General features: G+C 33.8%; 2 protein-coding genes across 4 annotated transcripts; one reads left to right on the plus strand and one right to left on the minus strand.

The window, feature by feature from the left end:
- Positions 1-2,871: 2,871 nt before the first annotated feature.
- LOC134278214 (formimidoyltransferase-cyclodeaminase-like) lies at positions 2,872-23,135 on the minus strand. Of its 2 annotated transcripts, XM_062760534.1 has the most exons (16): positions 22,949-23,135; positions 22,002-22,185; positions 20,061-20,189; positions 14,980-15,068; positions 14,598-14,777; positions 13,738-13,767; positions 13,420-13,446; positions 10,607-10,744; positions 10,107-10,238; positions 9,786-9,847; positions 9,400-9,529; positions 6,397-6,558; positions 5,812-5,855; positions 5,071-5,209; positions 4,672-4,767; positions 2,872-4,212 (listed from the first exon to the last, which is right to left on the minus strand). In XM_062760534.1, the coding sequence occupies exons 1-16, from the start codon at positions 23,000-23,002 to the stop codon at positions 4,126-4,128; spliced, it is 1,683 nt and encodes a 560-aa protein (XP_062616518.1). In that variant the 5' UTR covers positions 23,003-23,135; the 3' UTR covers positions 2,872-4,125. The 2 variants fall into 2 exon arrangements, with proteins under 2 accessions (XP_062616518.1, XP_062616519.1); XM_062760535.1 differs by lacking the exons at positions 13,420-13,446; positions 13,738-13,767.
- Positions 23,136-23,175: 40 nt separating this feature from the next.
- LOC134278213 (zinc finger MYND domain-containing protein 11-like) lies at positions 23,176-38,722 on the plus strand. Of its 2 annotated transcripts, none has more exons than XM_062760531.1 (15): positions 23,176-23,322; positions 24,465-24,544; positions 24,693-24,897; positions 25,318-25,458; positions 27,522-27,602; positions 28,700-28,883; positions 31,154-31,212; positions 31,623-31,700; positions 34,812-34,930; positions 35,089-35,162; positions 35,414-35,622; positions 35,880-35,975; positions 36,143-36,436; positions 37,657-37,842; positions 38,236-38,722. In XM_062760531.1, exons 2-15 carry the CDS (start codon positions 24,468-24,470, stop codon positions 38,356-38,358), a joined length of 1,926 nt encoding a protein of 641 aa, XP_062616515.1. In that variant the 5' UTR covers positions 23,176-23,322; positions 24,465-24,467; the 3' UTR covers positions 38,359-38,722. The 2 variants fall into 2 exon arrangements, with proteins under 2 accessions (XP_062616515.1, XP_062616517.1); XM_062760533.1 differs by having other exon boundaries at positions 23,213-23,312; positions 24,454-24,544.
- The last annotated feature ends 17,736 nt before the right edge of the window (positions 38,723-56,458 follow it).

Raw genomic sequence — 56,458 nt, forward strand, 5'->3', positions numbered from 1 at the left:
TCATCCACTATTTTGCAATTATTTTTTTTCCATATATCTGAAGAAAACTAGGGGTGAAGGCTTCCAAAAAAGTGCTATTTACAAAAGCAAATATTTTAAAATAATATCTTATTAAATCAGTGTGGATTAAAGCTTGAAAAACATAAACATCTTTATATTTCCTTATTATTGATCAATGTCTTTACCATAAGAAATCATTAAGTTAAGACTCTAGCCAATAAAAATTATCATTTTAGTGCTTTAATTTGCTACATGAACTACAAACAAATGAACCTAAACGCCAAAATGACTTTCTGGTGAAAGTTGTTACTTAAAATAGACCAGTATTTTTAAAAAGAGGTTAAAATGCAAAAAAAAAAATGCTGTATATATAGGCATTTTAACACAACACCTGGCTTTTACTATATTCCCCATTTTCAAAAGGTGAGTTATTTCCCCTGAAGGGAACTCTTTTACTGTGTTTAATACGCATGCGCTATAAATAAAGTCACTTCCGCGGACGTTCTTGGTGTAACATGTTCATGGTGTAATGCCTCTGTCATATGGAAAAATGTTATTGTGTTTGTGAATAAAAAGAAATCTTAACTGATTCGTATTTTTTTTAAATTGCCCACTCATAGTCTCTTTCTGGATTTGTATTAGTCTGTGTAGTACTATAATAAGGTGCTGTGTGACCCCCCCCCCCCCTCCCCCTTACAAAAAAAAACGAAACAAATTACTGATAAAATGCTGATACATATTCGAATAGGCCTATTTTTAAAAAAAACTAATAAGCTAATTTTCGGTAGTGGATGTTCTGCAGACGTATCATCATTATTTACAAAATGTGCGGAACAAATTTTTAGTTATAAATTAAGTTTTTACGAATTAATCTAGCCTGCTGCAGCCATATTTTCTTTGTATCTCTAGGATTTTTTTGGAGACTGATGACATGTCCATCTACAGTTTTACCTCTGAAATTGCTGCATATACAGCAGTAGTTCGTCTTCCGCGACCGATACCAAGAAACGTTTTTGCTCGATTGAACTTTTACTTACAAGAACACATTTGGTGACAATTAAAGGCCTATTTCATTTGAATTAACAGTGTTTCTAGAATTTTTTATTTGATTCATTATATAGTATTAAAAATTTGAATGGAATTCTAAATGAATAATTTAATCTCATGTCTTCATGTAACGAAGAAGAATTAAAATAGCATTGACCTGAATCCGTGTTACATATGTCGTATAAAGTCTAAGCTGCATTTAATCAAAGTTTTAGTGTAGGATCTACCATAATTATGTACATGTATATTCCCGAGTACAATACACATTTTGTTTTAGATCAGAGAATCGAGAGCAGAAACACGAAATTGATACAATAATTTCCTAGCGTATTTCTAGTTAAATAACGGAAAACATTCTTTTCTCAAGTGTTATTTAATTATTTTTTTATAAATCATTTTAGTGTAAGTACATGTATTTATTTTTATAAGTTATTCTTTTTTGCAAAGTGTGTAAAAAACAAAATATCAGAGAGAGAGAGAAAGAGAGGGAGAGAGAGACTCTCATGTAACCCCGTGTAACTGACATACATGTACAGTACATCTGTGAAAAAATATATGTACCGTAATTTTATTGAATTCACAATTAATAATTCTAATAATTTTTAATTTTCAAAACTATGGTTCATATTCAACTGTTCAACCCATTTACATAATTATTCGTTCTCTGTATCTGTACGCACAGGGGGGGGGGGGGGGGGGGATCAAGGGGCTATTGAAAATGTTCATTGATAGACAGGATAAATTGCCGCCACCGCCACCCCCCACACCCACACACACACAGTTAATACTACGGTAAAGTTATATAAGGGAAATGTAGTATTGTATGCCAAGAAACTGGTACTGAAATAAGTAGCTTTTCAACTTTGGGCAGGTTTTTCTTTGCTTGTCAACTTTTCCAGGTACGAAAAAAAATTTCTTTGGCTACCCCCCCCCCACTTTTAAAGACGATGCTACGTACCTGGCTAATTCGTATAGCTTTCTAGAAAGGGGGGGGGGGGGGGGAGGGGGTAACAGATCCTTTATAAAATAATATATTATCTAAAAAAAATGCAAACCGTTTCCTTCTTTGAAAATTTTTAATACAGCGTACTGTTGATCATTATTTTGTTGGATTATCGTATTGCGTAGTCCGCGGAAGTAAGGCTAGTGTAGAAGAGTTCCGATTTTGAGGGGAGATAACTCACTTTTGAAAATGGGGAATAAGCATGCTTTTTAAAACAAAATAATCAAAGTCACATATGTTAAATAGCATAAACATTGATTAAAATTGCAATTTACAAATTTCAGGAATGTAATTAAGCATAAACATTCAATAAAATTCCAATTGTAATTTTTTTTTTTGTAGTTTTTAAATAAATCTGACTAGATCTCTATTGTAATGTATAGATTTAACCATGATACTGTAAGTCAGCAGTAATTATCACCATCAGAACAACAATTTATATCGACTGACCATTTATATGTGATATATGACATACATATACCATTAACAATATTACAGAAGACATTGAATATTCTTAGTTAAAAACTAAACCATGAAGATGTCTTTATCAATAACATAAAACTATGTATAGTCATAGGTAAAAGGGAGAATTAAATGATACTGTCACACAATTCGTGCTATTAACTTTGAAGAAAAAAATTATAATACTGTTTATCACATTTGTTACCCTCACCATTTGGTCTTTTATGATATATGTATAATATATATTATCTTCATTTATATCATATTAAAAATATTATAATGTATCAAATAATACTTTTAAGTAAATCATAACTATTACAAACATGTAATAAAAAAAACTTTTAAAGGTGATGTATTTTCATCATCAATAAAATAAATATCAGGCTATCATAACAATGCTTAACAATCACCAGATATAAATCTATAAACAAAACTATAAACAAAACAGCAGTTTGAGAGAAAATAAAATATTTTAAGGGATAAATGACTTTCATTTGTTGGCATGCAAATAAAAATGGATTTCACAATTTGTCTTAAGAAAAATTCTTTTTGTGTCTAAAAACTGTAAATGTTTTTTTTTTCAACTTCTAAAAAAAACTAAAAGCTTCTCATCGCATATTAAAGCAAAATATGTACAATGGGTTAAATTTGGGAAAACCTTTTCACACTGCATTATTAGTACAAAAAAAGTGCCACGCACAATTCTACTCTTTAATAATACAAAAGGGAGAAAATGCATATTGACAATTGTCAATAACATACAAATAAAAAAAACACAAATGCTTTATGTCAGCTTTGCAAGTGACAAAGGCATAAGGAAGCATAAGAACAGTACCAAAAAGTTACAGGTTCTTCATGTACATGCATGTGCTTATGAACATTATCAAGTACATACTAGTAATTAAGTAAAATATACATATGGACTATGTCTGAAGGTTCAATTATGTCAACTACCCCAGGGCAAGAAACAACACACAAAGCAACAAATCTCACTACTGATGCTACCCCAAAGCAGCAAATAAACTCCCCATTTACAGAAAAGGTAAATCTTTGTTGGTCATGCAAGCAAATTTATTTGTTACTATGGCTAATTCTTATGAATTCAATTTGATTAATTAAGTGGGAGGCAATATATTTAATTTTAAATCAATTTCTAATCAAAACTCGGAGGTTTAGATTTTTTCAACAAATTTCTTTTAAAAAATGTACCCTTGAGATTAAAGAACTTTTTTTTACATTTTTCAACATGGACAAAATAATGAATGCAGAAAGGTTGAACCAAATCTTACAATCCGTGAATAAAAAATCAAATTCCAGATCTGTCATAAAGCTTTCTCAGAGTAATATTGGACAAACTTTCATCAAATAAATAAAAACCTATATCTTGAACACAACTGTTCCTGATATCTAGATATCTTAACATCTAGCTACTTGATATATATTTCTTACATCTATTAGATATCCTAATATCTACTAGATATCCTAGTATCTAGTAGATATCCTAAAAACTACATCACACATCTGATTAAAATCCCATAAACAATCAAACTTCCTCCGCAGGCACACAACAATGGACGGTTTTATTGCAGTTTCGTTTTGAACACATTTGTTTTTTACTCTTTTCGTCCTTCAAGGATTTTTAATATTGCAGCACATTCTTCTTGTGCGTATTTAATGGCAGCAGACATTTCTTCTTTGACCTGTAACGATTTTAATATCAATAATCTGGGTACCTTTTTTTATCTGCAAGATAAAATAACTCCTATTTTCATGATGGAAAAATTTATATGATATCTTTTTGATAAATTGATTTGCATTGGTAAAGAATGGAAGAATTGATATTTTCCAAAGTATTCTGCACAAATATTGGTGGAGCATAATTAGATTTCGTTTATTTCATTGTTAACAATTATCAAAGAAATTAAATCCCACAGGAATTTTATATGACTAAATATTGAATAGGATTACATTCAAAACAATGAAATTTAATGCTAACTAAACTATTTTTGATGACAAATCAACGAAATTTTATCCCCATGAAAATATGTGCTTCTACAGTATATATTTGTTTACAGAGATAAAAAAAATGTAGACAACACAATTATATTTAAAGATTAATAAAAGTAAAACATGTCTTATTGAAAACTTGTTGTATGTACCTGAGATGTAAATTCTGGGTCCTTTAAGTCAGCTAGATTAGTGTTTACATTGTAAAATGTTCCCCATACACCAGTTTCTAACATTCTTACTCCAACCTTAAAAATAAATAATATGACATATTGAATTCAAATTTAATCTAAAGGAATTGAATTCAAATTTTCTTATCAAAGAATGCACATTTACAAATTGCTAGCATATAATCTAATCTCATTAATTTATAGAAATCAATTAAATAATCACCGGTACCAATATACATATTTAAGAAAAAAAAATATTGCGTATAAAAGGAGATAAAATATATGAGAGTAACTTTTGTGGAAATAATAAATTATTGTTTGTAATAAACACAAATTTATCCAATTACAACGCCACATTTCAATCTTATGGTATAAACTTACCTGCAGGTCTGATTTACAGTTAATGTTACAGATAGCAGCTAACTCTTTGATGGTCGGCCATAACTGATTGGCAATTCTAGACACGGTGAGTGGAACCTGTATTGCTGTCTTCAGACCTTCCTGCATGGCATAATCTCTCCTGGAAATTAAATACAAAAAAATACTATTCAAAATTTCATACATAGGGCAATTTATACCTCCTTTTTTTGTCCATTTTGCCCTAGACATAATTATGTGAATTTAAGATGGGGCAAATTCAAAGAAAACAGAATAATTTCGTAAACAGAACCATTTCTGATCAAATTTTAAAATGGGGCGGAATTTTTTGTACATGTGAAAGGACAAAAATAATCCTGAGTACATCAATATACTGTAGAAGTTCTTTTTTTCCGCGTGGTATTAATTTACACTATGTACATGGTCACAAATTTTCCGCAGATATTTGTCCAAGCGTACTTAATGTAAATGCAAGGCATATAGTGATAGTGTTAGAGATCCATGTAATTTTCTACCTGCAGATTAAACAGAAATTGAGATACCGCGGAATTATGTCCCCATGGAAAAAAGTACGTCTACAGTATATTGGTATGAAAAATCAGGCTGGTGCACAGAATTTTTAAACATTGAACTGAAAGTATACTTTACAAATTGGATAGAATTTGAAAATCCACTTGGTTTGGCTGACCTTTTGAGTGAGAGCATATAAAGATTTTTTTGGCTAAATTGCCAGTCCATACTTACATCATTCTATCTTCCTCTGTCTCTTTTGGCAATTTTGTTGCCAACTGAAAAAAAAATTCAACACAGAGTTTAATCATTCATGAATTATTTTAAAATTTTTTACAATTATGTTTTTTTATGTGTAGTTCTACACTGGACTTTTATGAGAAGCACTGACTTTTACGGTTGACTGTTTATATGGACATTTAAACCTGTATCGTGTACTGAGGTACAGAATTGAAAATAGATCAGAAAACCTTTCTAGTGGTCATAGTAATGGTGTTAGGGGCACTAAAACGTGAAGGCCGAGAGTTGGGGGCAGTATGGTTGTCGTTGTCTTCAAGGACAACTTATCTGTGCTTTGAAATAACCCGTTTGTTTTGTTGAATGAAATGTTGAGCTAAATATTTATATCGTAAAGGAGTTTCCGTACACTGTCCAAGTGTTAAAGTAAGTCGTCAACAGTAACGTCAGAGCTTCTTAAAAGTCCATTAATAAATATCTAATTTTTATTTGTTGGAGAATTTTTCTTTTAAAATACCATAATAAATAATATATTAATATATGCAGAGCAGAGCATGAAAACCTGATAATGGCCCAACTTACCATATATTCACTATACGCTGCGGCATCAGCATCCACAAACTGCATCAGGTCTTTCATGGCTTTGTACAGCGGGGGGATCAGTTCTCTCATCTTACTGTCCAACTCGTAATATTTCCTGTTTCCATAGGTCAGGAACCCCACCATACTACCAAGGGAGGCCCCCTTAAAATGGTAAGTAATACAAGATCACTCAACTACACTCCCGAGGGAGGCAACCTTAAAGTGGTTAGTAGTATATTATCACCAAACCATACTTCCAAAGGAGGTGCCCTTAAAGTGGTAAGTAATACATTATCACCCCATCATACTCCTAAGGGAGGGGACATTAAAGTTGTTAGTAATGTATTATCACCCAACCATACTCCGAAGGGAGGCACCCTTAAAGTGGTAAGTAATACATTATCACCCAACCATACTCCCGTGGGAGGTGCCTTTAAAGTGGTAAGTAATACATTATCATCCAACCATACATGAACTCTGAAGGGAGGCACCCTTTGAGTGGTAAGTAATACACTATAACCCCCATCATACTCTCAAGGGAGGCAACCTTAAAGTGGTACTTAATACATTATCACCCAACCATACTCCCAAGGGAGGGGGCATTAAAGTTGTTTGTATTGCATTATCACCCAACCTTACTCTCACAGGAGGCACCCTCAAAGTGGTACGTAATACATTATCACCAAACCATACTCCCAAGGGAGGTGCCTTTAAAGTGGTACTTAATACAATATCACCCAACCATACTCCCAAGGAAGGTGCCCTTAAAGTTGTTTGTATTGCATTATCACCCAACCTTACTCTCACGGGAGGCGCCCTCAAAGTGGTAAGTAATACATTATCACCCAACCATACTCCCAAGGGAGGTGCCCTTAAATTGGTAAGTAATACAATATCACCCAACCATACTCCCAAGGGAGGTGCCCTTAAAGTGGTAAGTAACATTATCACTCAATCATACTACCAAGTGAGGCCAAGTGGTAAGTAATACAAGATCACTCAACTACACTCCCGAGGGAGGCAACCTTAAAGTGGTAAGTAGTATATCATCACCAGACCATACTTCCAAGGAAGGCGCCCTGAAAGACCCAATTTTTTTACCATATGGTTACCTGAGGAAGGGGAGTGGTCGAAGTAACAGTGGTGTTATTTACCTGGAGACCCCCAATACCCAAGATGTCAAAAATCTGTGTATATGTAGCATTACACTGGAAGTCCGTGTTTGGTAATCAGGGTCATTGTTTTGTGTCTGGTTTTGAGTGAAACTACGTAAAATGATTATTTTAATATGCAATTTATTTGTAAACTTAAAGCATTCATCGTAATCATGGTAATGTTTTGAAAGAAAAAAAAATAATAAGATATATGTATATCGTTTTAGAAAATGTTTTCCTTACATAAAAGAAAAAATCACGAGTAAAAACTACAAATCAACAATATTTAAATTTTTTTTTTAATCTTCAATAAAAAAAAACATTTGATTAAAAAAGTATGAATATTGAAATAAATAGAATTATTAATCCACCTATCCGTCGTGCAAGTGACACGAACTTACCGCGATCGGAAGGTTTTTTTTCCCTGGCCAACAACATGAACAATGTTGTCCAAAAGATTCCATATTTTTTATTCTTCGTGTGTTAACAAAATTTTATTGTTAGAAAGATTTCTTCTTCAGAATTGATCACTATTTAATTATCTTCACATTTTCATTACGTATTTATACAGACGCTAGAGGAAATTCGAGCATTAATTCTGACATCAATTTCTGTACAACATCGTGCGGATTGTAGCCATAGTACAAATAAAACATCTTTTAAAAACTATTCTATGCCGTTTTTAGTGCTGAATATTTTTCTTATATCCCATTTCTTAAAAAATAATTTAAAACGTCAAACTTCCAATATTACGGCAAATAGAGCCGGTTTCTGTGGACGCGGTCTTTTTCCTATAGATAACGTGGACGATATAACACTTAACAAACAGCAGTGAAGATAGAAAAGAAATATTTTATCATGTCAATGTTTTAATAATCTACTTTCAATTATTTTTTAAATAAAATTCAAACATATTGGAGTTTTCTAACCTGCGTGTATACTCTGCGGGTACTTGAAAGCGTTTGACGCGTGACCAGGTAATTGTTTTCAAAACATGCAAACTCAGATTATCAAGAAGCACGGGTAGCTGATCTGTCAATCAAAACAGAAGCTATTGTTTTTTTTATGATTGACAGGCAGTAAATTATTGATCTTGAATCAGGTAGATTTTGGGGGCGTTAACATAAAATTGGGTGTTTAAAGTGGTAAGTAATACCTTATCACCCAACCATACATGAACTCCCAAGGGAGGCACCCTTTGAGTGGTAAGTAATACATTATCACCCCATCATACTCCTAAGGGAGGGGACATTAAAGTTGTTAGTAATGCATTATCACCCAACCATATTTCCAAGGGAGGTGCCTTTAAAGTGGTAATACATTATCATCCAACCATACAATGTACTCCTAAGGGAGGCACCCTTAAAGTGGTAAGTAATACATTATCACCCAACCATACTCCCAAGGGAGGTGCCCTTAAAGTGGTAAGTAATACATTCTTTTGAGTTTCCATTTGAAAGAACTGTATGAAAAAAAGGATCAGGCAAGACCATCTTTAAAATAAAGTTTGTTTACCCTCACACAACTTGGTGGGGGTGGGGGTGGCTTGAAAGGTAGGTGGGAAGGTTTTTTTTTAATACTGCATGAAATTCATTAAATTTTGATTAACACATCACTGCATGCACACTTTCTATTCATGAGAACTATATTTTCATGTAATTACATGTACAGTAGATCATCTTCCCTAATATATTTATCTTTTAAAAGAAGGATATTTACCTGTACATTGAAAAACAATATTTTCAAAAAGTTTGTATCACTAATAAATACCAAATAGTTTTCTACTGAGAATAAGGTATGGCAAATATTTGTTGATTTAAAGTATACAATTATTTAGAATTTTACTCACAAGACTTGCTGCCAGGGCTGACACAGAACCACCCCCAGGGGAGGGAGACCGTGACCCCACAGTCATCACAAAGTCTCTGACGTCCATGGATACAAGGGGCCCACCATCCGCATCATCCGAGATCATGTACCTGAATCAAATAAAATCAAACAACTTATGTCTAAAAAGGGTGACTTAATTTGAACAAAAATTACTTTAGTTTAAAAATTGTTCCAGTCAAAGAATTAGATCTGTGGTCTCACAATAAATAGAATCAATTACTTTTCAGTGGGAAACTTAAGTATTTTATCATGAATTTTGATATTAACTGCGACCAAATAAAGTCGGTCTAGAATTCTGCGTATAAAGGAAGGAAACTAGAAGTAAATTCATTAAATCCGACATACTCAATAATCCTCTCTTTGGGACTGAATGGTCCTAAGGAGTTTAATCCTAGTCTGTTAATTACCTACAATAAAAATAATAATAGTCTCAAGAGAGCAAAAAAATTATCTCGATTTAATTTTCACATGAGAAAAGGGGAGATAATGCATCTGCTCATGGATTATGTTTTTTTTTCCTAATATCTGATACATTAAAAGTAAAACAATTGACCCATAACATGTGATAACATGAAAGTTTCAGCTTCTTCAGAATGCACTGGAGGAAGGGTGAGATTAATCATCCAGAAAATTTAGAGCACAGATCACTTTTTAAGATCCACCTACCAGTCTGAGTTTTTGATCCTCCTCCAGAATAAATAAATTCTCCTTCTTCATGTAGTACTCCGCAGCTTGTAGAATGGCCTTTAGTGGAATCAGACCCACAATCTGTGATCCACACACTGCTAGATCCAAATCCTAAAAAATATATATATACATAAATATGTTATTTCTGTTAAATCACGTTTTTTTTTTGGGGGGGGGGGATTTTTCATTGTTTGTGTGGTACCAAACAGAGACCACAAATTCATATTACTTTCCACAATTTGTTTTTACATCATGCATTAAAATCCCCTCCAACCAGTAATTTTTCCATAAACCATGAAAATTTAACCTCTTTCTTTCTTAATTAAAGAAGAAAATTCATTAATTTTACCTCAAATTTTAGAGGTCAAGGGGAATAATTCATGACTATGCCTCCCCTCAAAACTATATATCTACTACATGTATATTTTGCATATAAATTTTTCACACTGTTAAAAATAACACAGAGGCAGCTGTCTGACCTTTGCGTCTTTGTTGACCTCCTCGTAGACTTTGTGTATGGGGGTCTCTTCGTGGTCTGTGATGTTGACCGACACCTGGGCCATATTGGCCTCCTCCAGGTACCACCCAATGGCCTGTACATGCTTCAATCGGCCAGGCTAAAATTAAATCATGGATGGAAACTTCAATCAATTTTATAGGTGGTCAGTCAAAACCATAAAGTTACATTTCATTCAAGATTGTTCTGTGAGACAATTATGCATCACACTCACAGATACAAATGGTTAATTCAGCCATGCAGCGAGACTTGTTTGGTTAGCAAGACATTATTATAAGTAACACATGGTTGAAAGAAGGATATAACAGTTATATCTGATTCAATAATAACAGTATCATACTTAAGAGAAATGGTATATGTTTAAAAATTTTGTTATTACATTAGCTCCCAGTTTATAAATCTCATCACATAAAGTTTTCGTGAAAAAATATAGTAAAGATGTTATATTTTACTGGCAATTATAACTCTAAAGAATGAGGCATTCTTTCATTACATGTGCAACTACATGTGCCTATATTGTGAAATCTAGAATTTTGAGAAATTCTGTATAAATATGTAACCATAATGAAATAAGTATATTATACTAGTACTGTAAGCACGAAAAGTAACAATTAGCAATTAGTATGCAAGGGAAATCTTTTAATAGTACATAAATAAATACCTCAATATTTCTATTCCGTATATACTGGAGTAATTATTCAACATAAATAATATACATTTAAATAACCATTTTTGTCTGAATTAATACGTTACATGATGGCATTAATAACAGAATTGCAGAATTGATCAGTAAAGCACATAGTTTTTCTACTGATTTGCTTATTGATATAAATAACATGATTGTTATGAATATCCATGTTTACAGTACTGTATTTGAAATACTAACATAAACATGCTGTTATATTCAACTATATAAAACAGACTTATAAGTACACTGTACATATAAATGCAAGTTCCTAAACCTGACTCCCTTAATAATACTACAACCTTAGGAAAAAATACATTTACAGTATATCTATTATTCAATTTTGGGGGAAAAAATAAACTTTTTTTCAAAAATGATATATTAATTGATACAATTTTAATTGCATTAATGGAGTATTTTTCTAATATATAAACAATCAAAGTTTATTATTTAATTTTTTCTCCAAAATATTTTTTTTGTATGAAATGCATTGTAAATATATCTTGGAAAAATAATGATATAAATTTCAAATTTATTAGCTAGACAGGACATAATTCAAACTTTATAGACTGCAGGTAGTCAAAAGGGAACTACACAGAAATTTTTGTTTTAAAATATAATATTATATAACTTTGTGAAATCCGATAATCTGATTGGTCAATACGAAGTAATTATTTTTTAATAACGACCGCTGAAAGCGAATTATGACTCGCACGAGCTGCCTCGTTTTCACTTTCGCTTTAGTCAAGCAGTTTGCAAGTTGTAAGCGAGGAAAATTTAAAAGATATAGTGAAGAACTCTGAAGGTGAGAATACAAAAGAATTATCAAGGATATCTTTTAGCATTTTTCGGGAATACTTACTACATATACCATTTCATTGTTGAAATCGACTTTTCCACTCGGCGAGCAGATTTTTGACGCTGTTTACGCGATTACGGACTCGGAGACTAAAGTAAATAAAGACAAGCATCATGTACGATTGTTTAGATAAATTAGCGTAGACGAAATCTATAGATGTTAATATTTTGTCAGTGCATTTTCCTTTGCAAGTGTAAATGAGTGCGATTCTAAGTCTGGGGAGGGGGTACTCTGTGTTATTCGGAGATAGATATCTTGTGTTATTATTATGCTTAGTTATAGGTTAAAATTTATTACCGAAACAAGTTCCTGTGAGTAACATTCAAAAATTCTGAAACGTTTATATTCAACTTATTTATGGTAAACACCATCTCTGTAAACATTAGGAAGATATACATAGTACTAATACATTTGGGAAATTATTATTTATATAATATAATAAATATGGACTCAATGAAGGTCAATATGCATTTATAATGACCCAGGATGGCAGATATTGACCTCAGATACATGGAGTATATCGACCTCGGGCTAGCGCCCTCGGTCGATATACTCCATGTATCTTCGGTCAATATCTGTCATCCTGGGTCATTATAAATGCATATTGACCTACATTGAGTCCATATTTGTATAATAACATTTTCCCATAAATATGGTCATACATGTATTTTCCTCAGCCCACTTCAAATTACATACTATGCAATCAAAGTTCTAAAGAAAGGTTAATTTTAAACAGCTCATATAAAACAGCACAATCTTAATCTATGGCATTTTTAGCCAAAAAAATATTTAGACAGCTAGTCTTAAATAGCAAAAACTTGATAATTAAGACTAATATAATCTCTAATCTGAGAGTGCATTTTGAAACTAATTTTCTAAAAATGTTCCATTAACAATCAAGTCTTTTTGTTTCTCAATATATGCAAGTACTCTAAACATGCTAAAGTGAATTTTGCATAATTCACATGGATCAATAATTCATTGGGATGATATGAAGAGATCATATCAGAGCATTATAACTCTTCTTCCAAAACAATAAGATTAGCAAAAATTAAGTGTACTAAAAAATTGAAAAATGTTATTTAAAACGTGCAGTGAGTATACAAAATTATACAGCAATAATATTAACTGCTCCCTTTGGATACATTGGACACTCAAAATAAACACAGATTAATGGTTCTCTATTGAGAAATGCACAGATAATGCTTTTTTTTTTATTTCAATCTATTACCTGGTATTGCCATTTAGTCCCATAGTTCTATAAATATCAGAGATTTTTTTTCTAACAAAATTTGAACAAAACAAAGAAAAGGCAAATATGTTTTTTTTTGTTGTTTTTTTTTTAATTTTTTAAATTTAACTTTATGTTTTTAATATGTATATACTTTCATAATTTTTAAATCTATCACATACAAAAAAAAATTTAACTGACAAAAAATGTTAGTATTTCACCGATTCTGACAAAAAAAGTGACTCATCATTTACTTATTTCATAAATTTTGTCTTAAAGTGATGTTAAAGTGAGCACATTTCACACAGATTTACATACCCCTTCAACATCAAACCCAGTTCCATAGCACTGTAAAATAGGGTTAAAATATTTTTTTTATCATGTAGATAAAGCTAAATAAAGAATTTTATTTTATAGGACATTTTCTCATACTATAAGAGTACATTTATATGCATGCATATACCACGTATACCTCACAATATGTTTGTTAGACTATGATGCAGATTTTTAATAATTGCAATTCAAGATTTTTTCTCTCCCTTGCAGACATTTCTGATAAAGTGACGTAGTGAAAAATTTTCTGATTGGTTAGCTTTTAAAAACCCATAATGCACCTCAGGATAAGGCTAATAAATTGTAAAAATTCTAAGTCTGTTTTTTTTTTCTGACCAATACTTAATTCATATCTTAAATTATTTTGTTTGATACCTGAAAATGATTGGCTCTGCAAGAAAACGTCATATGGGAGTGACCCAATGAAACTTCACAGTATGTGAGTGAATTTTTAAAACACTACAACATTAATTTACATAAAGTGTATTATTTCTATGTAGAACAAACTAAGGGTATATATACTGGAAGCTTTACAATATGATACACTGTAATTAAAAATGCTTTGTTAAACATATTTGTATTTTCCTGGTCTATGATATCAAAATCATAAATTACAAATCAGTACACTTATTACAGAGCATTTTGTTCCTCTTCCTGAACTCTTGGAGTCAGGTAGACACAGCAAACTGGTGTGGGAGGGGGGAGGGGGGGGGGGTAAATGGAGGGGGTAATAATACTTTGTACATATATTACTGGATAACTACACACAAACCATATAGCCAATTATCTGACCACAGAGACCATGATTTTGCCCCCTGATGACAGGGCAATATATAGGGCCTTACCTGTTCTTTGCCCCGGCCCTGCTCCCTGATGTTGAGGGCAATTCTGTGGGCCTGTTCTTTTGTAGAAAGGACATTAATATTGTAAGCAATCAGGAAATTCCTGGCACCAGTTACTGTGGCTCCCCAGTTCGGTACAAATTCGGGTGAACCAAAGTCTGGTTTCCAGTCCGGTTGGGATAACTACAGTCAGAATTGTGAAAGCAAAATTAAAATCACACTGTTCAGCATCAGTTCTATTCAGCATACTGGTGTTTAAGATACCAAAGTTGAACTGTACTATTTTCCTTTATTTAAACCTCCATGTTATAGTTTTCTGTCATAGAAAACTGTTATTGGTCTCAATCAAAGTAAATATAATCTGGGTTTTTTTTGGTCATATTACCTTCTCTGGCAGTCCTTCGTATTCTCCCTGTCGTATATATGGTAGGGACTTCCTGTCTGGATTCTCTGTGGCTTCTGCATACAGATAAACTACAAACAGAAAATCAAGGGTCTATACTAATGCATACAGATACAATACAAACAGAAAATCAATTGTCAATATTTTTAATTTAATGCAATAGTGCACATATTTCATACTGGGTCAGCTGACATGAGTGGTATTAAATATCCAATTTCTCAAAAAAGCATTGAATTATTAGTATCATGGGCATATCAAAATAACCTGCTTACTTTGTAGATTCTACACACACCAAAATTATATTCATGAAATGCTGAAACCAAAAAACATATCATTTGTTTTGTTAAAAATGCAGTGCTTTTTTCACGTTTATATGTTACAATCAAGTGGCTGTCAGACTGCACTACTGCATTGGATGTTGGAATTAGATTTAATACAGATTTTTTTTCTGATTAGAATAGAAAAATATATGGATTTACACTCTGAGTAGTGTTTTTTAAAAAAGAATTATTAAAAAACGCATTTGAACGAAAATAAAATAAATCAAGCGTTCATAACTTACAGTGTCCACACTGAACGCAATAAAAAAAAGTTGTAGTTAGAAAACATCAAATGCATTTGAATGCACATTCAACGGAAAATAAATCAGTTTGATTCGTATTTTAAAGACAAACAAATTATCGTTGCAATAAAACTATGTGTAGTATTTAAAAGTGAAATAAATCACAGCCTCTAAGTCGCGCGTCCACTTGTTATGAACGCTAAACATGTAGCTAGAGAACGAATACTTTGAGTACACGACTGAAAAACGTGTTCTAGATTGAACTCATGTGTACACAAAGTCCGGTGACGTAGATCGCAAATATGTGTACACAACCATGTGTTCAATGACGCTTACTAAATAGCAGTGTCCAAAACTGTCAAAGCTTGTTATGAACGGAAGCTAAGGTGAGAATTTTCTTTTTATGGTGTTAAAGGGCATTTATTGTTTGAAGTAAGTGGAATGGCATAAACTTAATTGTATTATGAACATTTATTCATCGATATAAGGAAGCGATATGGGTGTTTGAGAAAATTAAAGCCAGAAATACTCTTGAAACGAAACGACAAATGCCATGCAGCATGTGTCCTTTTTATGAACGACAGTGTAATTTTACTGTACGGAACATAATAACAGTTTCGCCATGCTTAGACTAAAGAAATAAATGAAATTTGTATCTGACACAAGAACAAATGCTGATCTCAGTGCAAGTCAGAACACAAAAAATGGTTTTAGACTTTTAACTTTTGTTCATAACAGAGACGACTCGAACTTGTTTTTGACATGCATCTAACGTTATGAACGAATAAAGAAGGCCAAATTTTCTGCTTTAATATTTGACCAGTGATACACACAGAAAATAAAACTAATTAAAATCTCTAAGACAATCAATTTGAGAGAATTTTGCTTTATTTAAGTATCACAAGGTGTGGGAATTTTAAAAAAAGGTATTGTTCATAACTAGACCCTGTAATGGATGTGCAGTTTCCAGAGTCCAAATTATGAACAGAAAACCATTTGAATAGTTTGGTTCAGAATTATTATTCTGTAAAATTGCAATTTCATTTTGAAAAAAAAATAGATTAATATTTTATAATAAAATGTTTATAAGCAGTAACAAACATGAAATTTAATGATTAAACAAATCTGCAATTGTTCATCATACGGACACAAATTGTATAATTTTTTTTTGTAGTCTGTTGTTATGAACATCTATATAAGACTTTTAAAAGATAGATTTTAAAGATTTATTAAAAATAACTGAAGAATTTTACTTGTCTGGAAGGTTTAAGTTAAAATGAGGTTTTAATAATATTGTTGTAGCATGGGGTGAAAAAATATATCAGAAACTTGGTTTGTTCATAACATGGACACTTGTGACACAACAAGAAATAGTTTTCATGCTTCATTATCACAAGGCTTAATTACATCTTTGTCTTACTATGTCATGTGTTATTTTTCAGATGATGGAGTCTGTAGGAAAAAGAAAGTGTCAGAGTCAGAAAAAGAGTCGGCCAGAAGAGGTACAGAGAAAGACTGAAAATGCAGGGAAAGGCAGATAATGAGTGGAAACCTGAAGACCCCGTAACACTTGTGAGGAACAGCACAAAAAGTGAAGGGAACATAAAAGAATACGAAACACAAGTGGCACTGAGTGGAGAGCCCCAGACCGAAGAGGGCCCAGCCATTATAAGTCAACCTGAGGAACCACAAGTGGCACTTAGTGGAGAGCCCCAGACCATAGAGGGCCCAGCCATTATAAGTCAACCTGAGGAACCACAAGTGGCACTGAATGGAGAGCCCCAGACCAAAGAGGGCCCAGCCATTATAAGTCAACTTGAGGAACCACAAGTGGCACTTAGTGGAGAGCCCCAGACCATAGAGGGCCCAGCCATTATAAGTCAACCTGAGGAACCACAAGTCACACTGAGTGGAGAGCCCCAGACTATAGAGGGCCAAGCCATTATAAGAACCCCAGACCAAAGAGGGCCCAGCCATTATAAGTCAACCTGAGGAACCACAAGTGGCACTGAGTGGAGACCCCCAGACCATAGAGGGCCCAGCCATTATAAGTCAACCTGAGGAACCACAAGTGGCACTGAGTGGAGACCCCCAGACCATAGAGGGCCCAGCCATTATAAGTCAACCTGAGGAACCACAAGTGGCACTGAGTGGAGACCCCCAGACCATAGAGGGCCCAGCCATTTGAAGAGCCCCATACCATAGAGGGCCAAGACATTATAAGAGCTCCAGACCAAAGAGGGCCCAGCCATTATAAGTCAACCTGAGGAACCACAAGTCGCACTTAGTGGAGAGCCTCAGACCATAGAGGGCCCAGCCATTTGAAGAGCCCCATACCATAGAGGGCCAAGCCATTATAAGAGCTCCAGACCAAAGAGGGCCCAGCCATTATAAGTCAACCTGAGGAACCACAAGTCACACTGAGTGGAGAGCCCCAGACTATAGAGGGCCCAGCCATTATAAGAGCCCCAGACCAAAGAGAGCCCAGTCATTATAAGTCAACCTGAGGAACCACAAGTGGCACTGAGTGGAGAGCCCCAGACCATAGAGGGCCCAGCCATTATAAGTCAACCTGAGGAACCACATGTGGCACTGAGTGGAGACCCCCAGACCATAGAGGGCCCAGCCATTATAAGTCAACCTGAGGAACCACAAGTGGCACTGAGTGGAGACCCCCAGACCATAGAGGGCCCAGCCATTATAAGTCAAACTGAGGAACCACAAGTGGCACTGAGTGGAGACCCCCAGACCATAGAGGGCCCAGCCATTATAAGTCAACCTGAGGAACCACAAGTGGCACTGAGTGGAGACCCCCAGACCATAGAGGGCCCAGCCATTTGAAGAGCCCCATACCATAGAGGGCCCAGCCAACAAATTTCAACTGGTTTGATCAAAACTGTATATACAGTTATTTTTTTTTATTTCTTTTCAGATTTGTAATTTGGAAGAAGAATATTTTTGAAATGTAATAAATTTATATTAAAACAGTGAATGAAAATAATTTGTCTGGTGCTTTTGTATCATTGGCATCTCAGGATAACTTTCAAGTCATTCACATACATGGTTGTTGGTCACACACGATATTGCTCTGGAATCTCCTCTGCAGGCTTGGTGATACTATTTCCAACTAATAGCTAATATGCATGAAATATATTACCAGAATTACTGCGGATTGGAATATATGTTATAACAAGTAACATGCAACAGAAGGTGGTTGAGTTAAAATGTGAATAAAGGAAACATCACTACCACTCCGGCCTTCAAGTGTCTTGGTTATGAACAATAAAATGAAGAAATTTTTTTGCAATAAATTTTCATTAACCAGTTAAAAGCTTAAAACATTACAATAAAATACATGGATGACAACACAGTATGTAAGGATGTGCATGTTCAGCAGGAGACTTGAAGGAAATTTATTCACTGTAAACTTCTTGATCCCATAATGTTGTTCATAACAGTGTCTAAAGTAAATCATTTCAGAATTGTTACAATAGGGAGTTGAAATTTGAATAATTAGTTTGTAAACTGTTACATATTACATAAAGGAGAAGAAAATGAATCTTTAACATTGAATAACAATTTTGTTCATTCAATATCACAAACTGAAAGACACTTGTTATGAACACAAGAAAACGTGAAGTTGCATTTTCAACCCTTTGTCAAACAAAAACTATGAATACTCTAGGTCTGATTTTCAAGATTTTAAAAGTTAGATGTCAGAACAACAGAAATATACCCCAAAGTTTCTGATTTAACAACTTTTATTTTTGAACATATTTGTAACATTCATGGGACCAGTATCAGATATGTGCACAATACATAGATACAATACAAACAGACAATTAAGGGTCAATATTATTGCATAGATATACTATAAAGATTAAACAGACAAACAGACAATCAATTCTGGTTGAAGAGTAAGGATTCTTTTTCAGGCCAGCAACTACTGCAACATTGGGACAACTGTTTATAATCATGTTTCTCTGAAAGACTGGTTGGGAGGTTCCCATGTCCCATAGTGGAACCTGAGACATAAGGAGCAACTCCTTACGCTGCGACTCCAGAGCAGACGCTCATATCACCGCACCACCCAGGCAGTACTCACTTGTAAATCATTTGTAGTAACATCCCTGCCTAACAAAATTACTGTACACAGGGTTATTTTTGCCCCATCTTATTTTCGCCCGTTTGCATTTGCAAACAATTTTGCCCCATTTTAAATTCGCCCAGTCATAGTTCTGTTTAAGAAATTATGCTGTGTAATTTGAATTCGCCCAGTTTTAAATTCGCCCAATAAAGAAGAGGGCAAAAGGGACGAAAATAAAAAGGAAGCAAAGATTTCCCTGTATACAGTATTGCAAACCACGGTTTGGGGTCCACAAGCTTCCTCAATAGAGAGGATCAATGTGAACAAACCATGGGTTACTGACAATAGGCTATCAAGGAACCAATGGATATTGGCATCTGATAAATTCACAACAGTGTATAATACAAGGTATACCTGGTACTCCGAGTTCTAGTGCGAGTTTCTCTCCAAATTCTTTGGCACACTCCACACACTCCTCCATAGTGACGTTCTGTACGGGGATAAATGGACACACATCCAGCGCCCCCATCCTGGGATGCTCACCTGAAAAACGTGAAAAATTAGTGAATCAAGTAATCAAAAAGTACACTACTATGTATTTAATCTAAATGAATTTACCCCACTCGCCTTCCCTCCTTTTTTATTTTCATGTCCTTTCATTAAATTAATTAAAAATACTTCATTTCATCTAAATTATCATTCTCATCTGAAGGTTTTATATCCCTTCCAGCCTCTCTTGAGCATTAACTATAAATTGATAGTAGTAAAATATTTTACTGTATCAAATGTTTGCATACCAAATGAAGGATACCCACAAAGTTTTAATTCAGTCATTCAAAAATTCAGTGCAGGCTCGGCAAAAATACACTTCATTAACATAGGTCAATGTTTAATTCTGCTTAAATGGATCAAGATATACTTGGACAATGAAGTTTAATTGACCTATAAATGTCTCTTGAGACTCTCTTAAACCAACATTACAAAGTCATTTCCATTTATTAAAAGACATGTGCATGCATAAATTACAAATACATGTACTGTATGTAGTTAGCCTCGCTCTGTTCATCTGTGTGTGTGTCTCTCTCCCCCTCCCTCCCTCTCTCTCTCTTTGTCTCCTCCCCCTCTCTCTCTCATCTGTGTGTGTGTCTCTCTCCCCCTCCCTCCCTCTCTCTCTCTCTTTGTCTCCTCCCTCTCTCTCTCTCATCTGTGTGTGTGTCTCTCTCCCCTCCCTCCCTCTCTCTCTCCCCTCCCTCCCTCTCTCTCTCTCATCTGTGTGTGTGTCTCTCTCCCCTCCCTCCCTCTCTCTCTCTCTTGGTCTCCTCTCTCTCTCTCTCTCTCATCTGTGTGTGTGTCTCTCTCCCCTCCCTCGCTCCCTCACTCCCCTCCCTCCCTCTCTCTCTCTCATCTGTGTGTGTGTCTCTCTCCCCTCCCTCCCTCTCTCTCTCTCTTTGTCTCCTCCCTCTCTCTCTCTCATCTGTGTGTGTGTCTCTCTCCCCCTCCCTCCCTCTCTCTCTCTCTCTCTCTCTCTCTCTCTCTCTGTGTGTGTGTCTCTCTCTCCCTCCCTCCTCTCTCTCTCTCTCTCTCTTTCTCTCTCTCTCTCTCTCTCTCTCTCTCTCTCCCTCTCTCTCTCTCTCATACTCACTGTCTTTATCTTGGTTTGGTTCCTCTCTCTCTCTCTCTCTCTCTCTCTCTCTCTCTCTCTCATCTGTGTGTGTGTCTCTCTCTCTCTCCTCCCTCCCTCCCTCTCCCCTCTCCTCTCTCTCTCTCTCATCTCTCTCTCTCTCTCTCTCTCTCTCTCTCTCTCTCTCTCTCTCTCTCTCTCTCTGTGTGTGTGTCTCTCTCTCCCTCCCTCCCCCTCTCTCTCTTTGTCTCTCTCCCTCTCTCTCTCTCTCTAATCTGTGTGTGTGTGTATCTCTCCCCTCGCTCTCCCCCTCCCTCTCTCTCTCTCTTTCTCTCTCTCCTCTCTCTCTCTCCTCTCCTCTCCTCTCTCTCTCTCTCTCTCTCTCTCTCTCTCTCTTTTGCAGTCTCTCTCTCTCTCTCTCTCATCTGTGTGTGTGTCTATCTCTCTCCCTCCCTCCATCTCTCTCTCTCTCTTTGCAGTCTCCTCCCTCTCTCTCATCTGTGTGTGTGTCTCTCTCCCCCTCCCTCTCTCTCTCTCTCTCTCTGTGTGTGTGTGTCTCTCTCTCTCCCCTCTCTCTCCCTTCCCTCCATCTCTCTCTCTCTCTCTTTGCTCCCCCTCTCTCTCTCATCTGTGTGCCTGTCTCTTTCTGTACAGTCTCTCTCCCCTCGATCCTTCTGTCTATCCATCTGTCTGTCTCTCTGTGATCTCTCTCTTTTATTTTCACTCTCTCTCACCTTTGTGTCTCCTCATATCAATAGCCTGATAAGCCACCCTAGCTCCATTAAGGGCCCCCTCTACGATGGCCTCTGGTGACCCTACAAATGTGTACACAGTACGATTGGTGGAGGCTCCTGGGTCAACATCCAGTAAATTACATCCCTCTGTTGAGGCAATAGCGTTGGCAATAGCTTCTATCACCTGTTATACAAATTTAAAATTAATCATCTTTTATCTTTGAATAAGTTTTACTTAATTAACTTCATATGCATGCTTTATACTGCGTTCCTGCTGGCAATACACATTATGCACTTGTTTCAGGACATCATGTTTGCCCCTGACTATAGCATTAAAGTTTTAACTATGCATATAATAATTATAACATTTTGGTATCTTCCTATAGTACATGACTCACAATGAGTAAAATTATGCCTAAAAATGGCACTGACATTATGCAAGTTCTCCACATGAGTAATTAACAAAGTAATAAATTTACATTCCATATACACACATGTTACTTGACATAATTTGTGATAATTAAGTACATGTATATCTAATGCACAAACCAGTTTTTTTCACACTGTCAGATTTCTGCTTGCATAATTTACAGTCTAAATTATGCTCTAAATATTTTTTTTTATATTTGATTCTTATTTTTTCACTAAATTCCTTATCTATGTGTCATTCCTCCAAGATAATTTATTATCTCAAAATTTCATAGCAAGTGCAATTAATTGCCCTAATTTGCATAAAAATGTGGTTCATAAAACTAAAAGTAGAACAATTTTTCTTTTATTATTTAAAAAAAGAAACTGGCTCATTCTGTGTTTCACATGGTACCTAATAAGAGTTTCTGTGTTAAAATCAGACGATCGATTGACGATAAGTAAATTGCACAATGCATTAATCTTGCAGTCTGCATGCACAATCATGCATGCACAACCGATATATATAAATTACCTACCTCTTTATTTCTGCCCTCCGAAAAATTCGGAACACACTCGACAATTCTTGGCATTTCTATTTTTCTGTCCCAGATTTTAAAATACTTCGTAGTATAATAATTTAGGAAATCTTATCTGTCTGCTGTCAGATAACTGTATTTTCTCACACTTTTAGCTGGAGCAGGTGCCTGATTTCCGGATTTTTACTTTGTGTTAAACGTCACAAAGCTTTGCGTTTCATCCAAGGCAATGCTGCAATGACGCGTCTCGTTTTGTGTGTGACGTTTTACTCACGACACCATTTTCATGGCTGACGGTAGCTTTCCCTAGCACATATTTTGCCGATTGTTGGCTAGTTCTGGACCTTTATACAAATTTAGACAGGTAGTTATTTGTTGAACGGGTTACCAACATTACAAATAGAGTGTTGACACATCAAATGATAAACTTAAAGCAACAAAATGGGATCTTGTTTGTAAATACGTACCACATATTTAGCTCGCCGGTAGTTTTATGTGATCCTATGCAACTGATTGATCACCAAAGGTCATTTGGGAACAGCGAAGGCAAATGTGTTGTTGAATTATTCAGATTAAGGCAATATAAAGAAGATAAAACGGAACAGAAATCTATTTATCATGCTAATACAAGGGACATAATGCTAATAAACACAAGGGTCAAACTAATACCAGGGAAGGCTGAATAATGCTGATTGGTTATTCTTGGTTGTAGAAAAATGCTATTTTTTAGTGCAGTTGTCTCTTTTTATTTTAAAGTAAACACAGTTAAACATTCATAACAAAGTCCTAATATGGACCAGATACCTCAAAATGGAATTATTTGCCTGACTGGAAGTGGCAAAAATTTATTTTGACATAAATGAGAGTGTAATCCAAGATTCCTCTGACTCTAAGTCTAACCCCTGCTTTTAATATTTTGACATGTGCAGGGGAGAGTCAGAGTGGAGGCTGGTCCAACTTCCAAGATGAGAGAAATCATTATAAGGGGATGATTCTTCTACAATTTTATTGTCATTAAAAGGATGTTATCGCCATTTAAACGAACCTGTTGCCGACAAATGAAGGATCACTTGAATTAGTTAGCCTTCTCGTATGATGTCTCATTTGTTGGCGATAGGTCCATTTAAATGGCGATAGCATCCTTATAATGATGATAAAATCGTAGAAGAATCATCCCTTTATTGATTTCTCTCATCTCGGAAGTTAGATCTGCAGCAAAATAAAGGTGTAAAATGTAAGCAGAGTCGCGACACCAGCTGGTGTCGCTGAATCCCTACTCTTAATATGGCCTCCACTATTACTCTTCCCTACACATGTCAAAATATGAAAAGCAGGGGTTGGAGTCAGAGGAATCTTGGATTAGTGGGAATGGTGCTTCTAACAAGTCTTAGAGAAACACACCAGTTAACTGTTGTTGTTTTTTTCCTTGACAAAAATAACTTTGATGTTCATGTAATACTCTGTTTACTTCACATGAAACTAAAAAATATTTGTTAATTTTAAAGTCAAACCAGAGAAGATGGTGCGTCCAGTAAAAAGGCGCAATTCCTCTGTTACCTACACCAAATACCTCATTGAAGCCATCCGATATATCAGGTAAAATAAAGCAAAGTATGTTACTGGTCCCTGTCGGGTGATAGTGCTTTAAAAAATAATAATGACCCTATATACAATATGAATGCTAAGATTTGGTTGCCTCTCTACAAATTACTTTATGTCTAAAACTCTTTTCTGCAATTTTCAGATATCAGAAACAGATCCCCAACATAGAGAGAATATCTCGCTACATGAACCGTGAGTATGGACTGGCGGAATCCTTCACCGAGAAACATCTCCATTACGCCGTCAAAGACAACATCATCCACTCCTACATGGCGGTGGGCAAGAAGGGCAGCATGACAGGGGTAGAGCAGGAGGGGTTCAAGATTCCAGAGGAAGAGGAGGAAACTGTATGTGTTATTGTAGCTTTGCATGTATTCATGTGATGTATTGTTTGCTCTTAGTTATTTCCCTTGGCCACCATCTTGGTGGTCATTCTGGTAATTTTTCCTCTGTTCTGCCAAATATAAGAATGTGTAGCAGAAATATTTTGGGGAATATCTGTATGGAATAAAAATTATGAAATAAAGGACGCTCTAACAAATGTATATTTTTCAGAAAAACAATGCTTCCTACCCCACAATTGCCAGTATAAAAAGTTAAAAGTTGGTTGATTAATGAAGGAATATAATCATGTTGACCTCCAGTATGGCGGCCAATGGGAAATAACTCTTGTCAATTTGGGTCTACTGATACTAGTAAAGTATCTAATATGCAAGAATTTCCTGAATAAATAAAATTTAAATCAAATGTCTTCTTTTTTTGACCAGAGAGGGGACCATGACTGGTATTGTTTTGAGTGCCACACGGCGGGGGACGTCCTGCCCTGCTCCGACTGCTGGAGGGTATTCCATCCCAGCTGTACCCTGGAGGAGTGGACCGGACCCAAATTCACTTGTAGTATTTGTAAGGTAAGAATAGGTACATGTCCGTCCAAGACTCTCTTTTATTACCATGAATCATCTGTGAGAATCAGCTTCATTTTAAACTCCTATTAAATTTTGTGTTTTAAAGTTTGTATAATTGTCACCCTCCAAAAAAAATCAATATTGAAAAATTTATTAACATAAAAATATTTATACTGCATTTTCTTTCTTTTTTTCTTGTTTTGGTTGCTCAGGACATTGAGGTAAACTTTACTCTGTTAATGTCTACATCTTTGCTTTCACTTTTCTATATTTCAAATTTCTTGAATGTTCATTGAAGATTATTTTGAAAGAGTTTATTTAAGATTTTTATATTGTTATTTCTTAGTTTTGTTGTTAAAAATTGAATTATGAAGTGATGAATCTTTAGGCCTCTGAAGCTTAATTAAAATAAGTTTGTTTTTAGGTAATTAACATATGTAAATGTTGTTATATTAAAACCTATTTCTATGGTGCACATTCTTTCTTGTTGTAAAACACATTCATTTGAAATAATGAATATTTATAAAAATGCCTTTGATATTTTAATAAATATTTATATGATGACAAAATGTCATAATTTCTGGTATTTGCTTTGTAATAAATATCTTATTCAGAACATTTGGGAAAAAAAAAATTGCAAGATGTTTTTTTTTTTGAAAGCCTATTTTGAAATTGCACTCGAATACTCTTTCAATATAAAGGGAAAGATGGGAGATGGCTTTTTGTTTATAAGGTGAAAGCAAGCAATGCTTTGGGTAAAACCTCTATATTATCTTGCATGCAAGCAAGTGAGACACACCCAGAGGTGCTTTACTTACATGTTTATTCAGGGACCGGTACATGCATATGTACATCACAGTACATGTATGCTATAGAGTATATTAAAATTAGAGTGCTAAGTTCAAGCAAAAGCATATGTCCCACAAATAACTTTCCCAGGCTTGGCTGTTATTGGTAGAAAATACGAGATAATATATCTATGAGTAGCCAAATGGTCATACTTTACCACACAAACATAGCAGGTTTAAAGTGTAAATGCAGAGTATAATTTAAAATATAAATACAGGTACTATTATTTGCCATTTTCTAGTGTTGTAAAATTCATATTCTTTGGAATTTTCTTTTAACTATTCTTGAGTTAAAATGGACTTGAAATCAGTGTGCAAAATAAAGTTACTTATGAAATAATTATACATGACTTTATATGAATGTTATAAATGGCAAAGAAAGACCATTTTAAGACATTATGGAAGGCGTTGTACTGCAGTAAACACTTTGTTATGGTCGCTTGTTGGCAATAAATTGATTGAGATATGCTTATATAATAGTGTATGTGACACCCAATTTTTCAATGAAATTAAAGCACATTAAACAAAAAAGTGTAAAATTCTTAACCATACTGAATATATACCCTTATAAGCATGTTGGTTGATAATTACAGGAATTGCATTTGTATACTAGTACATGTAAGTACTCCATATAAAATGTAATGCTTATAATGATGTGAAAATAATCAGGGAAAGATATACATTGTATAGCATTAGGTAATAAATGATTTTCCTTTCAATCATTTTTTTCCTTCCAAAATCTGAGATAGTAGAACGCTCTATTTGTTGTAAAACAATGAATGTTTAAGAAACAGTTGTATGGTTTTATAAAAGTGTATTAAACAGACAATCAAAACTCTAATATATTCTCTATACACTTGTCTTGTCCAGCTTTTTTTTTAATAATAATGTAAAAAAGTTTTGAGCAAATACCGTATATACTCGCCTATAAGTCGGTCCGCCTATAAGTCGGTTGTATTTTATAAGCTTATATATCATAGGACTGACCTCATATAAAACCATTCATTTCATAGCTCGCTTATAAGTCGAACATAGAGTTTTGGACCAGAAATTAACTCCCAAAAATCCAACTTATAGGCGAGTATATACGATATACCGGTATATATGTAGGATCTATATGAATCTTTTCATTTCCAGGCAGCCTAAAACCAGTATTTACATGTTTTATTGATTTCTAAGCATTCTAATTCAGTATTTCCTTGTTTTATTGATTCACAGGCAGCCAAACAGAAGAAGAAAATCAAGAGGAGAATGTTAAACACACTGTTAGGGTACACCATACAGAGAATGAAGGAAAAGGTAAGCATGGAGATCAAAGCAGGGCTAGATTTTGTAAAGGAAATGTGAAACATATATCTTAAGGAGTAAAAGCACCTTAGAAAGAAATTGAAGTACCAATCTAATTAAAATGAGATTTTCCATTTGCTCCCATATTTTTATATGTCGTGAGGAAGGATCTTCCACGTGACATATAAAAATTTGGGAGCAAATGGAAGATCTTATTTTTATTAGACTGTTGAAGTACTTGAATCTTATCAATGTACTGTATATCGGGATTTTTGCGTGTGTATCCAATTTCTGCTTTGTTCATGATGAGTTCTGAATCGCGGAAAATAAAACAGCGTAAATTTAATACAAAGTTTTCTTCTTCTAGTAGAAGTATTTCTTAATGCTTATATCATAGAGGGTAGAAATAGCGGGATCAGAGGACAAGCGCAAGATACCTGTAATAGGTATAAGCCCTTATTGTTTGTTTACTAATTGACAAGCTAGCTAATTATTTTGGTCAGTTCTTTGCGAGAAGCTATTAAACTAATTAGACTAACTGATCTGCTAGTCAGTTTGGAACAGTTAATAACCTATGATTGTTTAAATCTTAAAAAATGATAGCTGTGGATTTGAAAGTTCGTACGCAACACAGGTGTGTAATCAGCTAAGTGGGTCTTCCGAAATTGACAAGGTGAAGGTTGATCAATCTATTTCTCACCCGTATGAAGTAACTCAAGCTTAATGACTTTACATTTTTCATCCAATTCCTTCATAGGCTTAAACATTTGTTAATAATATAATCAATGGGAATTTGAAATAGTGAAAATTTGATTCACGTAAATTTAATATACTGATTTAGGTTCTGATTCGTGGAAAAAAACAGGACTGGAAAAATCCTGATATATGGTATATTTATGCTTATCATAAAAGAATAGTTATATAGATATTTATTTTTAAATATACTTGAGAAGTTTTATTATTTTTATGATGTTGATCACTGGAGCTTGAACATCACCTAGCTAGTGCCACCGGTCAAAATCGCCACCAGATGTGTCAGTCAATGCATTGCAATAGAAAATAGCAAAAGCTAACAACAAATTGCTTTGATTTTTCTTTTTGGGTATCAGACCAAAGAACTTCACAAGATAGGACACAGAGAGCAAGAGAAGAAATTTACAAACTTTTTTGTGTATAAGACAATGGATCTCAACCACATAGAGATGAGAGTGGACCACCAGAAATACAAGACAGCTGAAGAGTTTCTAGCAGACATCCAGCTCATCTATCACAATGTGTACCTCATCTATGGAGGTAAATACACTATGAATGATAAAAGGGAGGGGGGGTTAGGAAGGCATTTTTTGAAGTGATTTGTGAAGATGTGATTATATTAGATAGTTTTGATTTTCTTAGTTTTAAGTTGGGAATTACTGCTAACTGTTGGCCACAAAGGTGTTAATTTTGATTGGCTTAAAAAATCATTGCATTTGATTGGCTTAGGAGATTAGCTTGAAAGTCACTGCTTTTGATTGGCTTGGGAGTTATTTTTGCTACAGTTATTTTGATGAGGTTCATTGCTTTTGATTGGCTTAGGGGTCATTTTTTTTATTGGTCCAGAACCCTTGCTTTTCATTGGTTTGCTTTTAGTTGATGTAAATTATTATACCCCACGCAACTAGTTGCGGGAGGTATAATGTTTTTGACCCGTCCGTCAGTCAGTCCGTCAGTCAGTCAGTCAGTCAGTCAGTCCTCTTTTTTTGTCAGCGCAACTCCTCATAAACCCCTGCACAGAATTTCGTCAAACTTTGCAGGTATTTAGGACACAATGTGTAGATGTGCATATTACCAGGAAATTCCGATTCCATTATTTTTTCCGGGAATTTCCGCACTTTTTAACTTAGGCATTTTCATACTTTGAATATAGAGATGAACAGTTTGTCAGCGCAACTCCTCATACACCGCTGCACAGAATTTCGTCAAACTTTGCAGTTATTTAGGACACAATGTGTAGATGTGCATATTACCAGGAAATTCCGATTCCAATATTTTTTTTCGGGAATTTCCGCACTTTTTAACTTAGGCATTTGGCCATACCTTGAATATAGAGATGAACAGTTTGTCAGCGCATCTCCTCATAAACCGCTGCACAGAATTTCGTCAAACTTTGCAGGTATTTAGGACACAATGTGTAGATGTGCATATTACCAGGAAATTCCGATTCCATTATTTTTTCCGGGAATTTCCGCACTTTTTGACTTAGGCATTTGGCCATACCTTGAATATAGAGATGAACAGTTTGTCAGTGCAACTCCTCATAAACCGCTTCACAGAATTTCGTCAAACTTTGCAGGTATTTAGGACACAATATGTAGATATGCATATTCCCAAGAAATTCTGATTCCATTATTTTTTTCGGGACTTTCCGCACTAAATACTTAGGTTTTTGGCCATACCTTGAATATAGAGATGAACAGTTTGTCAGCGCAACTCCTCATAAACTGCTGCACAGAATTTCGTTAAACTTTGCAGATATTTAGGACACAATATGTAGATGTGCATTTTCCTAGGAAATTCCGATTCCTTTATTTTTTCCGGCACTTTTTGCACTAAAAACTTAGGCATTTGGCCATACCTTTTACATAGAGATGAAAAGTTTGTCAGCGCAACTCCTCATAAACCGCTGCACAGAATTTCGTTAAACTTTGCATATATTTAGGACACAATATGTAGATGTGCATATTCCCAGGAAATTCCGATTCCTTTATTTTTTCCGGCACTTTCCGCACTAAAATCTTAGGTTTTTGGCCATACCTTTTACATAGAGATGAACAGTTTGTCAGCGCAACTCCTCATAAACCACTGCACAGAATTTTGTTAAACTTTGCAGATATTTAGGACACAATATGTAGATGTGCATATTACCAGGAAATTCCGATTCCTTTATTTTTCCAGGAATTTCCACACTTTCCAACTTAGACTTTTTGGCCATATTTTGAATATACAGATGAACAGTTTGTCAGCACCACTCCCCTTAAACTGTTGTACATAGTTTCGTCAACCTATGCAGATATTTAGGACATATTCTATTATTTTATCCCAAAGAGTTTTGCCTATTATTCAAGAAAATTTCTCCCCCCCCCCCCCCCCCCCAAACCACTTCAAATTAATGTTTGGATTTGTATAATGCCAAGAAATTTTGATTCCATTATTTATCTAGAAACTTCATTCCACATTTAAATGTCCTTATATGCAAGACATTTTGATGTGAAGATTTTTTTGCAATTATTGCCCTTTTTCATCTATACTATGTATTTAAAGTGCACTAGCTGTGCCTTTCATTATGTGTTTCACCGTCAAGTTTTGGGGGAGCGTGGGGTATGTGAGCTAGCTCACTTTTTCTTTCATATTGGATGTAAATATATTACACTGTTATAGAAGTAAAATTAAGTTTATATTTTGAGATTCCCTGGAATGTGATTTTAAAAATTATTTGTAATTATTTATGTATATATATATATATATATATATATATATCATTTAATGAATCGCACAGTTTAATGTGCAATTTTTTTTATTTCCAGAGGAAAAGAAAGGAATGGTGGAACTAGCCTTTATTCTTGTTAAAGACTGTAAATATGATGTTAGTGTTATTAGTTCTACATTTAGTCTACATGTGCTTATATAAATCGGATAGCTATGGCTTCAGATCCTGGTCAAAGATTACATATACAGGGTTGTCCCCAAGAATTAAAATAACAATGCACAATAAAAAAAAAAGTAGAAGGGAGGGGTCTGGAGTTCCTCCCATAATAGCAGGAGATTGAGGAGGAACAACAGAATAAAGTTCTGGCATTTATGTTATAACAGGTGGGAAATTCCTTGATCCAAGGGTCTTGGGGAAAACCCTGACATGTGTAACAAATGCTACATATGTATTTCAATTACCTGGTATATAAACATGTGGCTATCAACAGTCTTTCCTTTGTTAGATAGATCTTGCAACGTAAGGAAGTAACATTTTATATACAGTATTTATTTTCTTGATTTTAGATAGATGAAATGAGACAGTGTCAAAACTGTTATTATATGTCCAATGCAAAACCTAAAGATTGGTTCTGTCAACCATGTGTAAGTATTCTAGAATTCTGTTCCATATTATAATATTTATGAGGAAACACTTAAAAAGTACATGTACAGTTGAACTTCAGTATCTCAGACATGGATATCTTGAATACCATGGATTTATCTAAGTCATTTAGAAGTATAAACCACTTATTCTTTATGTATTTTACCCTGGATCTGTCGAATCCTTGGTTACTGTAAATGTATTATGTTTAGCTTGTACGATATTTGGCGGAAATTGATTTTTGAACGAGTTAATGTAGTTTTGATTTAGCGCATTTTTAAATATTCTTACTTATGTATATATGTGCAAGACATTTAGCATTGTACTTGAATTAGCGGGAGTTCCGTACCACTAAAAGTGCTAAAAAGAATACACAGCCAAATGTAATACGTTTACAGTATCTTGAAGTTTTTTCTTGGTCCCTTTGAGTTAGGGATAATGTGGTTTGACTGTATGTGTATTTAAATCTATGAAATAGATGCATTATCAAACAGATATTAAGAGCCATTCTCTGTATTGACTTGAACTTTTATATAGGAGCTGTGGCACGCATAGTCTCAGAATTTCTCCAAACTCTGTATGATAAAAGTCATTGATACCTTAAACTGAAATCAGGCAAAAATTGGTTGCTATGCTTTATAGTTACCATGGCAACATGTCTTAAAGTTTGAAAAATGGACTTTTTTAGCATGTTTAGAGCCCCATAGTTAACATTTGCGGCAAAGCAAACAATTGGCAATGACTGTTTCCAAAAGTTGAAGGTCAGATTTCTCGAATGCATGATAAACATGTTTGGTAAATCAACTATTACATATGTTACTATGGTAACAAAGTATTCAAAAGTAAAAAAAAATATTCATTGAATTTTATAAAGTCATACATGTAAAAATAAAAAGCAATTATAGGATGAAATGTGACAAAATAATAGAAAAAAGAGCCTTGAAACATATACCAAGAACAAAATATGATATTTCATTTTGGTTGGCAATGGTTGCCAAGGTTTTTATACCACAGAGAGCCTTCAAAGTAACACTGTGTATGTTTAAATCTGATTCTATCTTTTAAAAAAGCATATTTCCTCATAACTAATGATCAATTTTTAAAGATGTTGGTGTGCTCCTAGTTTTCCCATTTGAAAAAATTCAGATTAGATTCTTTAAATAGAGCGTTGCTATGGAAATACGCAGAAAATATATGCTTAAAAACCGGAAAATTATATTCTTTCCTTGGATACGAACCCTTAAGTGTAGATTCCCAAAACTTTTATGATTGATATTTATTAACAGCTAACCTGACTTTTAATTTTGACTATCATCCAATCTCTAAGTGGATGCAAGAAGTTGTCACACAGGGTTTAATATTGATATAAAGTTCACAAAATCGAACATTTTCCCTTCTTGGTAACCATAGCAACAGTGTTGTTTTCTTCATCAAATTTTATCAATATATGATATTCAACTTCAGTTCTAACAGATAAGTACTATTCAAGCTGAGTCCTTTAATTTGTTTCTTGATTATATGGCAATTTAATTCTTAATGCAGCGAAAAATAATTCACTTTTAAGCACTGGTACTTTGTTTCCATGGTAACACTGCAAAGTAGCAATTATACCCAATTTTTCTTATGGTTTTGGTGATGCAAGGTCATAAAGATGCATATTTGCCAGTCTTGAATTTTCATGTTTTTCCTCAAGACAGTAGCATTAACCCAATCTTAGTTACTGGTTTTGCATGGTTACACTGTGTTACCATGGCAACCATAAAAGTTATTTATAGAATAATATTGCTTATACTTATATACTTAAGGTCAAAAATTTTCATTGTTTTTCTTAAGTCGTTTATTGAGTTTGAGCATGTAACACCCACCATTAGTGAATACGGAGTGTTTTTCAGCATATTTCAGCATTTTAAATGTATTCCAAATGTACCCTTGGTTACCACTTACTTAGAGATATATTCTAAACAGTTTCTTTACAGTATAAGTGACATCATGTTTTTGTGAGAATGATTTGTTTGCTTTTTCTAGTTTTTATTAAGCCACAGTTAAGATTTAAAGTGGCTGAAAATCTCGATTTTTCAAACTTTTCCGGCTGTTGCCATAGCAACCGAGACACATAGCAACGAAATTTCGTTTGATATTTGTTTCTGGTGTCAAGTACTAAGCAGGGGTGAAGTTTCATCAAAATCGGTGACCATGCGTGGCAACGAAGTTTAAGTGGTTACAGAGAATGGCTATTAACATTCATTGGAAATTGACTTTCACCTATATCTGCTAACAAAGCTGTTGAAAAATTGCTTATATGAATTAAAAGTCACTATTCCCTATCTAGCTTGCTACACAAGATTTCATTGCTTAGCAAGATAGGTGTACATTTCTGTATACCCTACTTTAGCTGTTGGTAAATAAATTCAAGACACAATGCATAAAAATAAAATAAAATACATGTAACATGATGTCACGATGCATTGTTAGCATGTTGTAAATCTTGTCAATAGGTTGAAACACAGTTGATTGGCCTTAGGTTTACAAAGAATTTATCTGGCTGGGTCCAGTTTAAGGTGTTTAGGAATTTAACCCAAGTTGTGTTCCATACACCTTTCAGTCTTTAGCCTCAGTATGTACAGTATGGAATAAAACCCATCTAATAAATTCCCATACACATTTTATTAAGCCTGGATAACTAATAATATGCATGTATCAGTGCATCGTCGCAAACCACGGCCAAAATGTACGCTCCTCTCCCATCTGGCCGTGGTTGAACGAGGAGAGAATTCTTCGTAGCTCATTAAAATATTGACCAATGCCAGTAAAGCATAGTCGGATGATGAACTTGATCGCGACCTTTCAATATCCAATCGCAGTAAAGGAAATATGTTTTGTGTACTGTTGACGTCAGTTGTTGATTTGGATTGCGATGGAAACAAAACTTGCCACTGACTGAATGTGACGTCACAGTAGAGAGGCGTAAATATTCAAGATTACAACACTTTTTGTTATCAAACAGCCACGGGTAGGAGAGAGCTATATATGCGGACTCCAGACAGTGGCTTGAGACGATGGTATCAGCGTGTATAAGAGAGAACTGTAATTTGTTGATGATTTGTTTTTTGTAGAATCCTCCACATGAATTAGTGTATGCTAAGTTAAAGGGCTACTGTCACTGGCCGGCCAAAGTCATACGACACGTAGCAGATAAATACGACTGTAGATTTTTTGGGGCCCCGCATCAGAGGTACTTATTGTTTTCCACTACCATGATATGTATAGATATATATGACTGATTAGAAATATTCTAGAATCTTTAAGAATAGAACAAGTTCAAAAAAGTATTTTAGATTGAGAAGGAATTTATAGCAATCACTTGAATAAAAATTGTGTTTTATTTTTCAGAGCCCTTATACCAAAGGATATGATAAAACCAATAGAAACCAACATAAAGACCTTGACAGTCAAAAGATCTGCAGGTAATTACGTATTTGTAGCTTTGCCTATATTATAAAATCAGAATATAAAATTTAAAAAAAAGATTAATTAAAAAGACAAATTAAATTGTCTTTGAATTTCATTTACTTTTCTGAGTGGTGAAAGTCTAATGGCACTTAAAATCTTTCTCAAACAATTTTGGTTGATTAAAAAACTTTATAAAGAAAGAGAAAAATGTTTTCCAAATTTTTGGGAGTGAGAAGAATTTACTATAATTTATTTGTGATTGAAGGTTTTGTGAAGGCCTGTGAAGAGTTAGCTAGACATCAGAGGTTACTGGCGGAGAAACATTTCACAGCAGACTCCGACTCCGAGAGCCTGGAAGGGAGCGACAATGGACCAGAACGAATGGAAGAGGAGGAAGAAGAGGAGGAGGAAACCAGTCCACTGGAGGTCAGCTCCACCAGTGTTAGTCCAATGAAGAAGAGGATCTGTCTTAAGGTGAGTGAAGCTCCACCAGTGTTAGTCCAATGAAGAAGAGGATCTGTTTAAAGGTAGGTGAAGTTCCAGGAGTGTTCTTCCAAATTAAAGTCTGTACCAGTATCAATCACATAATTATATAATAGCTCACATTCTTCCAGCTTTGCAAGGTTGTTGTTTGCTCAATCTAGGATAATTTTTTGTTTGTTTTTTGTTTACATACCCTTTATATATCAGAAGATAAGGCTTTTGATCACATTTAATTTTTTGTTCCCCAGGCCCCCACACCAGAGGACAGTAATTTAGTGACGTCTAGTGAGGATAAAGTCCCTAAAGTGATCACACTAAATGCCTCCAGTCAAACCATCACAAAGGTTAGTAGTGTGCCTATGATCTTCATATGTTTTATTATCACTGTGTATACTTCAATCCACAAAAATTTTGACCTCACAGAAGTGGGTGATCTGTATTTTTAAGTATTTGAGAATGTTTGTTTTAGTAGCTCAGTCTTGTGTACTAAAATACCTGTGTATCACTACAGTTAACCAAAAGTCAGAGTATCCAGACGGAACTAGAACCAAAACCAGATTCAACCGATTCTAAACCAGAACCAGCTCTACCAATGCAGTGCAGTCCGGATGCCTCCGACGCCAAGAGTGGCGATGAGGAGGCCCCCGTGCTGAGCCCCAGTAATGAGGCCAGCGAGGAGAAACCGCCAGAAACCATGTGTAACTGTAGTGAGAAGTACGAGAAGATCATCAGTGATTTAGAGGCCAAACTGGAAACAGCCCATCAGGATGAGAAAGAGAAGGCCTTAGAAGAACTCTCTGATAGGGTAGGTGTAGAAAAGAGAAGGCCTTAAAAGAGCTTTCAGATAGGGTAGGTCTAGAAAAGAGTAGGCCTTAGAAGAACTCTCGGATAGGGTAGGTGTAGAAAAGAGAAGGCCTTGCAAGAACTCTCGGATAGGGTAAGGTCTAGAAAAGGGAAGGCCTTAGAAGAGCTCTCAGATAGGGTAGGTCTAGAAAAGAGAAGGCCTTAGATCTAGAAGAACTCTCTAATAGGGTAGGTCTAGAGGTCTTATTGGGACTGATTTGTTCACAAGACATGTTGGGACTGATTTGTTCACAAGACATATTGGGACTGATTTGTTCATTTCCTTATAATTGTACAGATATGTCCAGTTGTCTTTTGTTGAACAGTTTATTAGACATCACGGTGAAGAGTAGAGGCCTTTCTTAATAATGATCATTGTATGTTTATTGTATAATGTTACAGGAAAGAAATGGGCAATACTGTTGACAAACATTTCTTTGCGATATCTTTTATTCATCATTCTTCAATTTGAAATCTAAGAATACTTATTTTGGCAACCAAGGCAACATCTAAAATCTGTAGATGAATTCACTTACGAAATAAGATATCATTTTTAGAGTGTCATTGGGGTATAACATGAAGTCGGTCACGTGATCAAATTCTATAATGCCCGAAGGGCGTTATAGTAGATTTGATCACGTACCGACTTCATGTCATACCCCAATGAAACTCTAAAAAATGATATTTTATTTCTTATATTTATATTTTACATTTTTATTTGTGTTACAAAGAAATATAGGTATTATTTAGACTTTGATTTTGAAATACAACGTAACGTATCTACGACGTTATGTGATGTCACGGTCGGAACTTTCCAAATTGCTCGTGCAGTTTGCTTAATGTCTGATCATGTGACCAATTGCCATGTCATTGAAAATTGAATCTCAATTTTATTAGCATTGTTATATAAGGAAAGACATCAGCAAATGTAAATATATGTAATTGGTTCCCAATGAAAAATATTCATGAATAAAAGAAAGCCACAGAAATTTCTATCTTGAAAATAAACATGATAAAAGTTGGTCCACAGTACTAGTAGTTTATTTATGTCCAAAAAACATTCAGTATAGTTTTTTCATAGCACTGGTTTTCACTGCTGAAAAATATTTCGGCACATGGCATAAAGAAATTCAATGCATAGAATAGATTACAGATATTCTCAAAGTTTTCATTTGATTACAGCTTCAGAAAGACTTTGAGGAGGACAAGCAGCAAGCTGTGTCTCGAGCCATGGCAAACATGAATCGCGAGATTGAACGTACAAAACAGGCCACAGAGGAAAAATGCAAGAAAGAGTATATGGAGGAAATGAAGAAACTGGCAGCAAAACATAAAGATGCAATATCTGCTACCAAGAAAAAGCAGTGGGTAAGTAGCTAGGCTAAAAGCAATGTCAAAGGTCAAAAGCCAGAGAAGATAAGGGGGTGGGTAATTTAAGTAAGACCTTATTTTTATTAGATGAGAATAAATGTGTAGATTTTATATTTCTGGAGAAAAAATTTGGTTCTATAATAGATTTATGATTCTTTTTAATGCTACTCCTAAATAAGTCTTTATTCTAATCTTGGACTGATTAGAATTTTAACTGATTTCTTTTTAGTGCTATAACTGATTAGAATTGTGACTGATTTCTCTTTAATGCTATAACTGATAAGAATTTTGACTGATTTCTTTTCCTTTTTAGTGCTATAAGTTTTTTAACTTTTGAAGGATTTCTTCTTACTGCTATAACTGATTAGAATTTTGACTGATTCTTTGTAGTGCTATAATTGTGAGGAGGAGGCAATGTACCATTGTTGTTGGAACACTTCGTACTGTTCCGTCAAGTGTCAGCAGGAACACTGGCACAAGGAACACAAACGTGTGTGTCGACGGAAACGGTAGCCGTTCACCAAAAACCGTTCATCTACCAGAGGAGAAAATCTGACAGGGAGACATTAAAGCACAGTGCTATTTACAGTGCATTCGTTCTGTAAGAGACCAAGTACCTGAAGGATAGAGATTTGAATACTAGGAGAAAAAAGACTGGCCATGGGGAATCTGTTGCAGCAGACTCGATTTAGTTCACCATATAAAACTGTCACCCATTTGATTGACAGTTTGGCGTACATGTATTTTATATAGTAATAAGATTTCTATGATGAAAAATTTTACCTAGCTTTATATCTGGAATAGAAACTTTTGATCAATTTTACATTTAATTACATTGAATTGGAATTTTTTTTTTTCAAATTGAAATATTGAGGAATTTTATAAATAATATTTTTTCAAGAATAATTTTGTATGCCTTCACTACCGCAAGGGACAAGTGAATGAAACTGAAATAGCACGTATTCCTTAGCAGTCAGTGAAAGGATATGTTTTTGTACAGTACTTTTAATCATACCGGCCATATATATTTGTTATACATGTATAAACAGGTCTTCATTGCAAACCATAGAATATTACACAGTCATATTTCATTGTAGTAGTAGCACAGGGAATTTAAAGTCCTTTGCATTATTTATATAGAGTGTAATTATTTATACATGTGCATAGCAAGCAAATCCTTTTACCTTTTCTTTTGAACTATTCCAAGGATTGTGAATAATTAAGTACCTGTATATAAATTATAGTTACTTATTTTTTTTTAATATATTGCAAGTAGAATGTTCTATGTTTTCAAGTTTTGAAATACTTGTATGAATTTATTAATTTGTAGATTTTTTTCCATTGAAAAAATATCGATTTAAGAGAAAGTGTTACTGAATTGATACCTACCATGTACTAGGAGAAGGCTGATTTGCATTGAAAACTCTGATATCTTGATCATTGTCATGTTGAATGCCTGGGATTAATTGAGAGGAGTTGATTGTCTTTTAATACTTTGTTATGATTAAAACCTTGTGTTTGTTGATTTGAGAATATCTTAAAAGAATACTGTATGTGTACTTAAAAAAGCGGGCTTCATAATTTAGCGGCTTTGGCACAGACAACATTGCAGTAATTCATAAATACTGTTAAAAAATCATTTATACCAGTACATGTAATATAAAGTGCGGACATGTGTAGCGCTAATTCATGATTGTGCTACCCAGTGATTGCGCTAAATGTTGAATACTCCAATTCATGTACACGTACAGTATTTTCGTATTTTACCATGTATATCAAAGATATACTGTATGTTCTCATTTTATACGAGAATTTGTTCAAGACTCGTGCTCGGAATTTACAGCAAAAATGTTTGCAGAAAAAGCTAAGCCAACTAGACTTGGAGTGCATTTTCGTAACTCGTAAATGCTGACTTTGTTTTAAGATATACTTGAGCACATGCTGATATACGTAGATTCTAAACAGAATTATTTTTGTGTTGATCGTCACACATTTTAGCAGAGGTAACATTAGAGATATAAGTATCAGAAAGACCCTTTCATTTGCAGCTTATACTTTATGTTCTTACTTTTTCTTGTCAAAGGTAGATGAGAATGTTTTGATTTTTCACAATTTATCATTTTTGTAAGATGATAACACTTGTATGAACAGTTTTAGATGAAATGTTTTAAATTTTTCCTGTATCAAGATTTTTTCGATTTTGATTATGACCACCAGACTGATAAGAGAAGGCAATCCATACATTTACAAAACACAGGGTTATTTTTGCCCCATTTTAATTTCAACTTTTTACTCTTGCAACCAATTCTGCTCCAAATTAGATTCGCCTAGTGACAGTTCTGTGAAAGAAATTATACTATTTTCTTTGAATTTGGCCTGTGTTAAATTCTCACATTTGTGTCTGTGCCAAAGGGGTGAAAACAAAACAGAAGGGAAAATTTACAAGTTTACAGGAATTAAGTGTTATATAGACATTCTTTATTATCCAAGTGTTCCACATGCTATATACGTGTGCATTTGCTACATGAATGAAATTTGTTTATTTAAAGTGGTAGAACCATACTTGGATTGTAAAGATTGGTTTGATAATACCAACAACTCTTGAATGATTGAAAACTGTTCAAATTGACTTAAGGTAACATGTTTTGTTTATAACTGTGAAAATATTAATTTCATTTTTGCATTCAAAGGGTAGTAGAAACTTTTTATGGACAGGCTCCTTTCTTAATTTGTTTTTTGTATTACTACTGTAAGCTTTGCCTAAACAATTTCTGTACAAAACTATACCTTAGATATTGGTCTATATATGATTTTTTTTTTGTGGTTAATGAACAAACAAAAAAAAATTGTTTAAAAAAAGACAAATCATGGAAATTCACCAAAAGTTACTTATTTAGTCTCCGTGTCAAAAAAAAAAGTGAACACTTAAAATTAAGTGAAATGTTGATTGTAATAAGAACCCTGTTTGTCTGTGTCGAGAAATGAGAAATCCAAAAAGCATGTAATATAATAAACTTTACAAAGATTGTTGTACACATTAAATGCTAATTATACAATGGCATCAATTATATTTTTTTCTTTCATTTTGCTTTATCATCTGTACTTTGTATATTAATATAAACTTTTAAATTTCATGTTTTGATTGAAATAATACCACATATAGGTCTTTTTTCATAGCCACTGTAAATATCTTTTTTTTTTCCAAGGGGATATAAGTCTGCACAATCACAATTTCTGTCCATCCGCGCTTAGAAAATTGCACAACAGTACAATGATTTAAAATTTCCACGGAAAATTTAGTGTTAAATAAAGCTAGGCAAAAAAAGTCCACATACAGTATATGTCACTAGTGCTTAATAATGCTATTAAGAAGAATCATTCAGATTGTTTTGATTTTTCATGAAAGCAAGGGAAGATAACTGTCCTCCTTTCCTAAATCTCTCATCATTTTAAATTCCTATAAATGTTAGTGTTCTTTCATTACTTGTCATTGTCAAGGTTAAAAAAAATCAGCAATTTGTTGACTTTTTAATGTCTTGTATCTTAAAAACTTTTATTTCAAATACCAGGCATATGTTTAAGTGAATCCCTAGTCCCAGTTAAGGCTAAATGTGAACTTTGATAACTCCAATGTGACTGTGTATCTTAACCTCTTTTTTTCAATTACAACAAGAAATACTTGCTTTAGATACTTCTTAAGTAGTACAAAAACTCTTGCATTAAGTTATTGCTGACTCTGTATTTTGAACATTGGTATTTTTTAAACTTGTTAAGATGAGTTGGAAGTCCAACCATTATCTTTTAAGTTTTTTTAAAATTGTTTTTGTAGAATCCTCAGATTTTTGTCCCCCGCTTGAAAAGGGGGGGATATTAATTTGGGTTTGTCCGTCCGTCCGTCCGTCCGTCTGTCCGTCCGTCCGTCCGTCTTTCTGTCTGTCTGTAACGCTTTCGTTTCCACACGATATCTCGAGAACCCTTTGAGCTTTTGCAATGAAATTTAGCATAGCAACTCCCTATGGACTAAAGAAGACCCCTATTGATTTTGAGGTCAAAAGGTCAAAGGTCAAGGTCATAAATAAGCAAATTCTGTCTGTTAAAACACTTTCGTTTCCACACGATATCTCTAGAACCATTTGAGCTATCGCAATGAAATTTTACATAACAACTCCCTGTGGCCTAAAGAAGACCCCTATTGATTTTGAGGTCAAAAGGTCAAAGTTCAAGGTCGTAAATTTATACATTCTGTCTATGTGTAACAATATCATTTCCGGGCGATATTTCAAGAAGATTTTGAGCTTATGCAATGTAATTTTATACCAAAACTCCCTAGGACGTCTCTCGCCCCTCTCAAAGTGCCCCGCCCCGTTTGTTTTATTAGTATTTATAGTATTACATGTTGCTATTTTTAGCGCAGGGGCATGAGGAGAGTTATTGCGTATAAAACAGGTTCTCGGCGGATTTTATGTTCTTATTACATCTATTATAACTGTTTAATAAAGGCTAAATAAATCAAACACCATGGATTGTGTAAAATTTTGAGAATACCGAACATGAAAACATGAATATATACATGTATGTGACTTCAGTTCTGCATATACTTCACTCTAGTCAAAGCGACTTCTTGGTCTAGTGGTTATGTCTCTCGCTTCAAGTGTGAGAGGTCCCGGGATCGAATCTCGGTCGAACCTTTCTTTCTTTTTTTTTTTTTTTAAATATTTTTTTTTTTACTAAATGATAGTATTCAGCATGTGAAATGAAAAATTTATGAGGTTATAAAATCATCATTACAGTGTGATAAATATTCCATATAAAAAATCTTCTATACACATAATAAAGAATAAGCAATCAAATCTTTATATGCATATTGACATACATGTATTTTATTTCCTTCAGTATACATGTATACATTTAATAATTCTACAAATTCAGTCAGGGGGAGCCGACTTTTTCCCTAAGCGGGGGACACGAATTCTCTGAATTAGCTTGTTTCTTTTCTTTTTGTGAGCCATCAAGTTTGATATACCAGGGTTTGATTGTACTTAATTTGTGCACAATTTAATTAAATCAACTTGAACACCTTATAAACAAAAGATGAAATGTATATTACTTTCATTACAAAGTATTATACACTATAGTTTTGTGAGGACTTATTTGACAAGGATTTGTTAGTTAAGTTACCATTGAAATAACCAGGCAACTGATTTAATTAGTGACTAGGAATACATGTGTATACATGTAATTGTGACTGATGCAGAAAATGAAAACTTCACCACAAAGAGATAGTTTCAAAGTTTTTCAGGGGATTATTATAAAGAAATACTGTCTCACTGGGCGTATGTTTCTTAGTTAACTTACCTTATCAATTAATGTGCTTAAACAGATATTCATAGCATTATTAAATTTTCTTTTAAAGAAGAGTAGTGAATTGTTCTTCATTATCGATCTTTTTTATTCTTATCATGAAAGTAGAATTTTTTTCCTTTTTGTTGCTAATCTGTTTACTAATAAGTAAACTTCATAATTATGTAACCATTATCTAAAAGAACCAATGATACTTTTTTATATTCCTAATCTTTACTAATAAATAAACTTCATCACTATTTAACCAGTATCTAGAAGAAATCTTCACTTTTTGTCATAAATCTGAAAAAGCAGAATTTAAATGGTGCAAATTGAACTAGTCATCCAGTCATCTGAATGTGTTGTGTTCCAATTATAGCTTTTAAAGAAAGTTGAGGGTTGTACCTGTGTTTTGACAATTTTAAAATTTAACATTTAGATAATGGTACAATGTATTTACATATTGATTTTTGTAGAAATGAAAATAAATAAAGACCAAATTAATGATCTTGAGTTATGATGGTGAATAAAATTTAAATAGTTTATCAGGAACATTTTTTTTGAATTTAAAGTCTTCTTGAGACCTGGTTTGCATTAACAACTTATACTGCTCCTTGATCACAAAGTGAATTCTCAGTCTAAAGAGGGTTATATTTTTTCCTATATTGAAATTAATTATAGAAATGGTGAGAAATTATGTAGGTAAATGTTTCTTCCAAACTCAACATAAGATGCTTAAAACCGTTATTTAAACCACTTTTTAAAATTGCTCAAAACCAATTTTAAATGTACATACATGTATAATGTGTGAATTTGTAAGTCTTATATAAAGGTTTACAGATTTATTTTCATCTAAATTAATAAAGATGCCTTTTCTTTTTAAAATCCTCAACCATCTATGAGAATTCTCATGATACAGTTTAACAAATTTCGACCATTATTAGCATGTTTTTTTTTTATTCATACTAGATGAAATCCCGTGCAAGTTTCGCTTACTTGAGTAGCGATATACCCTTATGAACTGCATATGGGGTCTATGTCTTCCAGATGATTGATCTGCAAGAGCATGTTCTACATACGAACAATTTCTAATGCCAAACAAGCTATTGACAAACAAGTTGATGAAACAAGAATATCAACAGTCTCAATATAAGGTCATAATTTTGCATGTTCTGTTGTCAACACGAGGTGTCAACAAATTATACAATCTATCAGTAAGTCATATGATAAGTTTTTCATACATATTGTTATCTGACCATTATATACACACGTTAATTTGTCTACGGATCCTTCTGTTTGTCTGATCATGACACATGTAAGGAGCTCTCGATGTGTATGCTCATTCCTTTATGAGTTGCACAATACTCCTGAAGTTTCAATTTTACTTCCCTCAATATCTTGTTAGGAGTAAAGAAGGGAGCCTGGTAGAGTATTTACTGGAATCTGCTATGTATCTCTAAAAGTATTTTTATGTATTTTAAGGAATCCAGGATATGTATGGCATTCAAATTCAGTTTGATTGTTGGAAGCAATATTTTTTTAGAAGTGACTTTAATATAAAAGGCTTCCTGAGAATGGGAGAGATAACTTAAAGTTGAATTACCACTTCAAGATAAAAATCCCAGTTTCCTCCAAATTTCGATTAAAATGATGAGACTTACAAACAAAGACAACGTTGTTAACTGCTTATATAATGTCAGTTAGGACCAGTTTATAAATGGAGTCAAAATAATAGTTATAGGAATGGCAGTGACCAAAAATCGTATGACACTTTATACATATAGACCATTAAATGTTTCAAAAACTTTATAGAAGAAGAAATGAAAGTGCACATTTACACCTATTGATCCTGCTCGGTTTTTTTTTCTCGTGACTCTTTACGAGAAGCGATTTTCTGAAAACGCTGTTATCGCCTGAGATGTCGTCTGCACTGGTTTTCGTTTTCTTTTTAAATGGGGCATTTTGAATAGCAGCATTTTTGTACAGCCCATTTAAAACAAGCTAATTCAGAGAATTCGTGTCCCCCGCTTAGGGAAAAAGTCGGCTCCCCCTGACTGAATTTGTAGAATTATTAAATGTATACATGTATACTGAAGGAAATAAAATACATGTATGTCAATATGCATATAAAGATTTGATTGCTTATTCTTTATTATGTGTATAGAAGATTTTTTTATATGGAATATTTATCACACTGTAATGATGATTTTATAACCTCGTAAATTTTTCATTTCACATGCTGAATACTATCATTTAGTAAAAAAAAAAAAGTATTTAAAAAAAAAAAAAAAGGTTCGCCCGAGATGCGATCCTGGGACCTCTCACATATGAAGCGAGAGACATAACCACTAGACCACGGAGTCGCTTTACATGGACTGAAGTATATGCAGAACTGAAGTCACATACATGTACATATTCATGTTTTCATGTTCGGTATTCTTAAAATTATACACAATCCATGGTGTTTGATTTATTTAGCCTTTATTAAATAGTTCTAATAGATGTAATAAGAACATAAAGTCCGCCGAGAACCTGTTTTATACGCAATAACTCTCCTCATGCCCCTGCGCTAAAAATAGCGACATACTAATAAAACAAACGGGGCCGGGCACTTTGAGAGGGGCGAGAGACGTCCTAGGGAGTTTTGGTATAAAATTACATTGCATAAGCTCAAAATCTTCTTGAAATATCGCCCGGAAATGATAGTGTTACACACAGACAGAATGTATAAATTTACGACCTTGAACTTTGACCTTTTGACCTCAAAATCAATAGGGGTCTTCTTTAGGCCACAGGGAGTTGTTATGTAAAATTTCATTGCAATAGCTCAAATGGTTCTAGAGATATCGTGTGGAAACGAAAGTGTTTTAACAGACAGAATTTGCTTATTTATGACCTTGACCTTTGACCTTTTGACCTCAAAATCAATAGGGGTCTTCTTTAGTCCATAGGGAGTTGCTATGCTAAATTTCATTGCAAAAGCTCAAAGGGTTCTCGAGATATCGTGTGGAAACGAAAGCGTTACAGACAGACAGAAAGACGGACGGACGGACGGACGGACGGACGGACAAACCCAAATTAATATCCCCCACTTTTCAAGCGGGGGACAAAAAAAGGTGTAAGTACAACGCCAGCTGTGTGCATGCGATTTTTACACAAGTTTAAAATTACCTACTAATTGTGGTCTAAACTATGGACATGTAATTGACATTAAATAATTTTACCAAAAAATAAAAATAAACACTAACTCATGCATATTTTATATTAGATACGGACTCAGGAATGTATTGTGAAGTGCGTATAAATTAACTGGTGGAAAGTTTGGGGGGAAATCGGATATTATTCAGATGAAAGATGATTTACTAGTATGCCAACGAACCATTGAGTGTTTCTTAGCACCGACTTTCGTGCACACACGTTATACTCGTACACAGGACTGGAAACACTTTTCTCTGTGTCGAGGTGTTTTATTAAGAATTTCAAGTAGTTTTTTTAAGTGCCTGAATAAGTACATTTATTAAAGTACTAGTATTTCCTCCTTATATATCTTTTTTGTCGCGTCATGAATACTATCAGGGCATGTTAGGTTTTGTCATACGTCCTAGCTGTACTCATTTTTGTCCGTTTAATGCATTTATAGCTCAATTTCAAATACACTGGGAATATTTAATATATATTTTTTTCAATCAAAACGGTTACAAAGATACATATTAATAATAATGTATTGTTTCATTGAATAACTGTGATGTTAAAATTAAAGATACATTTTAATAAAGTATTGTTTCATTGAATAACTGACGGATCTCATAAAACCTTTGATCTCTACATTTTGTAAAAAGAACAAAAAAAAAAGATAATCTGGAAATAAGGAGTTGACGACGATTTTCTTTTCGCCAGTTGCCTATCATTGTAACAATGTTCCTCAGTTATCAGATGTGAAATATACAGTTATCTGGATGTGGTATTTACTAGTATGTAGCCAAAGTGGGTTTTTTTCCTCAAAAGTAAAGTAAGATATAGTTTAAACTCAACACTAAAAGATGTGTTGCAACCACTTTTGAAATACGACCACTATTAAAATGATTATTTCAATAGTGGTTGAGAGTGGATTTCCATAACAAACATAGGTTGCAACCACTATTGAAATACGACCACTATTAAAATGACTATTTCAATAGTGGTTGAGAGTGCATTTCAATAACAAAAATAGGTTGCAACCACTTTTGAAATATGGCCACTATTGAAAAAAATTATTTCAATAATGTTTGAAAGTGTATTTCAATAACAAACATAGGTTGCAACAACTATTGAAATAATGTTCACTATTGAAATCAAGTTTTCAATATAGCTGCAGATCTGTAGCTCTCCGAAAAAAAATATTGATAGACCGGAGAGCTACAGAGCCACCCATTGAAAAAACTGTATATTTATTGCGCACAAAAAAATGCGCTCGGTTCTCGATTTATTTCTCCATGTTTTTAAAGCTCTAATCTCAAAATATTACTAACCGTGTGTTCCTAACATATTCTTTGACTCTTTCCACAACAAAACATTCCTCATAATTGTTGTTAATTGTCCTTCTGGTCCTGATATTGCAATCATCGGACATTTCGCTTATTTATACTGACATTTTGGTTTCAAAGATAATTCGGTCCAATATGCTTCGTTCAGATGTCAACTACGGGAGAACTTGATAGAGGAGAGAGTATTTTTTTGAAATCTTCCATTTTTTGCAATTAAGGTAAGAATTTGGAAAAATTAATCAAGAATCGAGCGCACTTTTTGTGCGCAATAAATATACAGTTTTTTCAATGGGTGGCACTGTAGCTCTCCGGTCTATCAATACATATTTTTTCGGAGAGCTACAGATCTGCAGCTAGTTTTCAATAGTGATTGAAATAATGATTTCAAAAGTGATTTAAATAAATATTTTAATAGTTGCTTATACAGTGTAGTTAATCCAATAATAAAACCACATTGCAAGTCTTATTGAAACAACTTAACAATTAAAAAATATAAACATTAATTGTTAATTATGTTCTCCAACATTTTTAATTCATTTATTGAGTTTACTATTAAAACTACTTGTGAATGATTATTTCAAGATAAGTTGAAAATACGTTTCAAAACACCGCCACATTTTAATCACTATTGATTAAAAGCTACATGTTCCATTGTAATAAGCCTAATACTAACTTCCCTAGCAATAGAGTTTGCTTTTTAATGTCTTGACGAATACACGTTGGCGTTACTATCTGTATTTGTATTGTAGGTAATCTCATGAATATGTGCGACAATTTAGTTCTTTCTTTTTTTATGCGCCCGAATTTATTCGGGGCGTATATTGTTTTTGTCTTGTCTGTCTGTCTGTTTGTCTGTCTGTTGTCAACTTTAACCTTCGCCATAACTTTTGAACCGTTCGAGATAGAGACTTCATATTTGGAATGCATACTCCACTAATTAAACACTTTCAACTGACACCAAGGACAATGAACTTGTGACCTTGACTGTGACCTGTATGCTATAAATAGTTTTTCGAACTTTTGCTATAACTTTTGAACCAGAGGAGATAGAGACTTTATATTTGGTATGCATACTTCACTAATTAAGTGCTTTCAAATGACACCAAGGCCAATGACCTTGTGACCTTGACTGTAACCTATATGCTAAAAATAGCTTTTACGAACTTTGTTGCCGCCGGGTGCTTAGTGTTTCACAAACACATCTTGTTTCTGTTTATTTGAAATAACCATATTCTCATCAGAAAGTTTACACAAAATTATCAGTCTTCTTTCTTCTGTTCAATATAATAGATATTCTAATTTCTACATCTAGATGTATTTTTGATCCTTTCGTTTCAAAATCAATGACAAAAATGAACTTTATATAACAAAATTATTACAAAATTAATTGCTTGTCTGTTGGTTTTCGCCTATTCGGCCAGATTCAGCGGGAGCTTGTTTATAACATTTGCATACCTGTTTTAATTATAGGTAAGTCAGTTTAATAAAAAATTAAAATTTCTACAAGAAAAGGAAATAATAAAACAACTTTAGTTATCATATTTTTAACTCAATAGATTACATGTAGTTTATTGTGTTAGGAAACAGAATGTGTAATTCATCCTTATATTTGTTTAAATAGCTGGGATACTTCTATCGAGCTTGTAATGTTGTTTTGGTATTGAAATCATTGTCAGCAACTATTAAAATAATAATTTTTAAAAAAATATCTATTGGAATCATTGTTTAAAGCACTATTGAAATCAATATTTCAATCCCTTTTGAAATCTGTATTTTAATCACTACTCAAATAATTATATAAATAGTGGTCGTATTTCGATAGCGGTTGCAATCTATGTTTGTTTTTGAAATGCACTCGCAACCACAATTGAAATAATTATTTCAATAGTGGTCGTATTTCAATAGTGGTTGCAATCAATGTTTGTTATTGAAATCCACTCTCAACTACTATTGAAATAATTATTTCAATAGTGGTCGTTATTTCAACAGTAGTTGCAACAAAGATGCCTTAAGTTTTTGACGAAAATCAAGTTTGAAATCCTTATGCCTGTTATATGTTATTTTGTTGTGAGCTTTGTTTTTATTCCATGTTGACTACTGATTACTCCATTTACCTATAAATACAGAGGGGTCTCGGCGGCTATGATCGACAGACAGGGGAAGCTCTCTCCTCTTAGGTAACCGATTCCACTTCTGGTGTTTCCAGCGGACCGTGAGTTTAACCTGTTCACGATCTGAAGAAATTCTTTACTGGGTTTCCGAAATGGAGAATACTTCATTATCTTCACTTTTACACAAGCTTGCTTTGTATGAAATAATTCAAATTCACATAACATACATGTTTATCCTTTTTTTTTTAAATCCGATAGGTTTAAATTACAAAGAGAGCACAAAATCGAAAAGCTCAAGTAAAGAGTCCCCTTTTTAAAGCAAAATCAAGTGTTTTTTTTCCTTCGTTTTACATACACATGTAGTTAATAAAAAGCCCATATGAATAAATTTAGGACTAAAAGTCAATTACAGTGATTATGATTCCTAATTGCTCACACTCGAAAAAACAATATCGTCACGAATATATCAATAAATTTTGATTAATCTGTGTGATGAAAGGGTATGTTCTAGTGTCAAGTTTCCAAATTTATTTTGAAAACACTTAATAGCGGAGTATATTTACTTTAAAATTTGAATGATGAAAACAAGTAATTGAAGTACATGAACATTATTTTAAAATGAATTTTCCGGAAAATGAAAAGAAAAGTTAATTGTCTGAACATTTCAAAATTTACAAAAACAAAAATATATTTTTTTATGAAGTTAGGAAACAACGAACAGTAATTAATCAAGCTCAAAAGTCCACATAAACAAAGCTCATCGGAAGCAGAGCAAACACAAATTTGACTGTGAAAGAATATCAAAAGAGTCTCGTTTAAAGTCATACAAGAAAATCAAGCTGGATTTCGTAAAAAATTATGGTACATGGCAACTTCTCACAACAACAAACTGTCCAGCATTGAAAAAATTATGTAAATTTTTATTGATTGTCAAACAAATTATAGATGAAAATAATTGACTTGAACTTTAGCATGATATTTTGTACTGTTTATTATACAAGTATTATATTATTTTCCTATGTGTTTGTATCTTTTCCTACCTCCTCTCTACGATGTATATTTGCACATTTAAGAGAATAAATCATTGTCATTACCATTTTGCAACTTCTATGGTCGACACAATGGCTTTGTCATCAAATACAATCAGTTACTTTATCGAATTCTGACTAATGGTTTCAAATAATTGATTGGCCAATATTGACACGCACAATCAGAATGAACGCACAACCAACGGACCAACAGCGGCACTAGTGGACATTTTTAACACAACTGTACAATTTGCGATCATGACCAACAAGGAGCACACGGTGTGCACTCGGTGACTCCGATGAGTAACTTTCATATGCAACAGGGATGTTTACTCCATGGCATTCATAGACACACTACTACCACAAACCCAGCAGAATTTCAATTCTCACTTCAAATGTGATGGAATTTAAGAGTCAAAAATTGACGGACAGTGAATTTATAAATATTGTAAATAATTTGATATAATAGTATTATTAGAATGTTGTATTATTTGGATAATTATGACAATCAAGGATTTGTGGAAGAAGGAGCTGTTGAAAATTTTCATAATACAATTATTTGTTTTATGTTAAACCTATATATTTTCTGTTATATACCACCTGAAAGTAGTACCTTTTATCAAAAAGAAATGCGACATTTTTGAATATCTTGAAGAATCAGTTTGTAATTTTACTAGCAAAGGATATGTATATGTTATGGGTGATTTTTATTTACAATGTCTTAAATCTTTTCCCTGAAAGTGTTTAATATGCATGTTATACTTAATTTATCTCCCATTTATGGTGCCTAATTAATAATAGATTTGTTAAAGACCGAATGTTTTTCTACCGAACGGTTACCTGAGGAAGGGGAGTGATCTTTTGATAGTACTTGTGTTATTAACTGGCGCGTACCCTTATTCTCAATCACTGGCGGATTTAGAGGGGGGCCCTGACCTCAAACTGGTCGCCCCCCCCCCTCTTTTCAAAATTTCTGGATTCGCCACTGCTCAAGATGTCAAAATAGGCCTAGTGAACAAAGAAATCTAAAAATGTATTCCTCCAATATTATACGCAATACCGAATCGACTGATATTAGGTCATCCAACAAATGCTAGTCAGTCGGTTAAGAATTGTAGCAGACGGGCTCGCTTTTTTATCAATAATGTGTTCTACGTGAATTTAAAAAAGTTGTTATCATTTATACACTCAGGTAAACATACGTAAGTTGTTTTTTGAAAAAGAAAGTAGCGCTTCTCAGAATTGCTGAGCGAGGAACATGTGTTCATCCTAAGTGACCGGAATTTTATACTTATTTTTTCACTGAAACAGATGTAGGTAAGTACACATGGCGTTTTGGGTCCGTTTACTAGTAAATGGATACTTTTATGTAAAATGATAGTTATATTTAAGTTGTTTTATATTCTTTTCGGTGTAAATGTCATGAATTTGGGGGTTTTTTTTGTTGTAACCTAGTTGAATGAAAAGCGTGTGGCCTAGATTTATTTTAATATTACGCAAACCACGCTCAGAGGTCGATCAAAGATGGCGTATAATATAAGTACCTTTCGTTAAGCTTTATATATACTCTCAGTGTGAATTTTAAGGAATACTGAGGGTAAACAGCGACATAACAAAATACAGGAGCGTAAAGAATCTAATTTTAATTAGATTGGGTGAACTTCCCAAGTGATCTCATGCATGTAGCGGTCTATCAGATGTCTGAATACGGATTCAACTTAAACTTGTTTTAATGCACAAAAAGCAAAACAGGAATATTAAACGGATTGCTTATTTTTTTTTAAATTTACATTTTCTTGCCGAGAATACAGTTTCATTCAAAATTGTTAAAGTACAAGATGTTTACACTTCATGTACATTGTACAACATCGCCCCGATCATTCAATATATAGATAAAAATAATCCGAGATTCCTCTGACTCTAACCCCCGCTTTTATATTGTGACTTGTGCGGGGGACAAGTCACAATATAAAAGCGGGGGTTAGAGTCAGAGGAATCTCGGATTAAGATAAAAAAAAAAAGAGATGATTCATTTCAAAATCTCACATATTTCTCATTGATAACATTGAGACTTTGTTACTTGCGTACCACTCATGATCAGTCATGGTCCCAAATTCAGTGGTTTCAAACATTTTATACTATGTACGGCCTCAGCAGCCTTTACTGAATCCCATTTAGGACATATCTCAAATAATTTTGGAATTAGATATACTAGTAAGTAATTACTAAAACGAATTTCATTCGTCATGACATTTTTTATTCCTTCAATTAAATCATTGTTATCACGAATTAAATTCGTTTAAATGATTCTAAAATTAGAAGTTATAACGAATTTGTCATAACGAAGTAAACAATAGAAATAACGTATTGAAATCCTTGAAATTTACAACTTTGGCGATTCAATATAGAGAATTCAGAAATATTTTTGATTTGTCCTAAACTGGACTTCATACGAATTCGTTTCAATTAATTTATTTTTTGATCAGAAATTTAGGAACTTTAGGAAAATTAAAAGTTATCACAGAAAAAATAGTCACAATGGATTGAATTTTTCATTATCATAACGAATTAATTTTTTGACGATTCAACGATTCGTTATATTCGCTAAATCTAATCCAGAAATATTGTTTGATAGGACCCATTTCAGGAAAAAAATATTTTAAAAAAATCACATCTGTTTTCACGAATTGACAATTATTGCAAAAGTGTTATTTAATAAAAGATAATTTTTGTTTATTTTTGACTAGAAATTGATTCTAATATTTTAGTTTTGTTTGTTTTGAAAATTCATTACTTCTACTATAAGCTTTAAACAAAATGGGATTTGTATTTCCTTGGTCCAGCGCTGTCCCTGAAGCGCAAGACAAAGTTGGCTATACCCCCGGTACATTGAATATCTTTCTCTTATCCACGAATGTCATGTTGATTAATTAACTTTTTTACATGAATATAATGAACGCTTAGTCCTATATAAAATTTGTGAAAAGTACAGCCCTATTGGCTCTGCTTTTAGGCTCCTTAGTTGGAATTTCTTGGTCTTATATTAAAAAAATATTTCTAAAAATTATTAAACATTGTACGAACATACAATGGATTAAAATTTTCGTCATAATAACGAATTAATTTTTTGAATTTAACGATTGTACGAGCACTTTTTTCAAAAATATTGTTTGATAGGACCCATTTAAGGAAAAAAAATATTTTAAAAAATAATTAAGCAGCTAGTCTTTTACCAGAAAACTACAAAATTAGTGCTTCTCGACCAAGGATTTGGTTTAATTGTCCACACCACGGTGTACTGAACTTAACATTATGTATTCAAACTTGTAGGAGACAAAAATGCAAGCTAGACTATAATATTGTCTTTCACTAATTAACAATTTTCAATTGCCAATGAGTACATGACTCATTGGCAATTGAAAATTGTTAATTAGTGAAAGACAATATGATTATGAGTACAGAGTCTTCTTTTAAGAAAAATTAATGTCATTTAAGACCATTGCAAGACACGATAAATATATGATACTCAGGTGTCTGTGAAAACTGTAGCCATCTTGTTGTTTTTTCAGAGGGATAAAATTATGTCCTTTACATGTGATATATGCAGGGAGGATTTTAAAAATCAGCACGGGTTGAATATACACAAGTCAAAAATGCATCCACCCCAAACCTGTGGAATATGTCAGAGAAACGATTTTAAAAATGTAAGTGGTCTGAACATGCACATTGCAAAAATGCATGGTGGTCGACAAAGGCCATCCACTGCTAGTGGTACCAGAAAAGATGGACACCCGGGAAGATATCCTTCCGCAACTGCCCATAATCCACACGGCCGCAGCCCTATAAACGAAAAAAGCCAATCTTACAGTGGACCTCCAAGAGAACATAAAAGTGCTACAGGAACACGGCCAAAATCAGTGCCACCTAAATTTGTAGAAAGTCATAAAATAGATCGTACTCATTCGCCAGAAAAGAGGCAAGTTATTAAGGAGGCTGCTAAGATAGTACATGTACAGGCTTCCCCGGAAACTTTAACCAAATCTCAAGAGAAAACCGGGGGGCGAAGTAAACCAAAGGAACCATCGCCCACTGAAAGGTCACCTTCATCACTCTCAAGTAAGAGGAATAATTTAGTATTATAAATTAAGTTTTTTTGTTAAACTATGTTATGCATTGTTACAACGCACTTTGAAAAATTACGCACTTTGAAAAAATTTTTCAAAGTGCGTTAAAATTTGGGACCAAGCTAACGCACTTTGAAAAAAATAATTTTTTTTCAAAGTGCGTTAATATCGACCATATTAACGCATTCTGAAAAAAATGTAAAGATTGATCAATATTCCTTCAAATAATCGGTATGATAAATAACAGATCCTGGTTTGATAACTTTTTTATGATAAAGTCACTGTAGGACCTGAGATATTGACGTTTTAAATATTTAAGGTTTTGATAAAATAAAAGGGAAAATTAAAGGGTCTTGAAAAAAAGAGTGACGATTGTTTATGTTCATTAATTCGTTTCTTCTTTTTTTTTTTTTAATTCAAGTCTTTGATAAGTAGATGTAAAGGTGTATAGGGGGCACTAACAGAGGACAGCTTCAAGCAACTTAGCATTTATCATAATAAAAAGGGGCCAATTTGATTGTTCAAAACTATGAAAATTCTTTCTCTCTCATACGTTTTACTGTACTTAAAAATTTCTAGTTTTAATCTGTTTTAATTAACTCATTTATTATTGGAAGTTTTCAAGGTCATACCAGTTAGGTAAATACATAATTATATGAATGCTTTGAGTATAGCATAGACATCGAGACTGGGCGACGGGCCAGGGGAGGGGATGGGGGGGCTAAGCCCCCAACTTATTTTGGAAAGATATATACATCGTATAAGCATTGAAAATGCAGCGTATCCTTTTTAGGTTTATTGCTCCCCTCCCCCGTTTGTTACCGACACCTATGTATTGGAAAGATAAAGATTTGGACTGAGGGATCTTATACCCGTCTTCTCTTTTCGACGGGAGTAAATCAATTCATTTTTGAGGTTAGGGTTAGGCTTAGTTTTTTGAAAAATAAATAACAAATAAAATCTTTCCATTACTAAAATATGATTTTTTTTTCAAAGTGCGTTAAGTGTCTCCATGGTAAAATATATTGATGTGGACTCTTAACGCACTTTGAAAAAAATGTTCAAAGTGCGTTGAGTAGGTCCCAAATTTAACGCACTTTGAAAATTTTTTTCAAAGTGCGTTGATTTTGTCCTAATTTTAACGCACTTTGAAAAATTTTTTCAAAGTGCGTAATTTTTTCAAAGTGCGTTACCACAATGCATGTACAGTGGACCCTCATTTATCCGGACACTTTGGTTCCCAGTCAATTTGTCCGGATATGTGAAGTGTCCGGATACCTGAATCACCAGTTAAACAAGACAGAATAACAATTAAAAATTCCGTTCCGATGAAAAATCGTCCGGATACTGAAGCATTCGGATATCTGGCGTCCGGATATCTGAAGGTCCACTGTATTTCTGTGCATTTTTATGGCCTTAGATCGAAGATTGTTTTGTCCTGTCTGTCTTTTGTCAACTTTAACATAGCCCATAACTATTGCGCTGTC

The sequence above is a fragment of the Saccostrea cucullata genome, unplaced genomic scaffold (assembly GCF_032062105.1).
Source record: "Saccostrea cucullata isolate Sc308-1 unplaced genomic scaffold, CSIRO_AGI_Scuc_v1 ctg252, whole genome shotgun sequence".
NCBI lineage: Eukaryota > Metazoa > Mollusca > Bivalvia > Ostreida > Ostreidae > Saccostrea > Saccostrea cuccullata.

What these genes read in the sequence shown, in the direction of transcription:
- LOC134278214 (XM_062760534.1), bottom strand. Translation starts at nt 23,002, where the DNA reads ATGCCAAGAATTGTCGAGTGTGTTCCGAATTTTTCGGAGGGCAGAAAT. An exon ending in TGATATGAGGAGACACAAAG is followed by an intron (nt 20,190 to 22,001) that starts GTGAGAGAGAGT and finishes CACGTTTTTCAG; the next exon opens with GTGAGCATCCCAGGATGGGG. An exon ending in ACAGAGGAAGATAGAATGAT is followed by an intron (nt 5,210 to 5,811) that starts GTAAGTATGGAC and finishes TTTAATTTCCAG; the next exon opens with GAGAGATTATGCCATGCAGG.
- LOC134278213 (XM_062760531.1), top strand. Translation starts at nt 24,468, where the DNA reads ATGGTGCGTCCAGTAAAAAGGCGCAATTCCTCTGTTACCTACACCAAA. An exon ending in GAAGCCATCCGATATATCAG is followed by an intron (nt 24,545 to 24,692) that starts GTAAAATAAAGC and finishes TGCAATTTTCAG; the next exon opens with ATATCAGAAACAGATCCCCA. An exon ending in AGAAGAGGATCTGTCTTAAG is followed by an intron (nt 35,623 to 35,879) that starts GTGAGTGAAGCT and finishes TTTGTTCCCCAG; the next exon opens with GCCCCCACACCAGAGGACAG.